The 72,089-nt window shown below is 38.4% G+C and overlaps 1 long non-coding RNA gene across 1 annotated transcript; it reads left to right on the forward strand.

The window, feature by feature from the left end:
- Window positions 1-36,772: 36,772 nt before the first annotated feature.
- On the forward strand, window positions 36,773-59,502 carry LOC150081730 (uncharacterized). Its single transcript, XR_016547263.1, has 2 exons — window positions 36,773-37,029; window positions 59,409-59,502. It is a non-coding gene; the product is annotated as an uncharacterized LOC150081730 (long non-coding RNA).
- Window positions 59,503-72,089: the final 12,587 nt, after the last annotated feature.

A 72,089-nucleotide genomic window follows, 5' to 3' on the forward strand; every position in this document is an offset into this window, starting at 1 on the left:
AAATGATCTTTAATTCCGTCTAAACGGTTTAAGTTGTTAGTGTTTGTTGAACGTGGACAGAATTCTTTGACGGTACAGTGTTACTGCAGTTCTAAAAGCAACAGAGATAACAAAGCGTTTCAATTCAAGAAATTCAAAAGTTCAAGAATGAAGATATAGTATATGCATACTATATATTCTAAGGGTAGGGTTATCCTTTTTGCAGTTGAAAAACTGGAACTTTCCTTTGGAAGATTCCCAGCAGAAGAAAATTTGAATCCAAATCCTTCAGCGTGATATGCAAAGTCGCTACAATGAAACTATGGAAGCCCTATCATGATAATGAACTTGACAGAAATAGTTACCGTTAAGGATACGTTGCTAGTTCAACCTTCAGTTTGACTTTCGTGCGGAAAACTTAAAAAGGAGCTCGTTGGTTTATGGCCCTATTAAGGATTAAGAGTTTCAGACACAAAGGAATCCGTGCTCAGGCTTTCATTATACTAGTCTAATGAAGTGTCGCCCACACCTTAGACCCTACCTTCACAGCTCAGACACCAAACCACATTCATTATGTGTAAACTTGTAACCTTAATCTCAGTTCCTGAAAGCGACCTCTCGTTAACAGAAGTTGACTGCTCTAATTGTTTCACCAAGGTTGGTGTGTCCATATAATATGAGCATTATTTAGCTAGTGTAGGTGGGATTGATACATACAAGCGTCATTAATGCTCTAGTAATGGAGGGTGCGAACGGGAGAGTTAGATAGTTGTGATTCGTATTCGTATGTGATTACAGTGATTCGTAAGTCTTGTAGTACTTAGAAAATACGCAAGTGACACCCTCCTAGAGAGTAGCATTGAAAGGTGCCATGAGAAAAGCTCGCACATCTTGAGAGAAAGGAAAAAAAAAAGAGCGAGCAATGTATTAGGGGTCTTAGTGTCAGAGGGAGCTAGTTCCAGTAAGATTAATGGCCTTAGAGGAAATGGGTAGTGCATTAAGAGACCTCAACCGTTAGTAAACGGGTGAGTGTCTGCAAGAGAGGGAAAGGGACGGGGGGACTGGCCGGCAAAGCTACGGGAACGTTTATTTCGGAAGGTTCGGAAGGCTTTCGGAAACTTTATCTGGAGGAAATTATGGAAAGAGATAGTTTTAGAAATGCAAAGTAAGGTGAGGAGCGATGCAAAATCTGGTACCATCTGGTATCCCCTCACCCAAAAAAAAACAAACTCGTTTTAGCTTCCCTTTAAGGTGTAAAATAACAACCATAAATTATCTGAATAACTTAATCCCGCTTGAAGGAACACTATAATTAACCGCAGAGGAGGTATGAAAATTTCTCGCATAATATGTCATGCAGAAGGATATTTTAAATTGTTAATACTGAGGTAGCCATATCACACGGTTCAAATGTATAACCAAATTAAGCTCTCTCTTTTTTATAATTAATTCTGCGAATTATTGTAATTACAGGAAAGTAATTTTGGAAGTATGATCCTTTCAATGGTTTTCCTTATAATACTGTGTGATTGATTAAAAAATGTGTGTATCACTTTGCGCTAACTGCTTCAAGCTGCATTAGTTCCTAATAACTATTGGCGTGAATTTTTTCCAGACATTAAACGATGGACAAAAGTATATTTTCACTCAAGTTCTGAAATCCCATTTCAAATGCAAATAATCCTCAATTACCTAATCTTTATTTTAATTTTGTACCTATATCCATGTGAAACCCTGGTAGTCTTTCCTATGTGGTATATTATATCGTATATTTTATGCACAATAAAGATAATTTATTTATTTACTTATGTATACCAAGTTTTGCATTTTAATATAATAAAATGCTTTTAGTTTTAAACAGAAATAGTAAGACATTCTTATTCAACGATATCGGCCACTGATTGTTGGAGAATAAGAATTTATAGGCATCAATTTATGGCAGATACCAAATTCAGAAGAAAAATACGCAGACTGCGCAGATATGCAAAAACGGCCTAATGGAGTATATTAGGCTTTGTTTGTGATATTTCAAATATTAATAAAACTGCCTTTTTCTACAATGTCTCACTCAATAGCCGATGATATCACGTGCTTTGCTGTCATGGTTACATAGGCACATGCCACACTCCATTGACCAGTAGTTAGAGCGATAAATGGATGACCACGAAGTATGCACTAATCTACAAGGGCCTTATGTTAATGATGTTTGCTATGCACTTTTTTATTACAAAAGTTTTAATTTCGAGATGAATACCGAGTAATTCGGAATGACATTTCCTACTGTACAATAATAAGTAGTTATGTGTGAAACAACCTATCTGAAGTGGGGAAATAATCTATAAATCATTTATGATCTTCATTCATTTCAGGCTTTCTCTATGTGTACAGTGTTGAGTACATAGCAACCACTTTGGTAACTTGTCTTGACGAGCCAGAGATTCCGGAATTCTTTAGAAGCGAGTCTACGAAGACCCGAATAAACATATTAGCGGAATCACTCATGACAGTAAGTATAGCATTTAAAATATATAATTTTCGTCTTCAATAAATTATAACAACTTATCCTGACATGTCCTTGCGTACGAAGCGCAAAAAATGGCTATGCAAACTAAGGAAGAAGATTGATCTTGGTTTTCTTTTCTTTTTTTTTATTATCTTGGCAAGCCGCCTCAAAGGGTATGTGTTAAGTACGTCGTCTCCGTATTGAAGACACAATCCTCCCACCTCACTTTCATTTGATTATAGTGAACGGTATCGATGCTACCATCCAATTGGTAGTCTCCGAATATTCTCTCTAAATTACCGGTTTCTGCCACACATTTAAGGAAGGCTAGGTGTGGCGTAATCGACACACAAGCCCTTTATTTTATAGGTAATAGGGCTGAAGCCGACGTGCGTGCCACGAGGAATGACACAGCTTGAAACCATTGTGCAGCCGCCTGTATTTAAAAGACATTAGCTGTCTTAAACGATGCTTAAGATGTGACAGTCGTGATTCCTCAGCACTTCCCCTTTACATTCTGCAAAACAGCTCTGGATGTTTGAAATGAAAGTGTAACCGCTCTCGCGGCTTGGCGTACTGTAATCTGCTAGCGTTCCATCAGTTTGAATTCTTCTGCTTCACTTTGACCGCTTCATCTGAATTTGTACTTTAAAAAAAAGTCTTTGTTAAAATTTCTAAAGAAATAAGATCGGAAAATATTTCTTTTGTTTATTTTTGTGGAACATTTTACAACGACTAATCGTGAAAGATAAAAAGGCGAGAAATAAATGCTCAGTTTTCTTTATTTTAATCTAATACAATTTCCAATTTCCTTCATGCTATTCTGCTACCAATATTTTCCTTCACGATCGCGCTAATGAAGAACAGATTATACTGTATCAGTCCCATCAACGATTTCTAAGTAAAGAACTATTTCTAGTTAAGAACATAATAACCGGGTATTAGTATAAATGATGGGGGAGAAGTCTGTAATTTGGAACCAGTTTGAAATAAGCATCACCGAAGATATTGTAGTGATCTTTCCCTTTTATAGAAAACAAAGCATTTTAAGTTTCTTAAATGATGGTGCACTTTTACTCTCCCTTCCAGTTAACACGGGATGGTATATAGAGTCGTGAATTATAACAACGGGTACCTTGTTAGGGGGAAGAAGAGGCTTTTAACGACCTCCAAAATAGAACTTTCGGATTTAGGAATTTATATTTTCTGGCTTGGAGAGGTGGATGAATTTTGTTTTTCATGAATAGATTCTGCTTTTTTCCACCACAGCCACAAAGTATTTCTAAATATATTGAAACAGTCCTATACCTATCTTGGAAGGAATATCAAAGCATTTCAGACTTTTAGAAAGAGGTCACTCTTTCTAAAAGTCTGAAGACTTTTAGAAAGAGGTCACTCTGTCTAAAAGTCTGTCTACCAATAAGTCGACTACTACTTTGAGACTTATATATCTGTGTACATATTTCAGCAGTTTCCTTACACCAGTTAAAACTGTACTTTACATATTGTAATATGAAATTGTGCGGTTTAGAAGAATTCTTCCTTTTTGGTAGGTGTTGGATGCTAAGCATCAGAAGTTCTAAATTTTAAGGTGGTCAAAACCTGACCCTTTGGGGCTTATGACTTGGTTATCAAATAGAAATGCTCCTCCATCTAAAAGTAGTGAAGGAGGGACATTTCTCTGTTCTAAAATATAAATTAATTATTAATATTGTCAGTTGTTAACTATGACAAACACGCAATCCGATTATACTGCAGATGAAAAGTATCTATTGGTTTTCCTTCATGTCTTGATGTAAGCTCACCAAAGTTTTCAGAAAGAGGGCTGTGACTGCAAACTATTTTATAGAGCAACCTTGGATGCTCTGAATTTCAAACTTTCCACGCGAGCCCATAATATTAAACTCAATATCCTGAAGCATGTGAGTTTTCATTAAGGTAATTAATGGAATTGGCCTCTAGTTCCTTTCAGATTAAAGTAAATTGAGATTTGCTACTCTTTATTATGATTTTTATAATGTATTAGCGTGTAAGGCAGTATTATTTTGTGTAAACTATGTCAGTACAAGTATGTTCACAAGCCGACTAGCATTGTGCAGACTGTAAAACCCTTACTCCTTTCATCTGAGATTTACTAATTACAACCTCGACCGAAGAGGCCTTTTAGAATTCCTCCAGTCTCGTACATACGCAATTCAAATTCAGACCTCTCCAAACGAGTGCCAAGTGGCGAAATCACTCACGGACCTTCCAGAATTCGGTCGAAGACAGTATCTCGACTCCTCAGTGAAAATCCTTGTGATCCTTTGCTTCTGAGTCTCTGTGACCTCTAAAAGTTAAGGCGGGATAATTATTATCTTACATGGAAGTAACAATAAGATGGCCCTCTCTTAGAAGACTGCTATTCTGGAGACAGTTCATGCGTAATGGAACTGGTTTAGTATTCTGCTTAAAATCAGCGAATCACATTCTGCTGTCTGATTCTGCCTACTCTTTCTGCTGTTCCTAGCCTCAAAGAATAATCCTAACGACAGCAGCTATCTTTAAAATGTAGTGCGAGCAATAAACAGATTCCTAAAACAAGCTGATTTTTATTTATCTGGTTACTATATTTGCATGCTATTACAGGTTGTGTTACATTGTTTAGAGGATCGGACAGAAATTGTTTTGTTTCATAAATGATGAATAGTTGGTTATATTTTTATTTTGATTTAACATGTATTTGTAATATTTATGTTCGTTTCTTAACTTTTGAGAACCAGCTGACCACCTAACATGCAGCTCTTCCTCTGGATGCAGCTTTGTAGATAATGTGATGGCTTGCATTCAGATTAGAAGTGGGATGTTTGTATCAGAACCGCAGCATATTCTCTGATTGGTTCAAAGAATATATTGCAGCATATTTCTTGAACCGAGGGGTGCCGTAATGTTCTTGTTCTGCATACTGGTATTATTCTGCCTGCGCATCTATAAAGCCAGATTAATATTAGTGACAGAGTCGTCATTCTTCTATATCATAAATTAGCTGTTTAGGACACCACTTGGATTTTCTGCTCTAGCCCAAAAGTTGCTTTCCATTCCTGTTGTACTGTTAATGTTAATTTAATTATATTTGAATTCAGAACTGTTTATTCATCGTTATGCCTAAGTAGCTCCAAAGTATTCGCATCACACAAGATGGGGTTACTTATGAAAAATATGGAAGGAGATTACACAGTTGAGGAAATCCATTTTCTGTTTTGGTAGGGTAGTGAAAACACCTTTCCTGAATCTGCTTTTTTCCATACCGTATGATATTCGATCTCTGTCTAGTTGTGAGCATTTTATATATAAATAAATTTTCATTTATTGCAACTACAGCAAGCCCATCACAGCACTCGGCTAGGGGCATAAATTCAGGAGACAAATATATATATATATGAAAATACATACATAGCATATTCTGTATATACATTAACATTAACAACGAATATGACTTATAATGATCAAAAATATATATTGCAGAACATCACATTTGGCTCTCGTATGTAGTTACTGGGTTACAGTCAGGCAGCTGTTTGTATTTCTCATAATTCGTTTGGAAATGAGACTCCTGTAGGCTTCGGAGTTGAGCAACCTCTTACAATCAATGTTGTGATAATTTATGAGGTGAAGGGATGCATTGGGGAACATCCTGTCCATTTGTTTTAGTCTGGAGAGTTTGAATTTGAATTGTTGTTGGTTTCTTGAGTTTTCTCTGTTGGTGGGAGATATTATGTTAGCTAGGTTTGGTGAATTGGTTGCAGAAGTAATTAACTTTTGCAAGAAGAATGACTCCAGACTCACTGATCATCATCTGTTGCAGAGGTTTTACAAAGCTGTTGCCTGGATATTGTAAGAGGAAAACGAAGTTTATTGTTCAGCCGTCTAAGAACCCAATACTCTAGGGCAAGGAATTTTTTTTACGGTAACTTGAGGAGCGCCAGACCAGATTTCGGAGGCATAAGACAGAATGGGAAAAATGCATCTCTGAATATGACTGAATGACTGAATGGTTAATGGCTGAATCGCCGCTGTTTCTTGCTTGATCAGCCATTTTGAGTTTTGAATTTTTTTGGCAACATATACATAGTGAGAATTAAATGAAAGATTTTTGTCAAAAACAACTCCTAGGTCTTTATGAGCATATACGCTGGGAACTGAAACATTTGCAATTTTAATTTCTATGTGGTTTGATTGTTTCTGTAAGGAATAAGTTATTTGAGCAGATTTGTTTGTATTTATAGTCAGATTGAGATTCTTCAGATACTTCTTCCACTGCCTGTGGCATTTTTGTTTCCTTTTAAAGTATAGTTTTAGATGAGATTTGAACCACGGTTTGGATCGAAAAGAAAGTCTTACAAGTTTGGATGCCGACTGTTTTTAATTGATTTAACCATTTTATTAGTAGAAACCTGGCATCCTGAATAGGTACATTTTTAAGAGAATCCCATGGATAGTATTTTAAGAGCTGTAAAAACTTTTCTTTCTGAAGGAATTTAATTGATGATATTCTTTTAGTGATTTCTAGAGGGGGGCGAGGATTCCCACAGCAAATTGCTGCTTGCAGTTCTATACTTTTGTGGCCAGATCTAAATGTAATGTTTTTCTTGAAATTGAAGATTAGAGTAAACAAGATCAAGGGCTTGATTACCTCTTGTAACAGGGATGGTGATATTTTTAGCTCCTAGAACTAATAAGGAGTCGGACAGCAACTACATTTGTAAATTATATTTGGGCAGGGAGAGATTAAAGTCGCCCATTATAATTATGTTAGATTGAGACTTATGAACAGTGATGATCCAGGTTATTACTTCGTTAATAATATTATCAGTAGGTCCAGGCGGAATATAAATATTATATATTTGAAGTACTGAATCTTTAACTTGGATCAGAAGAGAAATTCCTTCAAAATTGTAGAAACAGGAGTTGTAGGTGTTAATAACTTCAATGTTGGATTTTAAAATAATTGCTGACCCTCCACCTCTTCGATTAATCCTAGACGTCATGTATGAAGTATAGTTGAGATTTTTCGGCAGTAGACAGTTTATTTTTTACGCTTCTTACATTCTGAAGAAAAATGCTGAGATTAACATAGGTGTTAGAAGGATGTTTGCAAGTATTAGGAGGAAGGATAAATGATGGACTATGATGCGTGGATAGTGCATTTGCAGAGCAGGGTTTAATGCAAGACAATTACTGAGATCCTTCAGTGGAGCTAAATTAATCTTACTATCCGTGATAAATTAATTTACCCGCACGTTTTTGTGTATTTTCCTCCACGTTCTGAGAACTTGCTAGTAGGTTCGTAAATATTCTTCTCCCTTTCTGTGACTAGACAAGAAAATATAACAAGAATTAAAATTCAAACTGGAATCATCAGGGACTTCCCCGAAAACAGTGGGCGAAGGTTGGAGGTTCACGAACGCACTTCTCTCAGCATATTAAATACCAAAAAAATATTTTTTATATACAATGTAAAGGAAAATTACGTAAGTTGGAAGAGTAGCTGTTTTTTCGTGTCTAAGGTGAGAACACATGGTTCTTAAAAAGCTCGCAGACGTGCTAGGTATTTAACATGCCATTCAGTGAGGAAAATTTTTAAATGGAACAGGCTGCTTGTGATACTCATTTTGTTTTTCGCACGTCTTAACCAGTCCTCTCCGATTCATGTTAATTTAGAACTGTCAACCACCGAAGAAAGAATTACAGAGATTCGAATGTCAACACCGATCGTCGGCAAAACCGCAAGATACAAAGAAAGCCCTTTTAGGAATGCTATTGGAGGGCTGTGACAGCGCACTGAAAGTGGAACAAAGGAACATGTATTACAGTGATTATAATTGTGACTGGCAGATGATGGGCAAACTGGTGTTATAGGTTGATTTCTGTTCGCTGTAATTGGATTTTTTTCCATCTTTTTTCTTAGCGACGTTATACGATCCAGATGAAGACCGAGTCTGTTTTTATTTTTTGGCATTTAAAATTTGATAGCTTGGATGAAGTAATGGACTTCATCTTCTTTCTTTTACTTTTCTTTTTTTCTCTTTTTGGTATCGCAGTTGGATGTTTGAGTAAGCCATCTTGCTTGAAAGGAATATTTTGCAGATTTAGTTCAGTTGCTTGAGGTTAATAAGGAAATATCAATAAATAAGTGCTAAAGCCACGCTTTATTCTCGTCGAGTGTATCACAGGTCAATGCTTTTGTCGAAATAACGCCATAAATAATTTTAAAGCGAAGGATGTTGTTGGTTTTTAGGGGCATTAGCAACTAAGGCCATATTTCTCCGGGGATATGCGGTGGTCATTCCCTGACCTTTCCGCATTCTCCGTATTTGGTGGTCACGGGCTCGAACCCCGGTCTAATCAAGAAGCGTGTGCTACGCACTGCTGCTCCTGCCCACCTGGCTACGGAGGCACCTAAGCGAAGGATGAATACTCAGTGTCTGTGCACACATTTCATTGACCATAAATACTTAATCACCTATTTCTAATTAACTTAAAATTTTTGCGCCTTCAATAAGCGTGATTTGCTGAAAAAATATGGTGTTAGTTATTAAAACAAAACCGAAATGATACCCATAATGCGAAGGGTAAACAGTATGGCGGCTGGACTTTTGATGTTCGAACAAGGCGAAGAAAATTTTAGGGTGATGTAATGAGGATGAAGTTCAAAGATGGAGCAGATGTAAGTTTGCTATAAACTTACATCTCTAGATTACTAAATGATATGAATGAAGGTGATGCAGATTGTCAAGTTAAATTTTACGAATGGTTTAAAATGAAGATGGACGAGGACGCAAGAATTTTCGCGAATGATTATTTGGTATGATGCAACGTTTAATTACAGTTGAACCGACCTAATTGTGTTTGTTCGTCCCTGAATGCCTCCTCCAGGGAAATTTCTGGACAGTTTTTTTTTTTTTTTTTGAGGGGAAGGGGAGAAATTACTAGCGTTGTGCACCTTCACATGCTTACTGTATCCATTCAACATTTATGAGCTGTATAGGGATCACAATGTCAGAGCCTATTTTGTTTCGTCCTCTGGCCACGTGGCGTCCAGGGTCTTCTGTAAGTTAACATCAGTTTACCGTGTTAACTTATGGAAAAGAAATACGCAGAATGATACCACCAACTCGTATGCAAGGGTCAGACTGGAGTTTTAATTCTTGCTCTTAAGAGAAATCGCTCCACTGCAACTTTTCATCCTAGGGATGAAACTTTTCTTCGTAGGCATGAAAAGTTGCAGTGGAGCTTTAACTTTATTCAAGAATGATGACCTGTTTGATATTTGCAGTACACACCCACACATACTTGCATTTATTCGTAGAGGCAGACAAATTTACCATTCATGGAAATTTACCAAACTGTTGCTACTGTACAACTGTTCTCTCTTCTTGTGTACGTAACTATGCTACTAATTACTGTCGATGAGCGCGTGCTGATGGAAGGTTGTCACTACTTTCTGACCAACCTGCATATAAAAAATTATCCTGCATATAGAAAATGAAAATGAGATAAATTAGGAACTATTAAGAACACAGATAGTCATTGGAGTAGTAATAATGAAATTTAAAACTATTCCGAATCTTGGATAGCCTGTTTCGTTCCTGCTTACAACAAGAATATGTCAATTTAAATAAATAATTTATTTTGACTATTTAAGGAAGTTTTAATAAAGCAATACTGTATTTTGGTATTATTCATTTAATAATTCATTTAATTTCATACACGCCATTGTTTCTGATTGAAATGGCTTTTAATCAGTAATGCTCGCTTTCTTAAGTTAAAGGGCTGTATGATCAATACTACACTGTATTGTATTGCTCGGCTTTAATAAAGGAATAACAATACTGTAATATGATATCCCGGTGATGAAAGCGTTGTAGCACGTTGCAGGATTTGTGCCTTCCTAGCACGGTGAAGACCGTGCTAGGAAAAGTTTTTCGCAACGGTTTGAAAAGAGCCCAAATCTGTTAGAAAATATGACTAGTCAAATGAAGATGTTTCCTGTTGTGACTTTGTGAGGACGCGTAACAGACATCATTGATCAGAAAGTGATCCAAAGGTCACATAGGAAACAGGTTCTTAAACGAGTTTGACACATTCGTTTGGCCAAAAGTACAGTAGTGCAATAATATGCAGGCGCTTGTTTTTATACAAGATGGTATTCCCCTCACCCCATATTTTAAAACTGATGTTCGGGAGTGATAGAACACATGGGCTAACAAGATAAGTCCATGTGTTTAACCAATCTCAAACAGCAGTTTTCAAATTTGAGGAACGGGGATGGGGGTCAAATTAGAACCAAGAACTCAAGCAAGTCTTGAGTTCATGGGTTCTATTTTATTTGGGAGAATGGGCTAAAAGCCGCAAACTCTGAGTCTAGTGGGGAACAGTATCCAATAAATTTTTGCTGAATTTCCACAAATTTCTTAGGAAATCAATCAAAAATATACATTACACGAATACAAGTGAATACGCGTAACTGAAAAACGTTATGTAAAATTCTGTTGTATATGCTAAAAACAAAAGGAAGAATTAAAGTTTTCCTTCGAAAACAATACACTTATGGCATAATTCTCATAATTTCTTTAACTTGCCCCGTAGAACTTACTCGCTGTCTCATAGACGTACTGTTTCTGCTGCATGCCTCTTCTACAGATACTTCCATGGGCACTGTTCTTCTGAATTGGCTTCTATAATTCCCGCTCTCTCTTTCAAAACAGTCCGAACACGTGCCGCCACCAGCAAACATCCATTTACTGTCCAACTTCAAACCCACAGAACCAACTTTTCATTTTCCTCATTTATTTTTTGCCGTTTTCTGGAACAACCTTCCTTCATATGTATTTCCTGAAAATTACAGTCTTCAGAAGTTCAAGTCCAATGTCAACAAGTATCTTTGGTCTTCTCAACCTCCAACCCAAGCACGATACTAAGTACTATAGGTTATAATACCTCTGGCGTTTGGGGTTTACATAAAAAAAAAAGAAAGATTAGATTCACTCTTTGGCTTGCTTTATATGTTTAGAGAATTTCCCTTTGATCATTTAGAGGTCCGCAATATCATAATACGAGCCTTGTCACTCACGTAAATTAAAGTATTCACACATAATGAAAATGACATTCACAATGGTCAGATATAAGAATCGTGCGATGCCAGAAGAGGGAAAATTAAAATTTAGTTTTCTCCCTTTTCTCAAAATTCTCTAACTTCTAAGTGGTGTTAAATTTATATTAAAACGTAGTTGTTCAAGAATTGACCCTCTTCTGGAGTCGCAAAATAGATAAGGTAAATACCAATTCAAGTCTAATGTTAACAAGTATTTTCTTTCGTCCTCTCAATCCTCAACCCACACACGCTGCTAAGTAGGTTTTAAAGAACCGTATTCCTGTCAGATAATGTTTCTCATTGGTTGAAGTGTAGAAGTGATAGAGCTTCATATCGTTAAATTTCTTCCTTCCATTTGGCTCAATGATACCTGAATTGCAAGTTATCTACGATGTTAAAGCCAAGTGGGGACTTTAAGCCACAACTTGAGCTTAGATAGACTGGTCTTCATTACATTAAGGTGTACTGATTCCTACCGGAATTCTGAGATATCAACCTGTTGATTTCGGGCAACACTTTCCGAATGATTTGGCACCATTAACGCTTCTTCATCAGATATAGTTGGGTGAGGTGATTTTGCCCACTTATGCCGTTGTTTGTTTTTAGGTTGGAGGGGATACTAGTATGTTCGTAATACTGGTGATGGCTGGTATTGGTCATTGTTCTGCTCTTTGGTTTATCCATAACGCTTCCAAGAATAGGGTTAAATTGCCAAAAAACAACAAATATTCTCTCATTACTACTATCCACTTGAGTAATGCGTTGCACCTCTGTCGGAGGGAGGCGGTTTGACTCGTTCGACTCCATTTTTTGTACACCTTAAACACAGTGGGACATGAGTAACCGACAATACATGCCGTTTCCGATATGAAAGTACCCGACGCACGAGCTGTCACAATCATGCCCTTTTGAAACTCCGTGATATCTTTATTACGTTCCATAAATACAATTTTATCGGTTTGAGTTGCACAACCAGATTAAAATTACTACTGTTCGGCTTTTTATACTGTGAGCTATGTTAAATGTTCGTTAGCGAACGAATGAAACGTATACCTTTTTGATTATCTTTTGAATGTATATTGAATTTAGTGGTGTTTTTAATTAACTTCCCACTGTGCTGGGAAATATATATACCAAATTTTGTAAATATTTTTGTAACCCTCTAGGTAATATGCTGTTCTGTGGTGGGACCATATTTTATCCAGTAGTGATTAAAATAAAAACTTAAATAAAGTGTTAGGTAGGAGGTGCTTGTGCTCAATGGCCTGGAGGAAAATCCTGGTGACAGTACACGAATTTTAACAGCAGCAGACAGTGCTTAAAAATATCCGCACGAAACTGTGCAGATATTTTTAATAATGTGCTCCTGATCCTCTTTTTCTACCCACCTTGTTATTTTCTTGGTTGTTTTCTCAAGGAATGCACGATCACTTTTCAACGTCGATAACTGAGAAGAAGAGAATCAATATGCCATCATCCAATCAAGTCCTAGCAGAAATTTACTATTAATATATGTGCAGGAATTATGGCTGTCAGCTAAATCGGTTCTTTTGTTTTGTCTGGAAGATTAACTGATGAACTCCTATTCCTATCTTTAATAATGGTTTATGCAATTTATTAGATTAAATTCCATTTGATGTCAGACGTCATGTGCGATTCATGCATAATGGTGTTTCGCCAGATTTTATTCGAATAGCCAAAGACTGCTCTGGATGAGTATTTCTTCCTGATACACTGTGGAAGTACCGTTGCTTGGTCTATTCGCTCCCCGGATCTGAAAGCGCTCGATTTTTAACCCGTGGGGTTATCTGAAATGCATCGTTTACGCAACACTCATTGATAAGCATTAAAATCCTTCGCCAACGTCTAGAACAAGGATGCCAGCAAATACGAAGGCTATCTAGAATTAGTAATAGTAATAGCCATATAGTGCAAGGAAGCCACAAGCTTTAGCTGTACTGGCAAAAAAGAAAAAAAAACGCACACCAAGTAGATAAGAAAATGTAAATTATATGCTTCTCTCCTCATATAGGTAACTATCCAATTGACCATTGAATTTATGCAAACTGGCAGCTTCAACTACCGTCGAGGGCAACTTGTTCCAGCTATCAGCGACTCGCTGACTAAAAGAAAACTTCTGCAATCTAATCTAAACCTGAAGCCTTGTAATTTGAATTTATGATCCCTAGTTCTGGAATTATTTATAACGGTGAGAACTCCACCTTCATTCATTTCACTAATCCCTCTCAGAGCCATGTAAACCTCAATCAGGTAACTTCAGACACCTCAGATAATCGGAGTCGTTTCTCATACGGTCGTCTTTTTGCCGATCTCACCATGTGAGTTGCCTATCTTTGAACCCTTTAAAAGAAGTTCAATATCTATTTTCAGATGAGGTCTCCATACTTGAGAGTGTTCCAAACACTCTCAAGTATGGAGTGTCAGGCCGTCCATGACGAGGCGTGTTCAGACAGGTATTCAGACTCGGGAGAGGGGTCATTCTGAATATTTCCTTTAAGATGCGAATAAGATGGATAATTGTTGGAACACGAAATATGCTGTAACGGAAAAAAAGCGATTTCACGTATAAATTTATATAAAGTTTTATTATTGTATTTTCTGGATGAAAGTATGTTTCACATGTAGGAAACGTCCTCTCTGGGATAACGTAAAATAAATATTAAGTATATCTTCGGGGAAGTTATGTGGATGCCGTGCAGTGGCATCAGCAAGAAACAGCGTACTACGATGGCTAGATCCAGTTCACCACCAAGCCATCCGCATTGCTACTGGAGCTTTTAGAACATCCACAGTCCATAGTTTATACGTTAAAGCAGGTGAACCATCACTATTGCTCCGACGAAAGCAATTGTCACTAAAATATATTTTTAAACTGAAATCTCTGCCAGACAACCCTACATGGACTTCAGTCTTCAAGCCACGATGGGAAATTCTTTATTACACCCGTCAGACAGCCAATCTTCCCTTTGGTATCCGTGTCCAAGAGCTGATTCAAGAGCTCGACATCACGGTAGACAATGTTACCCAGTCACCAAGGCAACTACTTACACCCAGGCATGCTCGCAAACCGTCATGCGACTTCTTGATTAGAAACTGGGGTAAGGTCAACACCCCTTCATCTGTTTACCGACAACTCTATGCTGCACACCGAGCCGAATACTGACTTCTTGCCTGTCTTCACTGATGGCTCGAAGTCAGAGTTTACTGTGGAATCTGCTGCTGTCTTTCCAGGTAGTACTATATCTGGGAAGATCCCCCAAGAATGCAGCATATATACAGCTGAGATGTATGCTATAAAATTAGCATTGGATCACGTGAAAACCTACAACTACCAAAAGAGTGTGTGTTGTATACTGACTTTCTAAGTATACTGCAGGCTTCATTGTGGATGAGGCATAATACTCATCCGTTCCTGAACCAGATCCAACAGGCATTGCATTGTCTTTCTGAGTGTTCATTTGACATTTGTTTTTGCTGGATCCCAAGCCATATTGGGATCAGGAGGAATGAACTGGCAGACGCTGCAGCCAGATCACCACAACCCACAACACCCATTGTCTGTTAATCCCCTATACAGACTACAGGCAGGTGATACACTGTAAATTACTCTCCCAATGGCAACAATCTTAGCATGAGCAGGTCACAAACAAGCCGTATCAGGTAAAGCCTGTAATACGACACTGGAAGTCTAGTCTGCGCAGGAACTGCAGAGAGGAAGTTGTTCAGCTCGCCTCCGCATAGGACACGGTCATCTTACACATGCATTTCTGCTGACAAGATGACTGAGATGATAAGAATTGTGGCACCGTTTTAACCATTTATCATATTTTAATTGAGTGTCCACATTATAGACACGAGGTTTTGGCGCACTATAGCCTCAGTAGCTAATGCGTCAATAAAACCCAAACTAAACCAAACCAAGGCGTGCAATCGAGTTATGGAGACTGCACGTGGCATATTACGATCTAACCTGTAAAGATATGGAACAAAGCCAGCGCTTAACTCAACGAAAAAGATTGACTTATTTCAACAAAAAGTGTCCATGTAAAAAAAAACAACAACAACAAAAAAGAATGATAGTATTCGTATGGTATCACATTACCTGCTGTTCTAATAACATGTAAACCAAATGAAGAATTTGTATACACGCACGCAAGAAGATAAGACTAGAACTGATTGCAATTTCGACTGTACACTCCGCCTAAAAGTTTGGAATTACCTTTTTTTAAAGTTTTTATTAAAATAGGACCAATATTTGCTAATTTTTTTTAAAATATCTTCTGTTATGTATAAAAATCAAAAAAACTCAAATAATATTTAAGAAGAATATTCCAAAATGGTGTAGAAGACTCCCGAATGTGGGAGTAGAAAGTCCGAGTATTGTTTCAATATTATAGAAGGTTGTAGATGATTCTACAGTGCAATAATATAAATTGAGGAGTAACGGTTGTGAGATAAAATCAACGAACCGTCATTCAGAAAGAGTTTGGTGTGTTTCGCGATAAAAATGGCACGAAATTCGGAACTGAGCGTTTAAAAAAGTTCTATTATTACTTTTAAGAAAGTTATTCCATGAGAAGTATTGGCAGAAAAATTAGGTGTTTCTTTTAAAGGAGTACAAACAACCATTGGACGATTCAAGGAGACTGGAAATTTAACGGACGACCGCGCGTAACAACGAAAACACAAGATAAGACCATAACATCGAATTATAAACGAAGTCGATGACTTACTGCACTTGAAATCAGAGCTGAGTTCAATAGTAACAGAGAAACTGCTTGTCTACATCCACTGCAAAACTTCGTGTTAAACAAGCAGGACATCATGGTTGTGTAGCAGTCCGAAAACCCTTATTAAAACCGGAAAATTGAAAGAAACTGTTGGCTTGGGCTAAGAACAATTGAAGAACACTTGAAGACAATTGAAGTGGACGGATGAATTCAAAATCGAAAGTTTTGGATCTAAGCGTAGAGTTATGTGATAACCGAAGAAAAAATGTTTAGCGCCTGCAGTCAAGCATGGTGGAAGTTGCTTTTTTTCTGGATTGGGTGATAATGCCAGAATTGGAGGATTTTTAAGAAAAGAAGGCTATAAAAACATTCTTGAATATAATGCAATATCCTCTGGATTTCAACTTTATGGAAGAAATTTTACATTACAACAAGACATCGAACCAAACCACAGGTCTAACTTGCGCAGGGACTTTCTACAACTAAACAACAGGAGGGTGTATTGCCAATCGCCTGACTTATAAAACCAATAGAGCGTTTGTGGGTTTGGTGAAGTCTGTCCAACTATAAAAAAATTGTGAGAAACCTTGAGAATCACTTGGAATAATGTTTGTCAAAACAATATTAAAAAATTAATCTCCAGAATGCGATGCCTGTGTAAGGCAGTGTTAAAATCTCATGGAGAATCGATGCTAAAATTCAATATTTTTTTGCTGTAAATTTTTCAATGCTTAATAAAAAATCTTAAATACTTTGCAGTGTGTATATATATATATATATATATATATATACAAAAAGTAGTTTATCTGAATAATTATACACAATCCTTGAGTTTAACAATAGATAAACGTAACAGTCAATTTGAATATTTACGTTCCAGTAAATTTGCATAATTTTTCTTTGCTTGCGCTGAAAGAAAGCGGATCGTTTATAACACGCATGACTTACCTGGTCCGTAAGTGCAACTCCCTGGCCTTAAATGAAAACGTGAGCTAAACGAAGGTCGCGGTTCGCTCACCGAACAATAATCGCCCTGTGATATCTGAATTGTGATCGGCTTTCGTTTTCAAGCTACGAATGGAACTGTGTACCGTTTAGCGCACGCGGTCTACCAGGACAGGCGTATTCTATTATTCCTTTCTGTTCTGTATCATGCACTTCGATCTGCTAACTGGACTTATTAGCACCCTGGGTGTAAATGGGTCATTGATTACCCTTGAAACTTTTTGGGACCGTTAGATTAATGATACGAGATTCGGAGGAAACTGCGGAAACAATAGTGGCAAATGGCGATCGGTATCTCTGACTGACCTCACAGCAGGAAGTTCGACAACAAAAGAATTCTGAGACATAACGCGAAAGAGAAAATTGCTTCTTGTATTACAATCCCCGTTTAAGCTGAGCACACAAAGAAAACTCGAAGTCTGTTCTCTCTCTCGAATATGCAGCGATACATGTTCCATCATTGGTTATAACAGCCTGCTCGAGGACATTGTTTTCTTGCTTCGTTTTTCAGAACTGGAAAACCATCGGGTAAATTTTCCAGAGAGATAGTCTGCAACAACCCTTGTCTTCTTACAAAACAATGAACCGATGGAGAAATTCGAGATCGATGGGCACGTCGTTGGGCAAGCGATTTTATGACTCCAAATAAGAGATGAATTCACTTCAGTTAATTTAATTGTTGAAGCTGAGTTGTCAAAGTTCGATAATACAGTAGGTATTACTATTGTACACATTGCTGGAGTTAGTAATTCAGGATTCAGCCATAAATAATTATTTATGTACATTTAAATGAATATAAAACTTCATAGGGATTTATAGGACTCATTCGTTCTTTCAAGCAAAGCGACAGTCTACCACTAGAGGGTTTTGAGGTTTTTTTTTTCCTTGCTGAACTTTTTCCTTTCGAAACCTATATTTATTACAGCCTTCTTACTTGTTTAACTGCATTGTCTTCAAGAAACACTCTGCTATTGCAATTCGACAAGATTCTCCGTAAAGTCCGTCTCAAACTGTTATTAGCTACTAAGTTATTGGTAAGAAAAAAAGAGTCACAAAAGATGTCCGGAGAATGATGGACAGTAATGGGCTAGTTTTGCTTGCGCTACGGTATTAGTTGTACAAGTGTCAAACAGCATAGATAGACGTGTTAATGATACTCACTCTTGCCTGTTGTCCAGCACCTTTTTTTTCTTTTAACGGTTAACGAATTCTGTTGAGTGACAGCGCTAACTTTTAGGTGTCTCGCCACGAGGAAGAAGCTGACAGACGCACGTGCTGCACTCTTTCATCATGTGGTGCAGAGACATCCGCGAGATGTGGTTGTGCATACAAATAAGCGTGCGGTTTTTATTGTTGCTTTTTTCTGTTGCTACTTCTTGCTCAAACTCTGTAATGCGACAACAATGGAATCCATTATTGAGAAAACAGGAAAGCACGTGTTTTCACAATAAGCCGCGAAAGAATTAAGTGCCGCCCTCTGGAGACAAAACAGACGATTATTTTGCGCGTTTATGAAGGGAGGAAAATAATGACAGACGTTGGGACATACAGAGTTCATAAAAATAAAAGAAACAATGAAAACTCTTGGAATATTCATCACTAATCGCATGAACGTTTTAGAAGGACCTAAATAACTGAAAATATACACTTGCTTTTTTCCCTAAAGGGGCTCACTTCCTATTAAAGGCTAAATAGCATGCGTCTCATACAACATGAGACTGGGCGAACCCAGATGGGTCTTCTGGAGTCTCGTGCTGTACTGGATGCACTGAGAAGATCTTATAGAAGTCAGCGCCTCCAACATTTACCCTGTAATTCTTTCTGCGCGTATATCGCAATCTTCACTTGGAAACAATTATTACTGAAAGCTCTTATCACAGTGCTTGAGCAGCAACGTTGTCACTTGCTGAGAACCAATATTAAGGAAACTGATAATCCCGGCCGTTACATCCCAGGTCAACAGATCGCTTTCTTTCTCTAATATTCACGGAGTTACGGTTCACGGGAGATCTTATCTTGGAGATCGTGAGGTGTACTCTAGACAATAGCTATGGAAAATTGCAGGGTTATAGGAAAGAGCAGTTTCACGATGTGTGTGTGTGTGTGTCTTCATAAAGGGAGGTGCCGGTAATGAGCGATTTAACACGTTTTTAGCCTTGTTTAGTTCCGCTTCTGTGGAGAGCTAACGGCGATCCCAGAAGGAAGCGGTCGCATGTACCCTAGAATCAACCACCTTCGGGAGAATGGGCGCTTTTTGGTTAAGGCTTTCAATGTAACTGAAGCCAGTTAAAAATGGAATGAAAGGTTCATCAAAAAAGGTTGAGATGGCATTTCCGGTCTGGTGGATCAAATCTATTGCGGTCTTTTGGAGTATCGTGTAATTTTTTTTTTTCTTTGTCACGTGAACTCTGTTTATGCCATGACAACTATTGTTGGAAGGGTAACAATATACAGACATCTAAAATGATTTATTACTTTAAACCGAACTGCTTTTACAGTATTAGCCTCAACACAAACTAACTACACGCTCATATTTTGATATTTCTGTAGCGCTGGCGAAGGAGAGTACTGAAATGCAATAAACTTACGATCCTGTTTTCCTTAATTTAAATAATAACAAAATCAGGAAAGAGATAATTAAATTAGGCCACCGTTGTGTTTGTTATTGTAAAGGGTTTTCCATTAACACTATCAGTGTCATCCATCTTATCAAGTCATCAAACAGGTTCTTCAGGTTCAACAGATTATCCATTACCGTGGAAACAGAGACCACAAATTACTGCTATCGCCCTACAATCTGCTCCCCCTCTGGTGTGCTACTAAACTGCTGATATGTTTAACTAATTATAGAATATCACGAAACCTCGCTCAATGGTTATATCATTAACACCTTGGCGGAGAGCTTGTGATGCGGATTTATACTAAATAGGGGTCGCTCGTTTATTATCTCCTGGGAAAGTTTCGTAAACATCCCAAAATCTAATTGAGAACAGATTAAATGCGAAGATTAACGATGTGTACAATATATTACTGCCGCTCTGTACTGATGGTTCTTATCCACTCCAGACTCCAGATCACAGGTTGGCAGTCAACCATATTGTTTTCTACTGATTCTTTTCAACCGTGTTGTTTTCTACAAATGTCAATTGAATTTTTAAATTGGATTTTTTTGACTACTTAAAACTGTACTGTTATTGAACTGACATCAACAAAATTTGCTTATTTAAACTGGCCGAAATTATTATAAAATGAATATTTTCAATAGTTTTATTTATTTGCTAACACTCTGAGTATTAGCTAGTCTCTGAAGATCCCGAAATTACCAAGACAGTGTGATTGGTTATGAGGCAATACGGGACGTTGGCTTTCCGAAGGGAACCAAGCGATCTTCATATGGAGTTTCTTTTCTGCATGGTTTTCCAGCCAGACGTTTATGTCACGCGACTTAGCTTTGTTGGACTATGATCTTGTTTTTAAACGTGCAAATTCTGTCACGAAGAGCTTTTGACTTCCTATGGAGATCTTGTTTACAGTAAACTTGTCTCCGAACTGTGATGTCCACCAAGCTATGCTTCTGTATGCAGTGACCGATGAGGTTGTGAAACGTCCCAAAATCGAATTGTAAATGTAAGCGGATACACAGAAAACTGAAGATCATAATTTCTGAGGCATTCCCATTCACTGTACACTCGAAAAAATTTAGGTATTGGAACTGATAGTCATCTTCTTTTGAAGATGACTGATGGTGAGTGCGAGCGATGATGCAGTCCTCTACTGGAAAGAGGAAATGGCTCATGATAAAAGTTGAAGCTCAACTCAGTTAGTAGATGAAGGGGGTTAGCGGCAAAAAAGATACAGTCAAGTCGATTGCTTTCCCTTTTTTTGGACAAAAGAAGGCGATTAACATTGCAAGGTTAGGATGAGAAACGAATGATTCAATAATTCAATATTGAAGATAAGATGGTGGAGAGAATTAGTGGAAGATGTAAAATAAAAGACAGCTTAATTTAATAAAATAAAAAATAATCAGGGAGTTTATTGATTAGACAAAGAAAAAAGTAAGCCTTCTAAAAAAATTCTAGAATTAAGCGAACAATGAAGATGAAGGATTTATGGCGAAAAAGCGAGGCATAAAAAAAGATGAGTCAGCCATTTTAAGTCAGTCGTTTCAGTTTTTGTTCCCTAAACGCCATTCTACCTTTGTATTATATTCAAAATTTAAGAGGGACATGTGTTTGCTTTAAAGGGATTTTAAAATGTCGTAACGCAACGGAACACTTGTTGAGAGGAATCTATTGTACAAATTATAAAACTCAATAGTTATAATTTTTTTCGCCTTTATTTAGAAGTTTTCTTCCGATCTACCATTTGACTGCCTTCTGGTTCGATACATCCGTTCACTGCTCGACATAAGCTTGCTAATAGGACTGTGTGTTGATGGAACAGATAGTTCCGAAACCGGTCACAGCAGTACCTTGATGGATGACGCATTCGCTTAATGGGTGATGTTATCCGATTGAAAGCGATGTTACTTTAGGTTGCGTACGTGGACAAATGTAGTCGCTTTAACGAACCAAAGCCCGAATGCTGTCACCATCCCTGAAGGACACAACAACGTCCTCTGACGCTCGACTGAAACACCTAGCGCAGATAAGTGTTCTATTAGGAAGCTGTTTCAAAATCTGGCTAAATTTCTGGGGAAATGACTAGCTGTAAAAAATAAGAGTTAAAAAAATAAGAGATTAATAAGTTTTCATAAAAATTATTTTAATGAAACCCCTAATGTGAAACGTATCAGAACATGTTGTACTTAGCGCTATGTATGGGTTATAGTTTGAGACAACAGAAGATACTTTCATTAAACTTGAATTTCTTTACATGGTAATTTTCAGGTATTATATTTTAAGTATAATTCTTAGATGAAAAAGAAGGTTGAAAGGATAAATGAGAAAGGGAATAGTTGGATATGTGAGTTTGGATTGGACAGTGAATGGATGCTGATTGGATGCAGCGAGTGTCCCGACTAGTTTTAATCAGGGTGGGGATGCACAGATGCCGATGCTAATAAACGGTGCCATTGAAAGTATCTAGAGCGGCATGAAGCAGAAACTGAACGTCAATGAGACAGACATTGGAGAGACTCTCTAAGAGATGGGTCATTGATTAACTTGACTGCCCTCTTTTGGATGGAATCAAGAAGTTTGAGAGAGGTTCTGGAGGAACCCCCCCCCTACAGTTATTGGAACAATGTTTCATGGTGCGAATTTGAGATTTGTAACGTAGGTGCTTGGAAGAAAAGTGAGGCCGGTAGCGAAAACGAAAGCTCAGTTTTTTTAGCAATATTTGTGATGTACATATGCAAAGAGATTATAACTTAGGTAAGGTTAATTGTAGCAGCACATAAGGTCACATCAGATGGAATACATACATCAGGGTGACTTAAAAGAGAAATTAACACATGATTACTCAGAACTTAAGTATTAACAAGTTACGGACGACTGTCGGGTGGTTCAATCACAACTATAGTACACGTTCTTGAGTTAGCCATGGTTAATGAACGTGGCCAACTCAAGAGCGACAACAAAATATGATTACTTTATTTTTAAGTGAGTAATTGTAAACAACAGAATCATGACGTCAACAAGTTGTTAAATGAAGATGGAGAAACGCAAAAAAGGTTTGAAAGAAAAATTTCGGTTCGAAAATGTATTCGAACCATTTACGGTGGATTTTCCATTAGCTTCTCTTCCCATTTATGGGAAGCGAAGCTAATGGAAAATATACTCTGATTGAACTATGAAGGGTCCAACACAACTGTTAGCATAATCTAAAAATAGTTAGTACCCCTTTGAAGGAAACCATTTAAGGATTGCTATAACAATACTCGAGCTAAGTATAAATTTTGGGGACCCCCTCGACATTTTCGAAAAGACCTACTCCTGCTCTTTAATAATCATATCACCCTGGTGGATTTCCTAATTCTTTGTCCCCCGCGGGCTAATGTGTTACGCCACTGGCTGATATCTTCAATTATATAGAAGTTAAAAAAAAAAAAAAAAAACTGACAAGACTGCAAAGTGCATTATTTCAGGAATTTTAAAAGTACTCATTTACTGGAGCTGATACAGTAATAATTCCGATTTTATAATGATTCCTTATAGTTTTTAGTATTCGAAAAATTAAATCCGAAGAATGAAATCCACAGATCCAGATTTATTTAGCGAGTTGTTTTCCGTGGTTAGCAGGAGTGCAAAATGTTATCTTCTGGAGTAGAAGGGTTGAGGAGGTCGAAAACTATTCATGGAGCTTCTATTATTCCTAGAATTTTTGTCTATCCCTCCAAGTGTAAAGTTCCCTCCCAGAAGCAGGCAAATTGGCCTTAGAATATATTGAATTTGTGGACAGTTTGCCACAGAAATGTTGCAGAGGAGCACTTTGCATTCCATTGTTGCATCAATTTGTTGCATGAACACTCCGAAAAACTGAGAGACAACAAAAAAAATATTCTTTCCGTCATCAACGGGGTAACATCCTTTACTTCGTAATGTTAAACTGATTTCAAATAAGAGGACGGTCGTGACCTCTTGGGGGTCACAAATGGTCAGGAATAAAATACAAAATTTATCAGTCACTTGTTTTGAGTCTTCTTTTGATTCTTCAGGGAATATAAATATAAAGTCTCAGAGGATTGGATATCATGAAGGCAGAGGGTTGTCGAATATTGGAATAAATTGCTTCCCAATGTGGTGGAGGTAGTGAATCTGACCAAGTTTAAAGCAAAATTAGATGGCTACCGTGTGGGAATGGAACAGTACGAATGTTCTATTTTGTTTGGCTAATTTTGGCTAATACAGAAAAAATTCATTCTTGCATAGTTCGTCCTTAATGATAATCGACACACGAATTGGGATCACTTTTGGAGTCTTACAGCTGCCGATTATCGCGCTTATGTTTAAATTCGCCACTGCTCTTTAGTATAACAGAAAACTGATTATATTTTGGCACTGTATCCGCTTTTAGCTTCGGCCTTACTAAATGCGGCCCTAAAAGCGGATATGGTCGTGTAAATTATTAATTCAGGTAAACTCTAATGCAAAAAAAAGTCTGTGAAACGAAGGGGATTTCTTTTACGTTACTTTATCGGGACACGTGAATTTCAATAAAATCATGAAGTGGGGCAGTTTAGACTGTTGCAGGTGATCTGCATGTCCTGTTCGCTTTAAAGGCAAAACAGACCTACATAGAATCTTCTTCCTGGCTCGTCGCTAGCAATCGTCAGGAAAGCGAAGATGGAGTGTTTGTCGTTTGTCGCTTCATGCTTGGCAGCCCCAAATGAGAACATTTCCGTTGTATTGGCGATGTGCAGACAGGTGTTAAAATATCGATCAGTCAACATGACAACCCGAATGTGTGTCAGAAAGAAGAGTGAGGGAATCGTACCGAGGGAACTCATCACCTCTACAATAAAGCAGCTCTAGAAAACGCTGCCATCAGAGAAAATTCCTTTCTGACCTTTTGACCAACTGAAGAATGAAAGCCACCAGTAATTACGCCTTGATAAATTTCAATAAGAAGAAATGATTGGAGAATGAAGCCAGATGAACTCTTCGTTATTCTGTGCGGTTGGTAGGTAACCTGCATTTCGTAAATTGATTCAGAAAGCGGCATTGGTAAGGTAAGGAGAATGAATCTGTTCGCATCCCAAATACATTGTTTTGTTTTCTTTTAAAACATTTAATTTTGTTCGTGTTGAGTGCCGGCCAAAAGATAAAATTTATGACAGTAACAAATTAATCAGGAGATTGTCGTGGCGCACTATAGTCTCAGTTGCTTTTATCATCATCAATAGAAATTATCATCATAGTCTTATTCAGTAATTTCGACTCAGACAGAAATCAGGGGATACATTTATTTCCAACCCTACCACACGCCGAAATTTGAAAAACAGACACATTAATGCACTGTGATTCCAAGGAGGATGTTCAGTTCCGTTTAAATCTAGGAGGTCTTGGAATAACCGAATGCCGTTTATAGACTATTTTAGCCACAGTCATTAGAATTGTGTTCCTGGAAAACCCAGTTATAGGAATTAATGTTTAGCAATTGGATAACGCCTCTGTTAAAATCAGCTTCTGTTCGGATTTTCATTGAAGTTTATAGCGTATATAGCTCTTTAGATAAACACCATATCGTTTTATTGATCCCTGTGTAGGTTTTAAGCACAATTCCGATTCCAAAGCTCCCATTTCCTCCCTACTAGAGTTCAGATTCGTTTGAAATTTGAATTAGAATATAACAGTTAGAGCTACAATACTATAGATCAGTCTTTGGCCATGGACCTGTATAACACGAAGAAATGGGCTGTTCTGGACACAGAGGAAAGGGTTAGCCCATTTCCCCTGTGCATCCGTCTTTCGCACCTCACTAAGAATGTACAGTTACAGATCTCACCTTACGGCTACCCATTATGTAAAATATAAAAGGTGGAATATAAAAGTTTAACTCTCGGGGTACTTCATTTATCAAAAGCATCGAGTACATTCTGAACTGTTCTTTTAGTGCCATGATGCACAATTAAAAACGATATGGAGACAAATGGAAAATTGAGCACTTCAGCCTGCGTGGAGTTATTTTTGATTTCTTAGTGGGATCATAGATAATTTTCAGATGTTTCGTGGTACTTCCTGTATAATTTCTTCAGTGACTGTACCGAGGTCTTTACAACATCGACAAATTAACACAGACCTGTGATCTCTTTAATCTGTTAAAGAGGTTTTGCGCAGGCTGCAATACTCATTTTACATTTATTTGCGATGTATATTACCTAATTCGTTTACAGTCAAAAACTCTGAAACTTTCTTTTAGGGACGAATAAATGTCCTGATTTTCTAAAATTTTAAGCGTGATGTTCTGTCACCTCCATTGCAGGAATTTATTTTCAACCTCAAAATAAATTTACCAAATGCAACTTTATAAAAGGAACTTGCATTTCTGTTGACGAAAAACAGCGCATTAAAAGCTTATTATAGAGATTAAAATAGCCCTAGTAGCTCTGTTAATAACAGATAGAGGAATAAAATAATTTCATGAACAAGAACACAATATTTTATACTGATAGCGAATATTTCCAGTCTCTTTCTAATGCTTGACCCTCAACAACTTGGTGCTCACGATCAGGTTTATTTTGGCAATACTGTGGCAACCTTTTGTCCCCCAAGAATTAGAAGGACAATGAGCTAATACATAAGGTGTCGCTCAGTGATCCAGACGGAATTATACCGTATCATTACAATGAGCAGGGGAGGTTACTATCGGGCTCTTAAAACGCTTTCCTTGCAACTGTTCATCACGCTTCGATTGTGGCGGTTGACAGGCGTGCGGATCATGTTCCAGACACTGGTAGTGTGTTTCCCAGGCATCACAGGTGAGAATCAATGAATTCTTGAGGTCAGAACTTAAATGCCCACCCCGTTGTTTAATTATCGCTGTCCTGAGGTCACCTTGTGGTGGGAATGAAGAATCCCGGGAGGTTTTGTGGATGACCCCTTTACGAAACATTTCGAAATTTAAGGGGAAAGTCAGCCTGTCATCGTGAAACACCTCACCTTTGAGACAGATGAATAGCAGCATTTCCTGTGGTCGCATCTTTCCTTTTTCAAAAGAACCTTTCCTCTGGCAAAATGGTCGGTAGAACCGAGGGTGGCCTTTGAATAAATTACAGAAAAGTTTTGATAAATTGCTTCATTATTCTTCTGCTAAAAGAAAATAAAACGATTGCTAACGGGAATGAGCTTCAATTAAGAAAGTTTTATAGAGTATATTCCTTAAGATGGTGGAGACCGTAACAGATGGTATCATTAAGCTACCATGGCACGTTTGCAACTTAATGAGGTTTGTTTATTGCAAAATCGTGCGCCGTTAATAATGGCGAGGTTTTTCAGTTACAACATTCACTCACAGACGATTGATTCCTATCTTTTCAGTGTAAAACAGAAACATTGGTACGGGAATATGATGGATAAACCTACAATTATTCTTTTCATTAAGATTTTAGGTTTTTGATATCGACTCATTGGTGAGTCCTACTTCAAAAGAAATGGTACTAGAATCGGCTGTCCATAATAATAACAATAGTAATGATAATAATAATAATAATTATTATATATTATTAATAATATAATAATTATTATTATTACTGAAATATTATTAGGGCAATTCAGGGAATATTCAGGCTCAACAACTAGGACACGAGGTGAGCAAGATCCACCTCACTGAGAAATACCATCAGAGACTGAGAAACCTACTAAAATCAAAGCTGAATAGCGGGAATATGTTCAGTCCCAGCACTTAGATACGCCTTCTGGATCATGTATTGCACCAACATTGAGCTGGAGGATATTATGAGATTGACAAGAATAATGATACAAAAAGCGGCGAACATCATCTGAAGTCAGCCATGGAGAAACTGGCCTTAGCCCGGAAAGAAGGAGGGTGGGAATTGAACCCGATTAAGAACCTACTTTCAGGAAAACACAGCGCAAATCTACCAAGGCAAACAGCACACACACACACCCCACTCAACCTCAACAGGGAGATCCCACTCACACAAACAGTAGAAAAGACAGAATGGGCGAAGAAGACACTCCATGGCAGACACTACAATGACCTCCATCATGACTACATAGATAAGATGGCATCCAACTCTTGGCTCACGAACTGAAGGCTCTTTCCTGAGTCATGGATTCATGCTCGCCGTCCGAGACCAGTTAATAAATACCAGGAACTACATCACCAAAGAAACCGGAGTATCAGATGACACCGATGCCACCTGGCCTCAGAAACAATTCAGCACATCACCGCAGGATGCAGTGTGATCACCCAGACGGAGTTTTACTTGGCTCATTATGGCCTCCGCCGCCAGTGCGCCATTAAACACCAAACCAAGCCAACCCAGACAGGTACACTGGCAGGCAGACGCGACCCGTAGCCAGCATAATACACCAGAAGCTAGTGCAAAAATACCATCTGATCAAAGAAAGTTTATTGTGTTGCAAGTACGAGCCTTGGGCCGTACTAGAGACTTCTACTGACATATTATACTGGGACTGTGCCATTATAATGGGCAAGACGATTCCGCACAACATGCTAGTCGTAACCCTCATTGACAAGAAGGAAATGGCTACATACCTGATCGACATAGCAGTGCCCAACACTAGCAACCTCCAGAAAAACATACGGAGAAAATATTAGGAAGTACTCAGACCTAAGTGGAAGTTCAAGGAAGAACTGGACAAATTTTTGGAGCGAATGGGTGAAAGGGGAAGTGTTTTTTTTTTTTTTTTTTGGCTGATGCTATAGCTTTCTTTCTTGCATCATAGCAACAACAGGCCTCCCAGAAAACAGTTACATGGAACTCCAAAAAGCTACGCTCCTGAACACCTGTAGGACCGTAAGAGAGTTTCTCGACCAACAGTAACAATAATAATAATAATAATAGCAACCGGACACACCCAACCACCCCATGCACTTGGTACTAGTACCCGTCACGGGGGTGGGTAATCCCATAAAAAGGAGAACATTTTTTTTATAATAATAATAAACTATTATATTAGGGTCACCAAGAAAGTAACTTCAACTGCCCATGTGTATTGTTGTGTCTGTAAATTGCGTGTGTTCTCTGGTCGATTTGCCTGCTTGGCTGGATAGTTTCCGGGAAAAAAATTAATCTTTATTGTACGTAAAGATACCATACCGTACCCATCACGGCATGCTGCCAGGGGTGTCACTTGGATATAAATTTACAAACTAGTGATATTGAGTAGCACAATATATAATGCTAATAACAAAATAACAATAATAAATCAATAAAATAAAAATCCATGATCAGATACCATGTGAACCAGTTCGCCATACATCAGGATACGCAATTCACAGGTAGAGTGGCACCGACAGAGTTTTTCACTTTACACTACTGGGCAGGGAGAAGATTACGTGCTTTCAATGGGATCCTTCTCCTGTACTGCTTGTCACAGGCGAACTTGTTCAGATCCACGTCAAGTGACTGGATCTGAACAAGTTCTGTGGGCATCTTAACATTTCTGTGGGCAGAAATCTCTCAGAAATATGCAGTCTCCCATGGATCGAGTACAGCTGAGACACTTCTCTCAGCGCAGTAGGGGGAATTCTCCATCGGATCACATCCCAGATGTTGGGGGCGGAGATCTTTCCTGTGAGCGTTTTTACAGTGAAAGTTAGGCGTCTCTCTGACATCTTCACCGTCGATCGTTCCAGCACGAGAGCCGTGGCCATCGCTGTGGTGGTAACTTAGATTTCCATGTGACCCATTTCAGTAACCAAAATTCGGCTGCATATAGTGGCCCTAGTGTGGTTTTGGTTGCAGAACCCCAAATTTCTACTCTGTAGAGGACGCATTGGAAAATGACAATCTGGATGTATTTTTTTGGTAGTGCCTGGGTTCATGACATAGAGAAGGTGCTGTTTCGCCATCCAGCGATTTCGACACAGTTGCAGGCGTAGATGTTCAAGATGGTGGTTGAACCGTAACTTTGCTTCGAAGATCACGCCGAGGTCACGATGCTTTGCTACGCTTTTGATGATGTAGGTTGAATGATTGAGAGGATTGAGAATCAATGAGAAGACCATGCAGGCGGACTTTTCTAGATTGGATTGATCTTTAGGCCAAGGAGTTTGAGGTAGATTCCTAGTTGAGTGAGGCTGTTGTTAACTGCATTTACCACATCTTACACGTTATCCGAGGGGTTTATAGTGGTTAGCATATTTAAATCATCCGCATATAATATTATGTCGGTCCTGTTATTGAAAAGAGGGGCAATGATGAAAAAACAGCAGTAAATAGGAGGCCTGATAAAACGCCTTCATGTGGTACGCCTGTATTGATGTTCCTGGTGTAATGGTCCTGTTGGTCAGTAGCGATATCAAAAACCTTGAGGAGCTCACCTTCAATATTGTAGAAGAATTTGAGATAGTTTAGGAGTGTCGATATGCTGACACTATCGAAAGCGGCTTCCAAGTACAGATAGTCCCCCTTTCTTCGAATGCCGTGGTGATATGGTAGGTTGTCATTTGGTGGTTACTGATCGTTGATCTGTCCGGCAGTGCATAATGTATCTGAGAAGGTTTCTGAGGTAACATATGACTAGTCAGTGTTGTGAGCATTTTCTAGCAGTTTGAGGAGGCATGAGTACTGGCCACTGGCCTTAAGTGCTTGGCTGTAGTCGGCGATTAAGGCAATTGGCCTTAATAACGTTCTGAATATTTATGGAATGCTATAAGAAATTAGATGAAACTGATCTGATGGACTTCCGATGTTTCGGAAGTCCTTCCGAAACGCTAATATTCCGGTCAGGATTACAACTACAGCTTAAAAAAATATTTCTTTTGAGTCATAGAATCATATTTGAGATCAGATAAAAACCTTTGAACCTTACCAATTCTGCTTTAAATTTAAAAACAATACTTTTCACCGAAATTTGACCAAAAAAAAGCGATTATATTTGACCTGATTGGCAGTTTTCGTTCTTCATTTATTTAAAACACTTCTTTCAACTTGTAAGTGGGAGGAATAGAGATGTTTAAACTAAATTCTTCACAGTGGACTATAGTCATTGTAATAAATTCCATATATATTCTTTTATAATAAATTCCATTATTAATTACTTATGTGTATATTTAGTTTCGTATTCACAGTCCCATAGCAAAAACAACCACAGGCGGTTTGAACAAGTTTTTTTGTTTCGTACTTCAATGGCATTCAATCACTATGCTACACGCGTTTCTTTCAGCAGTTCTTAGAAATTGACACTCCTACAAATTTCTATCCTTAGGTTACAGTTGGCTTGGGCGGGGGGGGGGGGAAGTAGGATAAGTAATAATAATAAAAAAGTTCCGTTAATAATGCATCTACAGAAGGTCACATGAAATAAATTTAACTAATCGTATACTAAATAGAAGGCATTTTAAGCGAATTGTACTGGCTCGACAGACTAGCTTTAACGGAATAATTGATGTACACGGAAACAGAATTGATTGCATGTTCTGTTCGTTTTAAAGTTGCTGAGAGGACGAATGGGAAAAATTTAATTAGTTGATTAGCGATGCGAATGTGTGTGTTTTTTGAGTGGAAGGCCCAAGAATCCATTCTACTACCCTCCTGAATAATTAATCTGACTCTCCTCTCTATCAGATTAATTGATCTAAATATCTTTCGATGAACCATATTTTCATTATATTATATTATAATTTTACTGTTAAGTTCCACCACTCACGGCTCTAGAACCTCGTCTCCCTGTGTGCGAAGACTTACATTTCAAACGGTCCACTGGAGGGTATTCCTGACCTTCAAAGAAAAAAAAATTCGTTCAGAGTCAATAACCTTCTGCATTTTAACACGACTGTCCTCGGTAATCCGTAGATTCCAGATGGCGCTGCGCGCAATTAAACAACGTGAATGAAGTTCACTAACAGTGGTCAGATTCTTCGCTTGTCAAGGCCGACTACGGCATAATTAGAGTCGAGAGGCAGACACGCTCACAGCTGTCGCAGAGGATTTGTGTTTGTGTTAGAGTCGCTCATTAGATTGAAAAGGCGTAGGTCTTAAGGATGGAGGAAGGCGGAGCCAGGTGACGATGAGTTGACAAGTGTCATGCGCCTTACGAACACCCTCTTATAATTAGGGTGAGTTTGTATCGCCCCCTCTTCAGTGGGCTACGAAATGGAGGGACACAATGCGTGAAATTACAACTCATTGTGCCGAAGGGCTACGTCTGTCGGAACATTAGAACGTCCATTCCTAAGATTCACATCGAGATATTGCTTCTGCTGGTATTATGAAAGTTTATCTCATTACAATTACGCGATTTTAAAGAGATAAATCTTATCCTGTAAGATATGCATAGTTAAATGAATGAAATATATGGGCTGAGAAAATCTGGCATCGCTTATCTATGGGTTTTCCAGATTTTACAAGAGCAGGCATACGTTCTGCAAACAGTTTCTCTTTAGCATTAGTAGAGGCATACACTGCAAGAAAGCAAGCTTATGCAGCATCAGCCAAAAAAAAAAAAAAAAAACCCTCCTTCTATTTCACCCCTCCATTCGATCCAAACGCCTGTCCAGCTCAACCTTAAATTTATTTAGGCCATCAACTTCCACAACAAAAGATGGAAGTTTGTTCCACCAATCAACCACCCGCTGGCTAAAGGCAAATTTCCACACATCTATTCTACAATTGTCTTCCTCAATTCGAATGCCCCCTCAGGTTTTTAATCTGAGCAAGAGGAAGAATCCCATCAGCACTCAGCTTGCTCAACCCATTCATGGCCTTATACACCTCAATCAGATCATCTCGCAGGTGCCTACTCTCCAGGCGCTGCAATTTTCAGAACTTAAGCCTTTCTTGGTAAGAGCACCCCTTTGTTCCCCTCACCAATCTTGTTGCCCTTCTTTGTATTCGTTCTAGCAACTCTACATCCTTCCTAAAATGAGGCCTCCAGACCTGTACACAGTACTCTAGGTGTGGCCTGGACATTGCCTTGTACAATGGGACAATCACCTTCCTGTCCCTGCTAGAAAAATTCCTATATATCATTGGCAGCCCTTCTGCACTGCTCAGCGAACTTTATATTTGACCTACCCATCCCTGAGTGTAGTACTACACAGTTGGTACGTTTTTCTTGGGTTATTGCTACCCATATGAGCACTTTTCGTTTGTCAATGTTATTTAAACTTCAGTTGCCACTTCTCAGCCTATTTGTCCGACTTATCTAGATCCATTTGGAGTAGCATACTGTCGTTAACAACCCTGTTAACCTTAGTATCATCTGCAAACTTGGACATTAAACCTGATATACCTTCATCAATATTATTGAATGCACAAAACAGAAAAGGGCTCAGCACCGAACCCTGGGGAACTCCACTAATAACATTTTTCCACGAAGAGCAGTGTCCATATATTACCACTTTCTGACATCTCCCACTCAACCATCCCTTTATCCATTGTAGTAACTTACCCTTAATGCCATACCTCCCCAATTTCTACAGCAGTCTTCCATGTGCAATAGTATCAAAAGCTTTCCTGAAATCCAAGTATATGATATCAACATTATTTTTGACATTCAGTTCCTTTGTAACCACATGATAGTATCCAATCAAATTGGTCAGACAAGACCTGTGTGTGCTGTGGTCCAATCTGATTCATTCCCCTCCTTCTAGAGTTTACATAACTAAAGAACTCTTTGTTGTTTTTCTTTGCATCCTCTGCCAAAGATTTCTCGTAATCTGCCTTCGCCTGCCTAACCTCCTTTGTGATTTGATTACAGACAAGCTTATACCTGCCATAGGCTCCTGTGTCACCTGATAATTTATATGCATCCCATACATTTTTTTCTCTGCCACGAGCCTCATTAATTCATCTGACATCCATTTAGGCCTGAACCTTGAATATTATTTCTTAGTTGGAATGAAAAGCCTAGTAGCCTCCAAGATTAAGTCCCTGAAAGCTTCCAATTTAGAATTCAACATTGGTAACATCATCAGTTGATCCCACTGTACAGAATTTAAAAACTATCTGAGACCCCTGTAGTCACCTTTACGAAAGCAAAACCCTTCCCTTTAGCCTCGATGATAGTTACATCTTTAAGTAAATGTCCATATCAGTACATTGTGATCACTGTCACCCGGTGGTTCCTTTATCTTCAAATTATTAATGCATGAATAATCGCTGCTGATAATCAGATCAACAGTGTCACTCCCTCTGGTTACCTCTCGAACATGCTGCTGTAGAAAACAGTCGTCCAAAAAAAGTCTTGCTAGTATGCGAGTGACCAACCACAAGTTCCATTCAATATCTGGAAATTTAAAATCCCCCATTATAAGACATTCTGCTTTACTGGCCCACTCTATTTCTCTGTACAATTGCTCATTATACTCATCAGATTAATCAAGCCTATAACACACGCCTAATCTCATTTTTCCTTTCCCAGTGCTTATGCCACACCAAACAGACTCAAATTGCATTGTCCACCAACATCAATTGGATGCACTTCCTTAGATTTTATATGTTTCTTAACTAACAGTCTAACCCTTCCTCCATTCCTGTCCTGTACTCCCAGAATTACAATTCTGCATTGCTTATATCTGTGTGACACCACGTCTCTGATGTTCCAACAATATATGCCTTTGATGTCTTGACTAGCACTACAAGCTCATCAAATTTATTAATTATACTCCTAGTACTGGTGTTCATACAAGTATACATGCACCTGTTTCTACTCTTAGTTATCCTAACACAGCCCATGTATTTATTTGTTTCACTATGACTCCAAATGGCGCCTCCGTAGCCAGGTGGGCAGGAGCAGCACTGCTGCTCCTGCCCCACCTGATGACCTGTACATGTTGAGTAAATCTGCAGACCGCTTACTGTTAATGTCATTAGTACCATCGTATACAACAACATCACCTTTTGTGCCCTTAAAAAACGATATCTGCTCTACAGCGTCATCAACTTTTGCCCCTGGCAGACATATCCTGCTCCTGTTCTACCTATCCTTCTTGCATAGTATGTTCCCCGTCTCCGTGACAATAGTCACCAACAGTAACTAGTTCCTGTGGGATCAGCGCATTCTGCCTTGGAGGTTGCTTCTGTGTTGCCTGATGCACAGGAGTGAGCTCTGCCGTTGAGCTGGGCAGATGAGAGCTTGATGGCCCTAATATTAATTTCTTCGAGGTCATTTATCCTACACCTCAAGCTCTCATAGACACCCATCAGAACGCTGAGTTGGCGTCTAATTCCTTGACGTTCTAGGCATCTAGCGCACACATAGACATCCTGCTTGGCTAGAAAGATCATTTTTTGCACATTTTTTTGAGACTGTGATGCGTTGGAGAATCGCCCCCTTCGTTCTCGCTAGTCTGTGATCTGGGTCATAATCCTAATTTAAATTTTTGATTAATTTATAATACTATACTAAGCTTCGTATTTACGTTAAGGTATAGTCGCCTCCGTAGCCAAGTGGGAAGGAGCAGCAGTGCGTAGCACACGCTTCTTGATTAGACCGGGGTTCGAGCCCGTCACCACGAAATACGGAGGATGCGGAAAGGTCAGGGACTGACCACCGCATATTCCCGGAGCAATATGGCCTTAGTTGCTAATGCTCCTAAAATCCAAAACAACAACGTAAGGTATAACGTGCTTCGTATTACGTTATACCTTACGCTATAAGATCGAGATATACACGTTACGCTACAATATGGCGGGTAGTTGCTGTTATTTGGTTTTTAGGAGCATTAGCAACTAAGGCCATATTGCTCCGGGGATATGCGGTGGTCATTCCCTGACCTTTCCGCATCCTCCGTATTTGGTGGTGACGGGCTCGAACCCCGGTCTAATCAAGAAGCGTGTGCTACCCACTGCCGCTCCTGCCCATCTGGCATGGTGTCGTACTAAAAAACACTCTACACTCATCTCCAGTTACAATACAGTCAAAAGAAATTACGATTGTCTTGACAAGCCTGGATGAAGTCTTCATATGATAACACTCTTCATTGACACACTGATGATGGTTTATGCAAAAATGTGTGCGGCACACGTTTTGCACAGACCTTCCTTTTCTAAATCTTCATGCAGAATTTGACGAATCGTGTCCTTATTCATATCCAATTCATCAGCCATCATTCTGATGGTCAAACGATTATCTCTTTTGCAACTTTGTCCTCATTCCGAGAAGCTGACGGACGCCCACTTCGTGGGTCTTCGCGAACATCCTTAGTTCCATCTTTGAATCATTTATAGCCTTCGAAACATTGGTACAATTTTAACATTTAATTTGTTTCTATTGGACTAACTAGTTATTACTTGCAACCTATCAGCCTACTGGACAATTTCTGTAGTACAATTTTTTTGAAGAAGTTTGAACAACATGCCACTTCCGTTTTCAAACGCATCGAACGTGACTGGAACAGCAACAGTCCAGGAACTATATTGCTATACCACGTGTATTCTGATTAAAGTTCATGAAAGATTCAGATTCATCCTGAACAAAACAATTGATCTTGTCAAAGTTGTTGACTTCCAAAAGATTCAACTTAGCTGTCCATCATAAAATTTATTATTTGTACGCCTCCATTTACGAGATATAAATGCAATGCAATATGTACACGAACAGTCACTTAGCGACAGTTCATGTATAGAAGGGTGTGGCAAGGTTAAGAAAGATTTCTCTAGACGATTTACCACGCCCTCTCTATAAAATATCAATGGACGATCCACTAATTGACTCACTTTTTATGCAGGCGGCTTCTGTTTGACCTAATTGTATATTACGAAGTTTTTTAAACATAAAAAATTAAGTCGGTTATAATGAATTTTGTGAAGTCCTTTATGTCTGGAAATAATATAACCTGTTATGCAAGGCTATGGAAAACAATGTTATATAAGACATCGAGGCGGATGGCGTATTTTTATTGACAACACCGAGTTTGGATTCTCAGGAAAGGGCATTACAAATGCTATTGTGAGACAGAATATGGGGAGGAACAGGAATACAACCTTGAAAAGACAAATGATAAGCTTCTTACAGATGTACAGCATTCTAAGAAAGAAACAAGCTACCGAAAAGTCGGTGAGTATAATAACGAAATAATTTGAAGTAAAAACACCTGCAACTAGGGATTAATTGCGGCCATTAATCAGTATAACAGATGCTAATTTGACTTCTTCTAAAAGGAGAAAAAGTGAATATGTAATAATAATAAATTAAATTTTATGAGAGCGTTCTTATTTTATGGAGTCATTGTTTTTTTATGGGCAGAAGGTTACAATCCAAGTATCGTGGATGAGGTGAAGATTACGAGGAAGAAGGTATCGGACTGTATGCAAATCACCTTCTGAAGCATTTCTTCTAAAGAATCAAGAGAGAACAAGCAGTTGATAAAAAAAAAAAAGTCGTAGAAAAGACTAATAAAGATATATTGTTTATTTATTTATTTTTAAATTTTTGTATTAAGCTTTTCAGATACCTTTAATGGTGGCATCTATTAATACATTGTTTATTATATTATATTTATTGACTGACATTAATGACTCCTATTATTGTGTCATACTAATGTAATATTAAAAATAGTCAGCAAATAGAAAAACTCATCTCACGATCTGTTTGCTTAAATGATCACCAAATGTACACATGGAAGAAGAATTTTACAGTTTGCATTTAAGTTTAAGTTTTAAAACTTAAATAAACCTTTTTACAAACTGAGCTTACTGAACTAAACTTTAGATTTAAGCTGAGTTATATAAAGCAGGCCTGCTTCGAGGGAAAAGTTACGTTCATCATAGTGAGTTATGTGGCTCACCATGGGTAGAGCATGCCATGTAGTATCGACGAATGCTCTTCGGGTTTTAAATGTAGCACTTCGATTAGATTTACAGGTAGGTTGCGTATAAAAAGGGGTAAAACTGTTAGTATTTTAAATATTGATACTCACCCTGAAAATAACATGAACCAAGCAAAGAGTAGAATTAATTTTAATGGATTGTAATGCAGCTCATGTTCCTTTCTGAAGGTGATTATTTTTTTGCCTAAAATGGCAAGGACTGGTTGAAACATTGTACAGGTTTGGGCAACTTGTGCATAGTCGGGACGTAAGCCCTCGTGCCTGTGGAAGGGCACCGGTTTTCCAGGTGATGGCGGCAAAGAGGCCTGACTCAAACAACACACAGTACAGAACAGAGTTCTGTATTTCAGCACAGTTATACTAGGTGGAGATAGATTATTTCTAGGAGTCACCATAAACAGGATACGCATGTTCAGAATTCCAACCTAAGAATATAATCATTCTTAAATTGGAAATACTGACTAGAAGGAAGCCAGTTCAGCCTAACCTGTCACCTCTCTTTGGTAGGTCATTCAATGTATATTGAAAAGCGTGGCTGGCCAATTATTATATATTGGGCGATTGGTGCTGACACCTCTATTACCAGCTTTAAGAAAAATCGAAATTAGTCAGTTAGTAAATTGAAATATACTAATGAAAACATACGTTTTTGTGGGTAAAATTAGGTAAAAATTGAGACGGTTATTGAAGCGATCGAACTCAGTACAGCTCTCGAACAACCCCCCCCCCTTCCTTCCAAATGACGAAATGTGATTTCAATTAATGGTGAAGTTAATAAGACTTATGCTCGCAGATATGCAGAAAGACGGTTACGATGGTTTACTGAAACCATCACGAGTAAACGCAAAAACCTTTGTCATTGGCTCAATTTGCAATGTACAAGTGAAACTCGCTCAGACGTGTTCTGCTAACAGATGAATCATGTTTTACAAGAACTGGAATTTTCGACTATTGCCAGCACTGATTATTGACATACTTTTTGCATTAATGTGTGGCGTGGTGTTCTTGGGGACAATCTTATTGATCTTTATCTTTATTAAGGCTTTCAGGGAAGGGTTCAGCTGAACAATCTGCCAGAGCGTGGTTTATGAACGCATGTGGAATAGATAGCTCACCTTTTCTGTAATGTTAATGACTTTTCAAATATACAATAATCAATGGGTTGGTCGGAACGGCCCTGTACAATTATCCAACACGATTACACACCACAATTATCCAACCTCACACTTTTAGATTGCTTTGTGCGCTGTGAAATCCGTGGCTTATTCTGCGTTTATTATCACGTGAGACGAACTGAGAAATCGCGTTTTGCAGGGGCTGCTGAAACGATTAGGAATAGACTTCAAACGATTAAGACACGCCATGGAATCGTGGATTCATCTTGCTAAATGCTGCACTGAAAAAAAAAAACGTGGAGGTAACTTTGGATATTTTCCTTTTAGCATTTTATTATTTGAGTTTTGTAATTTATGATTATATATAGAAATATTTCGAAAATTTTGAGACATATTTTGATATGAACTTTCTTCTCTTAGAATTAAGAACAGATTAAGAATATTCTCTTAATTTGTTCTCTGCAATTTTGATTTGCACAGAACAAATATTTTAACTGTTGCAAATAGGGGGGAGGTGGGAAAAATGGTTCGTGCTGTCTTGATGTACAATAAATCGCTGCGTAGTTTCGGAATCTCACTCATTAATTTACTTTATTTACTTAAAATATCACGAAACATGCGTACCGTTGGAAAAAAAAACGATTCCAGTTGGATTATTCCATTTATAGATTCCGCTTCATGGAAGGTCAATGGAATAATGAGTACTACAGGCTAAGGTGCTTATGTAAGGGATGTGCGTACAACCCATACTGAAATTTCAGGGTTGGGTTTTTAGGTCACTGGGCATTAAACAGTAACTACTTAAATAACGGCCATATAGTTAGGTTTAATTTCTTGATGTCATAAACACTATTTAATTCTACAGTTTAATCCAAGGAAGTTATAGTATGCTACGTTACATTAATGACAAGCATCACAAATAGAAATATAAACAAAAGATATTTATTAATAGTTAAGGCAAAATATTCCAAAATGAGCATTTTGGAATATTTTGGTGCAAGTTAATATTTAGTTGAACCACCTCTGGCACTGATGACAGCAAAACACCGTAGAGGCATTGACAAGATCAATTTCTGAAGGTAATCAACTGATAGTTCGTGGTTCCAAAGACGAAGGGTCTTTGGTTTCTTTTCTGGAAACTGCACTTCCACACGATGCCAACAGTTCTCTATAGGACTCAGGTTGTAATGGACCGTTCTTCCAACCATTTTTTCACCTGTAACAAATGTTAACATATTACTGCTGTGAGAAATGAAGCTAAAGCAACTACAGAAGTGCCCACTTACACTTTTTGTCCAATGACAAGGGACAGAGTCGCCCAGTTACTTCGCAGGTTGAAATGGTCTTTAATGGTTGGAAGCAATTTGCTTTCCAATATAGCTAGCCAGGTATACATTGGCATTTACGGAACCATTTATAAACTGCAGGTGACCTACTCCGCGATATGAAATACACCCCCAATAATTTTCACTGGTAGGGAATATCACTGTAGACACCATACAGTCTGAATGGTATTCTTCACCAGATCTAAGGCGAATCGCTTGTCTCCCATCAGAGCCATGCAGGTTGAATTTCTTCGCATCCGAGAAAATAACTGACTTCCACTGTTCGGGGCCCATTTGACATTCTCCTTACACCAAATTAATAGGGCCTTTTTAATTTTTTGTGTGAGGAGGGGCTTCTTCTTAGGACGACGTGCTACAAGTTCATTTTTGAAGAGGCGTCTTCTGACTGTTACAGCACTTGCTACCACTCCTGTATGTTCTTCCCATTCTCATTTTAGCTCAGATGAAGAAGCTTTACGGTTTTTAAGGCATAAGCGCTTCAAAACGCGGTCCTATTTTGGCGTAGAGACTCGTTTGCGTCCGGTTCCTTATTTCCTATCAGCAGAACCAGTATTCTTATGTTTGGACAGAAATCTACTCACTGTCGACTGATTACAAGACACGCTATAAGCAATATGACTCTTCAGGCGAGTTACGTGCAGTTGAAGCAAGGAATGAATGCAATTCTTGCAGAGCGTGCTTATATAGCTGAAAGTAACAGCTGATGCAATATTACGTCATCACCCACACGTGTCGATCTTATCTGATGCAATCTGTAAGAAATATTGTCATATCGTTAGACCTGACCGAATGGTGCGATAATGTAACCCGGTTCGTCAAAACAGACAGTGCAGCTGCGGACTCCCCCTGGAACAGTGCACACTACGACATAACTAATCTCACTAACATGACGATTGGCGAAGAGGAGCTAATCAAAGCCATCAACGCCCTGTCCAATAAAAGATCAATGGGAAGTGACTCTGTTCCTACCTTTTGCCCTAAAGTTGCCTCCTACTTCATCAGTGACGAGCTGACAAAGTTGAGTTGTTTAATAGAATTTTACAACAAGGAGTTGTCCCAAACGCTTGGCTAAATTATAGTCATCCCAATTCCAAAGGTGCAGAATCCGACCTCTACTGCTGACTATAGGCCTATTTCAATCTCCTCCCCTTTCCCAGATCCTTTCCCAGAGACCTCAGCATACACATTACGCGCTCTCACAAAGATAACATGCATACAGGCTCTGAATTTGAAAACCCTTCAAGCCTGGGAGCAAGGCTATGTTATGCATGCTGTTTTTCTGGATTTGAAAGCGGCTTTCGACTCAGTGCAAGTTAAGCCACTTATGTGCCTCCTGGAGAACTACTACGGTTTCACGGGTAATGTCTCGAAGCTCCTCAGAAATTTGCTGACCAAGAGGTGCCTTACCTTCCAGCAAGGGAATAACTGCTTCACAAAACAGGTGGAAGTCGGTATACCCCAAAGTGAATCGTTGTCAGCCACTACGTTTTTCAGCAATATTTATTCCATTAATGAATGAAATATCTGCGTTTATGGCCTACGCCGACGACATTGTATGTTACCTCTGAAGCCCGGCTAACACCTCACCGGACCAGGCAGAGGAATTATCGAATTCTATTATCCTAAACAAATATCTGTCCTCTTTCTGTGAATAAGCTACTTATTTTGGGCTTAAAATAAACCCTGAAAAATCCAAATATATCATTTTCTCATCTAGAGCACAACAAGCAGACCTCAATCCAGCAGCCTCACTGCGCCCCTCGATTGCGGGGCATATTCTCGTTGCCACTCATTCCGTAAAATTCCTAGGAGTGGTAATGGATAAAAACCTAATGTATAAGGAACAAATCCAGCAACTGCGTTCAAGAGCATTACGGGCTTTCTGGGGTACGAAACTTGATCTGTGTAGAGCGCACAACAAGGAAACAGTCAGAAAATTTCTCCTCTACTATTTTAGTTCTGTCAGTTTGGTCGGCTGCTCCTATGTCCAGTCTGAAGATACTCTGGGGTCTGGAATTCTGGGTCCTAAAGTGGGCCAATAATTGGGCTTACCTACCCTATACAACATCAAAATCACAGCTCCGCATAAATCTGAGATACACCCCGGCCCAGCACCTGGCATATGCGACGAAGCTCACAATGGCGCTTAATCTGTGCTCCGCTGCTCTCGACTTCGTTAATATCCGGAGATCGTGGGCTGGAAAATCCCTGGCAGAGCCCTCAAAAACCGTCCAGTGCTCTGTTCTAACCTGCGGAAGCTCTCGACCTTCAAGCGGCACTTTCCGAACAGCATAATCGGCCCGCTGAACTCCGCAAACATTGCAGTTAGAACACTGGATGTGTGGTCCAGAGATTCTGCCTACAGAAGAGAAAAGCGCAAATCCATAGTGAAGTGCATTCAGCATTCCTGCAATTGTCAGCGGAATAACTCCAAGTGAAAGTTTCCAGACTGCCTCAATGTGTTGCAGCTTGTATATAATAACTATAAAATATATGTACCATAATGGAATATAAGCTCTGTATAATCAATCTATTATAATAACTATAAAATCCATTGCTGTGTATATTGCACTGTCTATGTATTTGCTGTGTACCCACGTAGGTTTTATGTACTGAATGTAATGTGTCCAGTTAATTGTAAGATTCCTCTGGTTGCCTGTAGCGGGAATCGTGTCCTGCATTTCTATGAATAAAGAATTTTATTATTATTATATACTTACTTTATTCGGACGACAATTACAATTTTAAGGGGTGCGTCAGTAAATTTTGGACAATTGTCTTATAATTTGTATGATTTGGTAATTTTTGGCACAGTTTATTATTTCTACAGCATCTATACGACATAAAAGACCATTAGCGTTAGTGTAATGCGTTTATAAATTGTGTACATCTCATTCTCATCTTGCTCGTTTAGTTAATTAAAAATAAAAAAGGTTCCGCGAGGGGGGGGCGGAAACGAAACCTTGTAGTTCTCTCTGACTAACTTGGATTCATCAATACTTTGATGAATTTTTCAAAGTCAGTACCAGAAAAAGTAAGACAAGATATGGTCCGTGAACAGGTTTCATGATATAACTTCACATCGAGTTACCTGAATTACAGTAGTTAGTCTTCCTTACAATTCCACATTGAGTACACGACTGAATGATGTATAAATGTTAAATCTACAATAAATAACACAACATTCACCAGCACTGTTTGTCTGCCCATTGAGAGAGGGGAAAGGGAAAGAGAGAGAATGAGCATAAACTAACATAAACAAACAAGTCAGTGGTGGATCCCAACTAGAAATGTGCAATATCTCGAAAACGATTCACCTAAGGACCCATGGCTTTAAACCTTTAAATTTAAAGGCAGTTCACCTTTAAATTATTGACCATCACGTTTGAAACACCCGGTATTGATGTGTTTAAAGGATCCTTTAAACGTCAAGTGAATTTGGACATCTTGCATATCTGCTTAAGAGTAAAACGAAGTCCCCATTTTCTAAAAATGTCTATCGAGTGGAAGAAAAATATATTACGTTTAATGTATTGGTCTTACCCTCAATAACTTATAAAAGAACATCTCATAAAGTAAATCTTTGGTAAAAATGTGGATCTAACCTGCACCACCTTTTCTTTCCATAACCGTTAAATATTTATTATCACCCCAAGGTTCGATTTTGGAGTTTTCCAAAAGAAGAAAAATGAATTACTTAATTTGAATCCAGCACGCTTAGAAATGATCTATGCATCAGATGCCTCCCTTCCGGTGTTACTCCTGTAGCATCCTATTAGCCATGCTCGGCGAATTTCTTGCTGACACCTTAATGACCGGAAGCGGGGTAAGCCCATAATTCAGTGGCAAGAAGTAGCTTCATGACTGTCAGTCAAGTGAGTCTGGTGACATCAACTCATAATAATCGGTGTATCATTCACGATCAAAGGAACTGTCAATCACATCTCGATCTCATACACTAGAAAACTTTATAGTCTTTGTTAGCAGTTAACAGATCTTTTCCTAAGAAAGTTACTGGCTTATCTCTCTATAGAAATGGTTATGCCAGAGTGTGAAATAAGCATAATGCAAATATTATTTTTCTTAACCCTGTCTGAATCACTTCCAGTAACAGAAGAGGAATTAATTCAACTGTATTTAAGAAAATCCACGAGGAAGATATTAAGTTTTTAATGCTCTTTCGCTCAATTAACTGAACTACTTTTACTTTTCGAGATGTTTGAATTTATTGAGCTAAATAGGGAATATAATCTAAATTCTTGACGAGCTACTAAATATGCCAGTGGGTGAGTTCATAATGTACACTGAAAGGACAGAATTTATGGGATACCTGGTTCCTGGGCAACGCGACGCTGTCACCCCTCTCACTAGTCGACGAACCCACCCTTGGCAGGTATATAGGTACACCGCATTCATGTAGACGGTAATTCGATGTCAGCATGGATAAACGTCTTGAGTTAACCAACTTTGAAAGAGAGATAATAGTGGTTGCCCGACGCATGGGTCACTCTATCGCGGAGGTGGTAGAGAAATCGCACTATTTCCGTTCGACAGTATCAGGAGTGTATCGGGAATATGCCATTTCCGGAATAACATCACAGCGACAGTGGCACAAATCACTGCCTACTTCAACGAGGGAGGTGCCAGAAACGTCTCCACCAAGACCATAAGGCGATCATTAGCCGCAATAGGTTATGGGAGATGCCGATCCACCAGAGTCCCATTGCTAACACCAAGGCACAGGACTCAACTGGGCAAAAGAACTGCACCTTGGATGATTGGAGATGGATCTCCTGGTCTGATGAGTCCCGTTCCAGTTATTTCGAGAGGACGGGAGGGTGCGTATCTGGCGGAAACCGCACGAAGCTATGCACTCGTCATGTCAACAAGGAACTGTTTGTAAGGGCCCGGGGCGCGTTCAACTGGCCCACGTTGGAACCTCTGGTACGTCTAGATGCATCTCTGAACTGTCCAGGTTACGTGCCCATCCTTGCAGACCATCTGCATCCTTTCATGGTCATCGTTCACACATAGGACAATGCCTCCACACAGAGCCGTGGTGACCATGTTTCGAAGAGCATCCCGCAGATTTTACCACCGTTTACCGGACATGAACCCTGTGGGAAGGTTCGTTCGAGCTTTGTATCCTCCACCCAGGAATGCGACGGTATTGACGGACAGCGGCGCAGCAAGCGTAGATGGAAATACCTGTGGAACGCTTTCGTGAACTGGTGGACTCAATGCCGTGCCGTGTGACTGGAGAAAAGTGGGCCTACCCTGTTAGTAGGTAGGTACCCCATGATTTCTGTAGTGGGGTAAACAACTTTTTGCTTTAGGTATGTGCCACCCTTAGAAGGATTACAACAAGTTAGTTTAATGTTCCTATGCAGTGCGTTACATTTCAGGAGCATTTAATTTATTTCTTTTTCTATTTAGTTTATACAAGTGAAAAGTAAATATAGTTATCTCCTTATCAATTAATTACTAAGATTATAACTTTATGGAGTAACTTAATAAAACTATAGTTTTACGCTCTCTAAATGTAGACGCTTAGTTTAATTCCAAGTGCATAATATTTAACCTTATACTTTTTCTTACGTCTACATGCATTAGCGCCTGTTATTTTCATCATGTCCGTCTGTCAGTATACATGTAATAGAGGGATTTCCAGTGGCCGGAGTTTAATTATAAAACTTCAGCCATTATCATGAATTGTTGAGGATGGAAGCCTCCTCAACAATTCTGATCGCAATGGACCATAATCTGCCACGCTGGTCCAGTGCGGATTGGCAGATCGACCGTATTTAGCAGTCAGGGGGCTTGAACCCCGGTCTACTCAAAAAGCATGTGCTATTGCACTCCCGCTCCTGACCATTCGGCTACGGAGTTAAAATGGGACAAATAGAAAACCAGCAATTATTATTTATATTTTTATACTAAAGTATTTGCAAATGTATCATATTAGTACACAGCTAAACTCCGAATTAGCAAATTTTTGCAATAACTTAATTAGCTGAGCTGGGTGATCCTGCACAAAGGCACAGAAAGAAACGTGCATTAAGTGATCGTGGTTCAAACCCATGACTGCTATAAATATGGAAATATTTCTCTTTATTGTGTGAATTTCTCTGACCTTCTCTTCCCGGAGTATAAACAGGAAATTTATCTACCAACTAGTCCAGTCTGTATGCAAATGTGACGTGGTTTATCACAGTGCAGAATACTATGGAAGGAGAAATGTGCGAGCTACAAGAACATCTGTGGGCCTTGCAATAGATTTTAAGTGATTTTCACAATGTTATTATGTCATACAGTTTTAATTTGGAGCACTCCTAAATCCTCGTTTTGTGACAGCTGCTGCATTTGCTTAAATCCACCAGTTCAGTCGTTGTTATAAGAAGGGTGGATGTGGGGTCAGTGAAAAAAACACACATACACAAAATGAAATCACTAAATTCAATGAGTACGAGGAATACGCATGCGATTTACTGTTCTTTTCGCCGTTTAACAAGATGAAGTGGATGTGCAATAATCTGAAATGTATTTTCAAGTGTTTCCCGTGCCTATAAATTATTCCCTTTCATCCACTGCTTTTGGAAACTTTCGATATCAGCCAAGTAGGCTGACATTGAAACCTAGGTCCCGCTCGAGCAATATATCATTTTTCGACCTGCTCCCTCTCACAATAGGACTCATGACAACTGTTCCTTTGTACCAGGACTGCTGAGTAATTGGGCTATGCGAGTAATTGATTGCCCCGCAGGTTTTTAAGCTTTACAGAAACTGTCATTCTTCTGAATTCCCACTGCTTATCAAGGGAGAAAAAGTGTTTTTCCTTTTATTATTTTCTAGTTGCTTGCGCCGTCTGGCGGTTTTCTCATCAATTTTTAATACAGTTGTTGTCACTAGGGGGTGTAAAAGAGTAAGTCTTAAAGCCAATAAGAATTCTTTGGATACAAACACTCTACCCTGGATATAAGTCAAATTTTCGCTCAGTAAGGACCACCCTCTTTATTGGATCATCTTAATTCTGTATAAAAGCACCTCCAAGCTTTTTGTCATTTAATATGCAGGTTATCGTTCAGGTTTTTTAATTTAATTAAATTAATATTAAGCTTATTAAACTTAATAAGTTTAATAAATTTGATATTAAACTTAATTTCATTTTAATATCAAAATTAACCTTGCTCGAACGAAAAATTAGCAAAGCTCATGATCTTAAAATCCTGTTCTGCGTTAATCGAAGGTAATTACAGACTCTGAAGACCCAAGTAAAGTTATTAGTTTGCTCCACACTGGGCGATTTCCTGTTCCTAAAATTGCCAAATTGAGGAAAATTGGACCTACCGCCATTTCACTATGTTTTCACCAATTGTGATTATAGTGCACGAGCTCACGATAACGGTGTTGAAAAGGGGAGGACCAAGTACGGTAGCCTGTAATTTGTCTGGAAGATTCTTTTCTTATTCTTTCCTGACTTTACGTAAAACACAGAAAATATTCCTTTGTTTGTATAAACATAAAAAAAAAGAACAAAAAACTGTGTCAAATTCTTGAATGTACCGGTAAATAGAGATATTAGCTGTCGGACACACGTTGACCCGGCAGTTTACTGCTCAGTGACCTGTGACCATTATCCTAGTCCTGAGATATATGAAAGGTCAGTCTGGCCAATTTAGTCATCGAGGACGAAATAAGTAAGTTACAACATTCCATCGCTATAACGTTATCTTCTTAGAGCAGATTTCTTTGAAAACCTAATAAAAATTAAGCGTAGAAAACATTAAAAAACATTGAAAACTTTGCTTGTACTCGTAAAATATCCCTGCTTATAGTACAGTTATTCCATGCGGAATTTTTAATCTTTCTTTGATTATTATTAAAAAATATCCTCAAGAGTAACACAGTGGTTACGATCACATTCTTTCCACACTGCCAGAAAAAGACTTAAATTTGAATTCATATGAACTAATACATTTCAGGCCAACTTTAAGTTGCAACGAGTTCTTATCTTTACGAAGGCACTACTTTGGAAATAAGTTCCAAATGCATGAAGTTGAACTGTGGTCCTTTGCTGATTACACCATTCTACATTGTTTATGGATGTTTAAACTAAGAAACGCAGAAATGCTACTCGTTTTTTTATCACGTTAATGCATGATTGGATTAAAACTAAATCTTCAAATGTTGGCAACACTGCCTTCACTCATTTGTTTCTTCATCTCCAGAAGTGTTTAACGCATGCTGAAAAGTGAGTAAAATTGTCTTCGCGCAAGTGTTTAAACAATCGAACTTATTTTGAAGATATGAAGTTTAGAAGTTATGTAGTCTTTTTGTGATACAAGGTATCACGAAATTTGTAAAAAATGTGTATTATTAATTGCTTATTTTGGAGTGAAACTCGGTGACCAAGTAAACAAATAATGGGCTCCACATAAAGTTTGCTGAACCTGTGTTGAAGCATTGAGATTGTGGAAAGATGGTAAAAAAAAAAGGCTATGCCATTTTCAGTTCCATTGATTTGGTGGGTGCCTACAAACCACTGTGATGATTAATGTAAAGGGATAGAATGCGAAGCGTAAGAAGGACATTGCATTTAGACCAGACCACATGGAGATAACCTGTCGGTTCCATGTTCCAGGTGTATTGAAGAACGTAACAGTAGAGAGTATACTAAAAATGAAGTTGAAATCTCATTGGATACATTGAGTCCAGCCCTCAACTGTTTTCACAACATGAACTCAATGATCTGGTAAGAGATTTAAATTTACCAAAGAATCTTGGTTCTAGACAACACTGGAAGTCAAAAATTCTTTTTTGGATTTTGTTTTCAGCATATATCACGCCATTATATATGAAATAAAAAAAATTGAAAAAAATATCACACCGTAAAATTCACAAAAAAAAAAAAAAAAAAAAAACATTACATGTTATTTAACTACTAAGAAACGTAATATCTTAAAAATATAACATTGTTTCTTAGTTTAATTTAAACCAGAAAACGGGAAAAAATTACCTTTATCCAGTAGTCCAGAGAACTAGCAAGTAGTTCGTAAGTCCTCCCCTCCTAAGTCTTTAATAAAAGTAACCGACTAACGAAAAGATGGCAGGATTCATTTTGTATCCACGTGCGTACCGAAACCAGTTCTGGCAAGGTGTTAAATACCGTAGTTGTATGTGGCTATTAAAGCATCATTAGATGAGTAAAAAGCAATAATCGCATCGTGTTCTCGACCGTACTACAAACCCAACACAACATACCCAGAAGGCAAAGATGACAAATAGTCTACTTGATAATCATTACGAGCTATTAATGTTTTACGTGATGGCCCGAGGTTGCGATAATTAAAGTGCAAGCTTTACACAAGTACCGCTTAGAGTTGTCCCTTGAGAACTTTCTTTAGTGACAAACGGTGGTCTTCTTACGTAATATAATTTTCGATAGCTTAACAAGCTGTATAAATCGCAATTAAGAAATTAAAATTACAATTAAGGAATAAAGTGATTGAAATAAGAACCAAACAATATTATTGAAAGTGTGACGTTATAGTTGTAATGTAGCTTCGATTAGTTGCATTAACATTAACGAAGCTACATTGATATTGAGCGGCCCGCAAACGAATGGCTAGCTTTCGAAACATATATAATCCATATTATAGAAAGAGAAGCCACATAAATCCCTTCACGGCATTGTAATGCCAGGTGGTGTTGACAGTTTGAGTGAGGCACTTAAACACTTAACAATTAATAGAAAAATAAGCAGTGAGATGATAGGTTAATAGAATATGATTGACAATTACACTACTACAGTATATATACACAGACAGCTGTGATTATGGCAAGGAGAATGCTCTGTCTGGTTCTGGTATTTTGCTGATTATGTCGAAGATTTGGTTGGGAAGGTGTCTGCCAAGGCAAACCTCTTAGTATGACTGGAGTGGATCTGAGACGAGGGTGTGGGATCCTCCAGGAGCTGGTGTCACAAATAGTAGATTGGTAGATTTCGGCTGTGAAAATGATCTTCCTTTATTAATGAAAGGAGAACATTCTTCTAATTGGCAAGGGGGCTGCCAGTGAAGTTACTAAGAACCTTATAAGGATGGAAGTGTCCCGAATTTGGGGCAAATGCTGTTTCGCGGTCCACTTAAGCCGAGAGAGCTTAGGCTTTCTCCAAATCCATGAATATAAAAAAACAAAGGAAGAATTTATCTTACAAATGTAATATTGAATATTTAATTTTGTGAAAAATAAAGTTCAGAAATTCCACTAAAATGTGGGTGCTGGAACTACATAACACGATCTAAAAACCTCTACATTGTACTCAAGAAGTATTTACCATGAATACCACGGTTCATGGTAGCCATGAACCGCAGAATCTTCACGTGATGGGTAGCAGGAAGGTCGGATTTATGTAGTAATGAGTGTACAGTGGACTTGGGTTAAACTGCTGGTATATTTAATGCATAGTCTAGATTAGAAGACCTAGAAACGAAATTTTGAAAAATATCGGAGCAGCTATCTCAAATTTATTGCAATGCTTCACAGGGAATGGGAGCTATGGAATCGCAAATGGTCCTAAAAGGTTCCAAGAGTCGAAGGAAACATATGCTGAAAGCTTGATGTTGATCTGGCTTTTGTCACGCAAGTAATTCTCTACATCCGAAACTCATACAGTTTGCTATAAAGGTGAGAAACTGGTGGCAAATATGGAATGTTTGCTGTTAATCTTAAATTTATTTATTTATTTATTTTTTTTTTTTGTGAAGTAGTGCCCGAACATGTGGTGGTGGTTTCTTTTTTATTGTATAAGACGGTCCCAGCCAGTTTTCCTGGCATCCCTGCCACTAATCACAGATATTTACAGACTTACATCACTAATTCCAGCTCCATTACAAGATACTGAAGTTCTGCAGTTCATATGAAATGAATTTGGAGTTCCTGCTACGGAAAGTAACTAGTGAGAAATTGCCGTTAGTGCATACAATTTCAATTCAATGTGAAGTCTGAGAAAGAAAAGTATTTTTAATAAATGAAATATTACCCGGAAAGCTGAATTCCATACCATGGAAGTATTCTCCAAAGTAAATTGCAGTCAGGCTGAAAAAGTATTCTCATCAGTAAATTGTAGTCAGAAGATGAACTCAGATCTATTGCAAATACACCATCTTCATAAGCGTTGAAATATGTTTAGTTAGAGGTTGACGTTTCCAATCAACTCGTCCAATACACCGACTTAAAAGACCGATCGGTGATTAAATGCACAACCTGAATCACCTATCCTCGTGATACCACTCAGTGAAGTACCTGCCCTCGAATACTCCGCCGTGAAAGAGCACACAGTGATGAAATCACTGAGTGCTCTTTGTCTGGTATATTTGTACTAGTCCTCTTGAATCATTAGTGGTTATCTAGCAACTGCCAAAGCTCGTGCCTGCAGTATCAGGAACCGCATCACACAGCTGTTGTCCGCGGCAGAAGGAACTGCCTTGCTGTAATCTAATGATCGACAAAAGAAACAGCTCACCTTTGGACATCATGTAGGAACTGGTGACACCTTGGAATTACAATTTCAGTATGATTTAGCCGGAGGATCAACTCATGCAGCAAGGATCATTCAAGAAAATTTTATAGCTGTCACGGAATGGTTGAAATTGTTTTCAATATGATGTTGCATGGTTCACGTTTCAAGGAAGAAATAGTCACCTACTACAGAAGAGGATGTTGGTTTTCACCTTCATAAAGGATACAATAGAAGATGTGAGTTTTACATGAGTGTCACTGTGGTTAAATAATCTCTTCAGGTTTGATTTCCGCGGCTGATAGAAATATTCTACAGGTATCAGCTTGAATGTACTACTTAAGAAAATTTGATGTGCCATGGTAGCATTATTCTTGCTCCATTTGTAGCAGAACTGGTCGTTTCTTGAAAACTTGTACAGCAAAAGTTTGTAAAGCACCAAAGTCTGCCCTTGTCTTCAGTATAAAAGGTTTCACATCCAGAAGTCAGTATTCCATCAATCAATTCCTCTCGCATTCCTGGTATTCGGGGCACCTATACAGAAGATGTACCCAGTGTTCTCTTCAAGTACACGATTTACGTGCTGAAATATCTAAATTTTCCTGTAAACAGAAACGTTGAATATAGATTTGGTTGAAACCAACTTGGCATTCCCTTCCCAAACTGTTTTGAAGAAACTTTTTGGTTATTAAACCCTTGGTGCAGTTGTTGCATTTGTTTTGCCACCGATCAATAAGAAGAGTCCACAATCGTTTCCTCTCCTCATTATAACCGTCGTCACAACGAATTTCAACTGATATCCGCTCGTATGGCCGTCTACGCCGCTTCTATCTGCGCAGATAGAATCTTTGAATACTAAGATCAGATCCAGCGGCAGCCGTCCTGTAAGGCTTCATTTGACACAGTCCTACAAGCCATACTAAGTTCTAACAACTTTGTCCGTTGAATTGAAAATATTTTCCTAACATTCGCCTTTTGCAACTCACAATCTAGCCAGACATATCAATCTTAACTCCTAGATATTTGATAGTTTACCCACACTCTAGATTCACTCACTCCTTTTAACAACATAAAATCACAAGTCTGTGCAATCAGGTATTCAGCTCCGACAAAATGAAGTGTGATCTTTCCTCTAATTGGAGCCTCGAGTTACCGTCCACCAGCAAACGCGATCATAACAACGTTGTTATAGTCCAGTTTTAACCAATCGTTTAGGACTAAATTCCACATTAATGGGCCAAGGACAATTATCCTTGTAGACAGCCTCCTACAAACTTGTCTGGTAATACTCCCACATGCTGACATGTAACTGTCTGTCGCAGAAGTAATGTCTCATGAGAGAGTAGATCTCTGGTGTGCATTTTGCTTTACGTAATACCATAAAAACACTGTGCCAGTCCATCAAAATGCCCCAGCGAAATCTACAAAGATACCTAGACAATATTTTGATCTGCATTGGTGTACAGATTCCACTAACTTTCCCAATGCATCCCTTTTCTTGCTGTAAACCCATACTGGTTTTCAGACCATTCAGTTTTCTTTAACGCACTCCATAATTCTACCTGCTAGAAACCGTTCATAAACTTTCCCGAGTCTATTAAATAATGCATTTGGACGATAAGAAGCTGCCCTTTCTTTCGGTTTCAATGGTGATTTCAGCAGAAGTTTTAAAAGTGGTGGTAAGGAGGGGAGAACTGTGGACGTCGAATCGGAATTATTCCATAACACTTTCGCAGGCGGAGTTGAACTAACGTTTAGGTGCCGGCCGTACATAAGACACAACACATGACCAGAAGAGTCAAGCTGACTATAGCATGTTTTCTTATCGAGTAACCGTCAAACTTCTGAAATGTATTTATATTTAGTAAATATGTAACGATAACTGGAAACTTTAAGGAAAATAAATAGTTGGTCCGATTTTTAATTTGAATGAAATTTGGGGTAGAGCACCAAGCAGTCAAGGCGCTTGGTGACACCTCGTTGAGTCCCTGTCAGGAAGAATAATGGGGCCTCTTCGCTAGATTGGTGTTCCTAATAAAGTGACCACTAAGTGTGTATCTTTCCAGAAACTGTTTTCAGGTACTAAAGACAACTCCATTAGAAGTTTAGAAGTTCCCAAGGCAAAAACTTCGAATGTTTATGTAGCCCCACAAACATGCGACGCTTTTGAAAACTCGTAACGCAGTATTATACTTACACAAAAACTTTGCCAAGTAAATAAGAAAGCAACGCCACTTAACCAGTCCTTAAAGTAAAGTCACGACCATCTGATGAAGTAGCACAAATTTACAATTTCTTGCTTCGGACACCTGATTAATTTCCTCTAATCACTTTGCTCTTATGTCACTAACATTCTTGCATGCACAGAATAAAATTATATCGCCCTGCTTGGTGGTTGTTTTTGCCTCCAGAAACAACCCCTTGTGGATTAATAGAGGGCTATTATTATTATCCTGTACACATCACAACGTGAACTCAGCCATCCCTCCTCTTCATCATATCCGATAGCAATCAGTGCTGTCATTAAATACACGTATAATCAGATCCTGCTTACAGCAGTGTTGAATATTAAGCGATCCTTCTTCCGCTTCCTAGTAAGAAAAGTTTCAGTTGTAAAATATAATACAAAGCGCAGTGACATTCTAATTTGCGAATGATGTAGTGTACCGTACGATAATTATCAGAAGCATTATGTTATATGTATGCTAGACAAAACAAGCAGAATGACATGAAAAAAATGTTTGTATTGGTAAGCAAAACATTTTACTTTGTTTATATGCACCAAGCTTCCTGAACAGCATTGTACTGTTATAGCCGATTTTTAGTAAAAATGTCGGAGTTTAAATCTTGTTCCTTACATTAGCTACTAAACTTGACAATATTCGGCCTCCTTGCTAAAGATGACAAAGAGTATTCCTACTACCCACAGAAAAATGGACATTATCAATTGACTTTATTCTAGAGTTAGCATGAAAGACAAGGTCCAATCTGTTATGCTATAGAACTGGTGTTAGCGAACTTTATTTTCTCTTTGAATGTTGTTATACACTGAGATATGTTTGCTTTGGGATCCCCCCTCCCACTAACTTTGAGTTCATGTGTCGCTTCTACCACTACCGCCGGCGTATTCTGCACATATTATGTTTCTACATAAGGGCCGAGTCTGGAACTACAAAATTCGAGTGTTCAGGGTGAACAATGGATTGAAGACGTGATTTAACCTATTTCTGAAGGAAGATGATCTTTGAGGCCTGGTTAGAGGGTCTAATATCTTGGATACCATTCCATATTCACGCATCCCCGAGTACACTAACTACGCGTTGTTGACCAAAAGAGCTAGAAGAAACCTGTTGGCCGCCGGGTCCCTAGTGAGACCCGGAGGCCAGCAGGCCGCATGGACACAACAAACTACATGACCTATACATTATTTTTAAACCACTGGCATAGACAGGGTACTGTCATTCGATACATAGAACATACGCGGAGGTGGGAGAAATCCCCGGAGCCGGTCTGCCCCTCAACATACCTATGTCTTTGCAACCGGGAAGCAGCAATCACCAGAAAGGCTGCTTCCCAGTACCTGCCAACACCACGAGGAAACGGGCAACAACTTTAGTCGTGGTGTAAGTACGGGATATCACTAAAAATAGGATTAGTGATATCCCGTACCATACCATTAGGGCATCAAGTAAGTACGGGATATCACTATTTTTAGTGATATCCCGGGTGGAAAAGATATGATTTCAAATCCCGTCAGTGACGGGAGGAATTTTTATGGGCCTTTTTTACAAGTTATTTGGTTTTTAGGAGCATTAGCAACTAAGGCCATATTGCTCCGGGGATATGCGGTGGTCATTCCCTGACCTTTCCGCATCCTCTGTATTTGGTGGTCACGGGCTCGAATCCCAGTCTAATCAAGAAGTGTGTGCTACGCACTGTTGCTTCTACCCATGGAGGCGCCTCTCATTCAGAGACGTCTTGGTTCAAATCCCGTCGAAATTTTTTAACGGTCTCTTCACTCGTGGTTGTAAAATATAAAGCCTGTGAATTCTAGTTTCTTTCGATACTATATTTGTCAGGTTACGTTTAATGAGTATAAAATGTACGTTAGAGGCATAAATTATTTTGCTACTTTTTATTTTATTTTTAATGTTATTGATTCTCCTGCCCTTTTTGCCCTTTTAAGTGCCAAATTTTATTAATATAAGTACCAATTGAATTTAGATTATCAATTCTCACTATTTAAAGAGTTAGCATTCAACGCTTATCGATAACCATATGAGTGGCCGAACTGTGAAAATAATTGTTCGGTTATCTTAGTTTCCTATTAAAATCTGTATGTCGAAGCAGGTGCAGATAAGTCCGGAGATAGCTCGAATTAGAAAAACGTAGTTGCGCCATCTTTAGCTCTCACGTTCGGCATTTACAGCTGCAGGAAGCCACAAAACCGCACTTTTTCCACAAGTTCAATGTCCAGGATCCAGGCGCCGAACCAGTCCATATCTGGGAGTCTTGGAAGATGGATTTGTACGAATCTCCGAGTCTCTCAATTTAAATTTGACATCGGTGGCTTCTATAACGCGGTTCCAGAGAGTCATTTATTACCAGGCACCGGTCCACACCGTAGGTAGATTTAACAGTATATGCACATTTACCATTTGTTTAAAATGACTGAACATAGTAAGCGTGGTGAGTAATTTTTAGGTGAAATTCATTTTTTATTCAAAGGTAGTTGGTAACTTGATATTAAAGTGAATAGTTTGTATGATATTCGTTCTTTTCTGTTGCAGTCCAACTCACGGTATCAGTTCGCAAATCATACCGATTATTGAATCTGAAAGGAGAGAATTCATGGGATGCCTGGCAACGTGATGGCGTCGATAATATCTAATCGTGGACAGCGCTGTGGGCGGAGAAAGGTGGTGGATGAATGTGGCCGTCGATGTTAGCCACGCGGAGAGCGACAGTAGCACCAACGAGGGAGGTGACAGAAACATCTCCACGTCCGATGAGTCCCAGTTATTTCGAGCTGATGGGAGGGTGCGTATCTGGCGGAAACCGCACGAAGCTATGCACCCGTCATGTCAACAAGGAACTATTCAGGCAGGAGGACGGTCGGTAATGGTCTGGGGCGTGTTCGACTGGCACACGTCGGGACCTCTGCTACGTCTAGACCCATCTCTGAACAGTCCAGGTTACGTGGGTGCAAGGTGCTTCGAAGAGCATTCTGCAGATTTTACCACCGTGGAATGGGCTCCCCGTTCACGGACATGAACCCTGTGGAGCAACTTTGGGATGCTGTGAAAAAGTCCGCTCGAGCTTTGGATCCTTTACTCAGGAATGCGACGGAGTTATGGACAGCGTTGTAGCAAACAAGCAGGGATGGAAATATTTGTGAACTATTGGACTCAATGCCTCGTCGTGTGACTGCCCTTATGCGGGAGAAACGTGGGCCTACCCGTTACTAGGTAGGTATCTCATGATTTCTGTGCACTCAGTGTATATTGTCTAATAATAGATTCAGGTTGAACTGGGTCATGCTACCTTCCTTGTTCTTTTTCGTTTTATTCTCAGCCATTTTTGTCAATAATTTGTGATTTTCTTCACCCCACTAATCATGTGCTATTAGAACTGAGTTCGATGACCTCTCAGAGTGTAAATTCTTCTGCAGTTTGTGTCGATGTTGGGATAGTAATAAAGACACGCTCCCAGATGCCTCTGAAGACTCCACGAACTATTCTTAACGGAATTACTTAGATATTTTAGTATATTACTTAGTGTTCATAGATATTTTATGAATGTTAAGGAAATATTCCCTTAATGCGATACGTGTGCAAGTCGTGTGATTTGCATAAATTCTAAATCGAGCGAGGTGTAGGGGTCTGTATTTGTGTGTGTACAAAGGCCGATTATATGTCGGCGAGAGGGGGAAAAACCCCCCCTCGCGACCTCGGCCCAAGATCGACTAACTTGGTACTACGAAAAGGAGCAGAATAAAAATTCCACAAATCATGCCTGGGATTTGAACTCTGGTCGTTCTCGCAGCAAGCGCGCTGCTTTATGCACTACGCTACCGAGGCCTATGACATCGTGTTTGCTGAACGCTAATATGTATGCACTTAAGCAGACGATATTAAGCGCCTAAAACCCGTCCAACCGCACATGACCAATAGTGCGTTGTGTGAACAGTTTAATTATAAGCTTCTGAGCTTATTCGTGTATTTAGATAAATTTGGCTTGGTCCTAGGTTCGCAGAAGACTGTAATCATGGTGTACTCGCTCAAAAAATCGCCTACCCTCGTATACCCGAAACTTAATAGCAAACCTATTCCAGTTGTTGAGACGCATAGAGATCTGGGAGTAACATTTGATACTAAACTTACATTCAAGTCGCATATTGACCTGATTGTAAAGAAAATGAACTACTTGCGTTGGGCAACAGAACGATATTTAAGAACCAGTGTATTCTGCCATTTTGCATGGCGCCGAACTGTGGGCGTCAGCCACCCCTACCCACATTAGGAGAATATACGCGAGTGAATTCTGGCTGCTGAAGTGGGCAAACCATCTCCTTAAACAGTTAAGGACCACGCAGCTTAAATTGCAGCTTTTACCAGCCTGGAAACGATTAATAACCACAGTCAAAATGATGACTGGCACATCTGGCAATCTTCATTTAAGGCACCAAATCCTTGAGAATGAAGGCCAACAGGTTTATATCTGCCAGTGCTTCAGAATCAATTCAGTGCCTAACACATATCGGAATTGACCTACTAAGGCTCATAGAAGATCCGAAATATAGGTTCGCTGAGGCTACTGTTTCCTAGTTGTGTGAATTTCTGTCAAGAACTGTGTGTAAGCAAATTGAATAGTATATATCTCGCACAAGTTGATTCAGTGGATGTGATGTTAAGATGAACTTTTGTATTACAATTGCCAGGACTCTAGACAGAAATGTAGTTTATATTTCACTTTTCGTGTATATTTTAGCCATTCTTTTATGGTAATCCCCTGGCATTTTCTGCCGTGAAGGGAATTTGTCATTTACCAACGTACACCTATATTTTATATTTGGTAGGACAAATAAAGATTTATTTATGTGGTAAGAAGAACGGCTCTTCGTAAATCGTATGGTCTTACACGAATTTTCTCATTGCAGACCAGCTGTAATTCTCGTGTTTAACACTAAAATTAATGACTGGTTTGCTTTGCTTGGTTCAGCATATCTTTGACGAAAATAGTGATTGTCTGGAAATTTAGGTGTACATGAAAGAACTTATCGCAGCTTGAAGATTATTTGCGTTGAATTTTGAGTATAGTGGGTTAAAAAACTTATTTTGATACTGCCCGTTCGTACAAAGATATCTATTCGGCAGCTCAAACAGTACTGATCTTTCAGATTATTAAAGAAATGACTTTATTCTCGTTCATCAGTATTTCTACGTTGTCTTTGTGAAGTCTGGACTCTTTCCAGCAACGAAATTACTCATTACTCAATGAAAATACTTTTGTAGGTTAAAGATTTGTATGAAACTGCTTTGGTTCTACTCTAGATAATAACAAATGTTTAACGCGATTATACAATCACTTTTATTCAACATAATTGCGTTTTCCTTTTATCTTTCTAGGTCAACTTCAGTCGTTAGTAATCTGTCGCTTAAAAGAAAATCGCAAACCCAATCTGCACAGAGGAGTACTGGCTATTGACATCGGGCTCTCTTCACAGACTTCTTGAAACTCATCGTCAATAATAATGAACGAATTCCTGTTGAACTTTTGTTTTTCTTTAATCAAAGAACATTATGCAATTTTTGTTGTATTAGAAGCTTGAATGTTTATGAAAAACAGATCTCCATGAAAATGTTTGCATAGATATATTACTAAGGTCTTTATATATCGAGAAGACTAGTTCTGTCCAAACATTCCTATTAATAACCATAATATTAGATACAGTAAAATAGACTGTGATACTATTAATCAGTGAGTTGTCTTTGATACTTTAGTATTATCAAGAGAAACAGATTGCAATACAGTGTTCCATTAAATTTATTGCATTAAATATTTTGAAACTACAGTCTGTTTATGATTTCTTATACACTGAAATTTAAAATGTTTTTCGCTACAAATGAATCAAAATCACTGAAAAAAAGGAATAGTCCATGTTTCTTTTAAGATATGTTGCAATTTGATCTTTTCTGCTACATCTGGACTTCTCGTTGAAGCAGTCATTTTAGATCTCTGGAAAAATTGCTAGAATGATCCTTCAATGCATGTATTATATAATTGTGTTCAATCACAGACTTCTAAATAGTTCCTTTGGTCTGTAATTCGGTTAAGACTTTATCTTCGAGTCACATTTCCTAGAAAAGAAAAAAAAAGAGACTATTAATGTACTTAATAGCAATTTTTCCTGAATTGTGTATATGATAGTTTTCGTTCAAACTAAATTCAATGAAATCTCTAATGTTATGATTCATGTGTTTAATGCCCCCGCGTGCTTTCTCACAATAATTTTTTTCGAGTCTGTCACCCTATTCTACCTTTGGTGCTTTCTAATTTTTCTACTATTTAATGAACAAAAGAATTCCACACCATCGGAGGGGATTTGAACGCGCGTCATTCAGACATCAAGGATCTATCTTACGCACTCCACAACCGAGCACTACAAGGTAATACCTTGCTTAACTGATATTTAAATGTGTGCATTTAAATAAAAAAAAAAATTAACAGAACAAAATGTTTTCCATGAATATTTAATATCATAGGAACCTTGGCATGCAAATTCCGAGTATTCAATTGAAATCGACCTACCATCTAAAAGAGCCGCACATTATGCTTATAAAAACATGGGTTGCAACCATATCACTCCATTTCCAATTTTTTTTGGCTTGCTCAGTGGGATAGCTACATCTCCAGTACTAAGGATGGCAAGTCATCGTCGTTTTGATGATTCTTTGAGATGGCGGGCGGTTGGAACTTAAAGCCAGCCAGTCGCAGGCTGCACATTGGCTTAATGCGTCACGCACTGTCTCTGCACTATGGCAGCAGTTTCAGGAGACCGGAATCATTACAAGAAGAGCTGGCTAAGGTCGCCCGAGGATTACTTAAACCCGAACAGACCGCAATCTGGCCCTAACAGGAAGACATGGTTCAGATGTAATCGTAGTTGTAAGCTACGGACAGAGAACTGTTATGCTTCTTCTGTTAGGATACGCGAGATTTTCAGTCCAACGGATTTCTGAGATATCAACGATATGAATTTGTGAACTTTAGCATTTTAATACTATTGAAAACACTAAAGTGCATATATATATATACCGTATATAGTTCTGTTTATAATTATCTGAGCACTTTGGTTCATTTCATCAAAATTTTGACAGAAAGGGAGTACCTCTGAAACGAACGAAGAATAAGAACCGTATCGAAACAAATCCTCATCAGAGGAGGATACGTATTTCATTCAGTCTTAAAGGTATTACGTTGTATTAAGAGAAGGAGTGGGAGTGATGGATTTCCTTATCTCTTTAAACTGAATGTAACATAATCCGACAGGTAATTGATTTTATTCATTCTTTGCCACAAATCACCCAAAGAGATTAGCAAAAACGGGAGGAAGAAAATACTTAAGATTCTGCGGGTATCATCTACGCCCCCACTGGATCAGTCCTTGAATATAAGAAAGATCTTTCTGGGAAGCTACATTTTCTGTTTGCTTCCTCTTCGAATGCAGCTGCTGTTCAACCTTCGGCAATCGCCAACAGCCACACCCTTCTCTTTATTACTGTGCTGTGGTCTACAGCCCTTCATTCCGTGCACGTAATTAAGTCTGTGCGTGCGAGTTGGGTAACTGCAGAGTTCATGGCAACCACTATTGCCATCGGGACACTGAGTATCCAAACTAATCCCGAATGGTTTATTAGATTTATGGCTATCGCACTCTGTAGAAAGAGAAAAATCGCGTGTTTGTATAGACACAATGTATTCTAATAGCTTGTAATTTTGATTAGCGAATCGTGACATAAGAGAAGCTCCTATATTATATTATTTTTTGTTGTGTGTAAAGTCATCAATCAAAATTCGCAATACCAGTCAGAGATATGACCTTTTTAATTAGGTTAGAATTTTCGTAATAGGAGCTTGACTTCGTTAATGAGTCATGGCATGAATTGAAAAGTATTTGAGGAAGAGTTTTTAGGAGAAAAACTAGTCATTGATTCTTGTACAGTATTACAAAATTCATAGTATAGATATATTCGTAACCTTTAATTTCTGTTATTATATGAGGGTATTTTACATAATTTTCGCTGGAGGCATGATCTTCATAAAAAAAAACAAACAGTTCCTGGTCGCACTGCAGGTCACAAACCTCGTCAGAATGGGCTAAGGACACCTTGAGTGTTGAATCTCACTTTACACTGATTCTTATATGCGGATTTGCTAATTGATATCAAACTGACCCAACCGGAAATTTTCGGTGGAGGTCCCTCTACCTGTCCAGCAGCAAGACCTATTGCATATATAATCGCAAAAAAAAAGCATTGTATTTTGTTTTGCTCATAGTGACGGGTTCACATTAGTCAGGTTTATCGGGAATATCTGTACAAGTGTGCTTTGCGTGCTCATAGACCAATTTGCATGGGCTGAATAGATTGACCTTATAAGTATTCTATAAAGAATTCTGTCATCTCGTAGTTTGTCTAAGCATCAGTGAATGGTTCTTTGAGTTTGGAGTTGGATGTTGACTGGTTGCGGCGCGGGTTCGGACTGGTTTGAAAGAGCGAGGAAATTACAGATGCCATTCAGAAGAACAGTATCCATGGAAATCTAGAGAAAAGGCATGTAGCAAAGAGTGGAGGGACTTTATAAGAGACGGGTCATTAATTAACCTCACTACCCCTCTTCTTCATGGAGTCATGGAAATATTCTGATGCATTAGTCACTCTAAGGAAGAAGGTATGTAACATCTTTGAAACTCAAGTGTTATAAAAATATTTCTCTTGCGTAGTATAAACTGTACTGTTCTTTTATCTGTATTATAGCAGTAATAATGATTTAAAAAAAAAAAAAAAGATTGAAAAGTAAATTAATGAGCAGATTGATATTTTATACCTGTAAACAGAAACCAGCTAAAATTTCTTTTTTGCAACAGTGTTATCAGCTAAATAATCATCAATGCAACAAGAAGGAAATTATACAAATATTATGTTGCAGTATCAGTCCCAGTCAGAAAGCTAGGGGATTAACATCACATGATATAGGAATTATTATTATAAGTAAATTTTAGCATTCATACACTTTATGTTTCAGTTTACATTTAATTTTCTATACATTAGCGTATTCTACACAATTATTATAGAAAGAAGAAACACAATACACACATGAACAATTTGAACAGTAGAATGATGTCATATTCCCGATCACAGGCGCTATTTGAAGTGTCAGTTGAACCACGTAGATCTGAAGTTTCTCTCCTGGACTTGAATTTCTGCAGATTGTAATTTTCAAGAAATACGTTAGAACGGAAATTGAAGGAATAATCTGTGAGTCTGAAGTTGGACAGTAAATGGATGTTGACTGGTTGTGACACGTGTTCAAACTGGTTCGGAAGAGAGAGGGGGAAATTATAGAAGCCATTCAGAAGAATAGTGTTCATGATTATCTATAGAAAAAGCACGCAGCAGAAACAGAATGGAGAGAATTTGTAAGAGATAGGTAATTAATTAACCCACCTTCCTTCTTTAGAACGGAGTCTAGAAGCCTGAGAGGGGTTATAGGGTACCGCTCCAGATATGGGAACAATGTTCCCTGGGAGAGCAACGGATTTATCAAACTTGGAGGTTGAATGCAATATGCTTTCATCAGCAAAACTACGAATCATTAATATACAAAAGAAAAAGAACTGAATCTTGAGAAACATCAACATTAATGGAAGAATTAGAAGACAGAGAGCCATCTACCATTATCCGCAGTGAGCTGTCAGACAGAAAAATTTATACCCATTGTAAAAAAACAGTTGGCAAACCATAAGATGGAAGCAGATTATAGAAGATCGTTATGCCAAACACGATCAAAAACCTTTGAGTCAAGAGCATCTGCCTAAGCCAATATATCACCAGTGGTTCGATACTGACGGAATCTGGCGATCATTGATGAAATGAAAGGTTTCAAGATAGTTCAGGAGTTAGAGATGGCGATTAAAGGATTTCTAGATTACTTTAGAAAGATTAAAAGTAATTGCAATGGGACGAAAATTGGATGGGAAGGATTTGCCACCCCACCCCTTTTTAGGAATTGACTGCATACGAGCAAATTTCCAAGCAGAAGGAAAAACGCTAGTGGAATAAGAAATTGTAAAAAGGGAGATATAGAATAGGAGTAATCTCAGGAGTAGAGGTTTTGACAACAAATGGAGTAATGCCATCAGGACCTGGAGCTTTCTTGACATCAAGGCTGTTCAAAATTCTTCTGACATCCCTTTAAAGGAAGACCACGGGTACCAATGGATGGAAAGGTCTGGGAATGGTAGGAAATAGTTTACCAAGATCGTAAAGACAAGAGTTAAAAGAAAAGTGGGACATCAGCAGGTAAGCTCTATCTTTATATGATATGGCAATCGGGTTTCAATAGATGTGGGAGTACAGATGGACAAAAGTCGCGAAAATAGCTTTGGCATGAGACCAGAATGCTCGACTACCGTTTGGACAAGAAAAAAGTTTTCTACTTTTAGCTTGTTCAAAATCTAGTGTGAGCTGATTGATAATTACTTTGCAATCGTTGCAAGCCTTGGAGTCGGCAGAAAATAAACCTCGAGATTTGAATGCGCGCCAATGGCGACATGCAACATTCTTTTCTTGAACAGCCTTAGCACGTTTATTGGAAAACTAGGGTTTAGATAAAGGAAGAAATTTTGAGGTAGAGTGTGGAATAAAGGATTTCATCCCTACAAGAATAATTTTACTGTCACGATCTGAGAAAACGTTGATATCAGAAGACTTAAAACAGTAATCCAACCTAAGAAAAGGAGAACAGAAATCTCGTAGATCATCCCATTTTGCATTCTTGTTATGCCAAACAACACGAGGCTGAAAATGGCAAGGAGAGAAAGGCTCTATTAGAGAAAAGACTATCATCAAGTTGTGATCCGAGGTGCACAGAGGACTAGTCACATCGACTGTGTACTTGGAAGGGTTGTTCGACATAACCAAAGAGAAGTACCTCACTTTAGAAAAGTTGACCTGGAGAAAGTCGAGCTTCAAAGAGAAGTGAAAGAGTTTATATGTATTGTTCAATAGTTTTGCTGTTGTTGTAGTAGGGTTTTAGGAAATCAGCGACTAAGACCATATTGTTCTTAGTATATTTTCTGTAAAATGCATGCGTTCTGAGAAATTTTCTGTCCTCGCTCGAGACCAACTAACTCAACCACGATGTGAAAAAGGTCAATAAAAATTCCTTACGTCATCGACTAATTGTTTTGTTCAATAAATAACTATTACTCAATTTGGTTCAAGTTTGTTGTGAAGAACTTACTCTATAGCCATTTCAATCATGGCTTATACACTTTGTTATCTTACCGAAAACAGACTTAATCATAATTGATTCAGAGTAAATGTGGGGCGAAACGAAACATTTTAACTGCTGACGGATGAAACGCATTTCAGAACAGTGATGGAAGTAATTAGATACTGAAACGCACCCAACAATGACCAATGAGGCATTATTAAGAGATTAGGAATTGTCACTTTATTTTAATGTCTTGGTTTCAGTTAGAAAATGGAATCGTCCGAACATTAAAAAAAAAAAGAAAAGGAATTGGCTTCTGGCACGAACTAATTGTATTATGGATTGCTTCCTGGCTGAATGGCCGTGTAAGGTGTTTAGACTATATTTATTGGGTCAATAAACTGATTTAATAATAAGAATAACAACTCTTTGAAATAGCCTGGAATGCCCCACGAACAGCAACAGGCATCGAATGGATTTTCCGAGGGCGCATGTAACCATTGTGTTACCCATACGAATCCACAATACACCAAAAACATGTTCGCACTAATGTTTTTGCTGACTGGATGGAAACCATTGACTGGGTGGAAACGTGTTCAGAGAGGTTTGTCCAAGTTTAAACTCACAGAACCAATTTTTTTTCTTTTTCTTCATTTATCCATTTAACTTCTGTTTTCTCCAACAAACTTCCATCGCTTGTATTTCTTGAAAATTATGATCTATAGAAATTTGTGTCTAATGTCAACAAGTATAGTTAGCCCTCTCAACCTTCAATCCACGCACTATGCCAAGTACTATTGGTTCTAATAGTTTGTTCCCAAATACCCCCTCATACAGAGCGATTTGGATAGGAGTTGAAAGTGTGAAAGGGCTGTAATGATCACCAGAAACAAAAAAAAAAATAAATTTTCTCTGTAACAATTCACTGCAACTTTCATTGTAATATCGTTTTGACTTAATGTTAAGTACAGAGGTGGACGCGGGTCATAATCGTGAGAATTAAAATTAAATAAAAAGAAACGTCGTGACCGGATAATTTTCGCAATCACGAATAATGTATTTTTTTGGGACAATGCATATACTTTTTATCATTATTTGTTGAACATGAAGTTTACAACCCGTTGATGTGTTCCAATACTGTTCATTTCTCAGAAACAGATGGCTCTGTTGCCAGCGAACCCACCTCGGGTCTTATTTCAAGTAATAACAATTAAAGGCAGAATGTGAGGGAGTGAATTCTTGTCCCACAAGTGTGGCATCATTCCTGGTACTCAGGGTGGACGTGTCTAAACTAAGGGCTTTATTTTTTATCATGTCTGACCGTGCATCCAGTTTGAGGGCAACCAATACAACTGCTTCCCAATTGTATTGGTAGTCCCCTTTCAGCTCCCTTTAACCGTTATATCAGTTTGATTATGTGCATATGATATTTCCGAAGTAATACTTCTTAACACCACACTCCAATGCATAAACTGCCATATTTAAAATGCAGCTGTTCTGGCTGTAAAAACCTTGAGTGATCTGTCATTTCTCATTTTAATTGTTCCAAGAGCTTTTATTTCATTTAAGCAGCTTAGCCTGTCATTAATTATATGCGATCTCAAAAATAAAATTCAAATCGTTTCCTTGTAATCTTCGCCTCTATTTAATATAACTGAATAGAGCGGGCTACTTTTTTAATAACATGTCTATCACAGCCCCTGTACTGGAGTGAAGTTAGCCTACTAATGAGAAGTGGTAGGAGCGTACAGTCACGTTCACTGCGAGGCTTTTCCTTCACTGTTGGAGGATGGATTTCATTTGGGGGATTCTACTTCCATTGGCTATTCATACAGATGGTTGTCAGCTGTTTGAAGAACAGAATCAGATAATGACTTCGTTTACAAGGTAATAATTTTTTTCTATTCAAGTGTACATGATACAAATACTATCTCCAGCGAACAGTTTGCAAGGTTAGATTTAATAGCTGCGTTGACGTCTGTAGTTAATAACTATGATAGGCTTTTCCTCTTCCGCCATCAACAACGAAAATGTGCTTGATGAACTTAATCCAAAAATAAATACTTGGAACCCAAATACGTTGCTGATTCCACTGAATTGCAGACTTTTTATTATTACTGCATTTAATAACAGTCACCAGTAAAAAATCAAAAAAACAAAACTAAATTCTAAAGGCCGTCTCGTATATTAACCAAGTGGACAGCTCCAGCTAGAGAGTATCCATCTTTTAGGAACCATTGCAATTCGAATCATCTTCATTAGAAATTATGGCAGTGTTTTATTGGTTTACTTTCTCTTTGTATGTTGGGATATAACTTCGATTTCCTTGCAAGCAGCGCTTGAAGTGGGAGGATGAGGCGATATGTCATTTAAGCTTATTTCAAGATGTATTTTTTTCTTCGTGGAATTGAAACTGTCCACTTTTTATCTTAAGATAGGCTGAGCGACTGAAGAATTATTATGTTATGTAGCACACAGTAAACAGTTATCCTGATCACTTGTGGTCTGGGTAACTTGACCACAAGTGGAAATGGCCAGCGACTGTTGAAAATAAAACAGAGCTTTTTTGCCGTAGACAATAATCCTGTTAACTCTTATTTTCATATATAGTTTCATATTTTGTGTGGTTTGGTACATGGCTTGCGAACCTCACCAATAAACAATAAATCCAAGCTCAGTATTCCAAAGCCTTGCGAGCCTTTTGGGGAATGAAAATAGATTTGTGCAGAACTCAGAATAAACAAATAATCAAGAAATACCTCGAAACGTACTTCCTTAGCGTGCTCTCCTATGACGTAAAAGTTTGGTCGGCCCCACCTCCCACCAGCCTCAAGAAACTATGGCGTCTATAATTCTGGGTGCTGAAGTGGTCTCACCAGATCTGCACTCTGCTTCAACCTTCAATGCACGCTCACAGTCCACAGAGCCCATGAGCAGATAATAAATAAAGGCATTCCTTCATCTGTGTTCATCTAAGCATGATCACATGAACATCTGGAACACAGTTGGTTTTTGAGTTTGCCAGGGGCACAAAGAGGAGGTACTGCCCACGCAGTACCTCCTCTTTGTGCTCAAGGCTCCAGAGGTTCAGAGTTTCAATAGACACTTCCCAAATGTGACTCTGGACACGACTAATGGGAGGAACCCTGGGATCCGCCACAACAACACATAAATGTGATTCTGGACACTCTCAACTCGCCCAACATAGACATTGACCTATGGAATATCGAAATGACTCTTGGCCTATCTTACTGTATGTAAAGGACAGGTGTGAAAGTGATGAAATATGCTGATGTCATTTTATGTTATGCTTAATTTGTAGTCTTGTTTGTTTTGACTACGATTAATTTTCTATTCTGATATTTTGTTTTTAATGGTTTTTTGTAGCTTAACTTTGTATTTCTGTGCTTGGTCACTTGCATATTTAATGTTCTGTAAGATTCCTCTGGTTATCTGTGCACGGAATCAAAAATGTATACGATTTAACTTATTAAAGAATTTTATTATTATTATTATTATCATATTTCAAATATAAAAGTGTCTGAAAAAGGTTGGAAAACACTACCCAATGAGAACAAATTCTGATCTCTTCGTTGGTTAGATTTCTCATACAATCTAATGCTAGCATGCAGTTCTAAAGTGCCGCATGTTTTTGAGCCATCGGTATAAATTTGGAAGGACTGAAGTTGCTTGTGATTGTAAGATATTCTGATTTGTTATGGAGTGTTTCTTTCTCGTTGATGGAAGTGGTTGTCATAGGGAGGAATGTACACAGAACCCGGAACTTCCATCACCTGAAGTACGTTACAAGGAACTCCTGTAATGGTTTATCTACTGAGGATCAAAACAAAAACTTGCAAATACGAGTGGCACGAAGAATCCCCATTTTAATTGCATAATTGAGGAGGAAGAGCATTTTTCCTTCTAAGAGGAAGTGGAGGTTGATTAGCCTCATTTACAATATTTGCGACTCTCAGTTTCCATATAATGCTGCGTGCATATAAACCCGCTAAGGAAATATCCTTCTCTAATACGATGTATAATAATTTTAGTATATCAGAGTATGAAGAAAATTTTATATCTTAATTCCACAATGTTCCCTTTCCTGTAGTTTACATCACAGTTTGGAATGCATAAAGCTCGCTGATTTATTGCATAGAAGTAAATAACAGCAAATAACAGTGAAGATTTTACTCTGATTCCTAAACAAGCGGTGGCTGAACAAGAAGGCCCTGGACGGTTTACAAGAACGTGAACCATTTTGCTTGTAGCACCTGAGGGTCTGGATGCAGCGTGAAAAGATGGCAGTAAGAATAACGAAACTGTAGTGACATACTGAACCTATCCGCCTTTTAATTTTAAAAATTTCCTCAGATTAACAAAATTGTATGCGTGCTTTAAATTCTTTCAGATTGTAAACATTTATAAGATTTTTTTTTAACTTTATTCACAGACCCTATGGGATAACTCTATGGAATCCCGATGGGTTCGCAGACCACAGTTTTTTTTAATTTTTTTAAATGAATACTCCAAACTTGAAAGGCATTGGAGCCTACAGTACTTAGTACCGTGCGTGGGTTTAATTACATTAGACTTGAATTACATTAAAATATTACCCACGGGGTTCTCTCAGCAATAATCAACTAAAAACAGACGGCATCCAAACTTGTAAGACTATCTTCTAATTCCAAACCTTACCTTGGTTCAAATCCCATCTAAAACCATACCTTAAAAGTAAAAAAAAAAATACCAGAGACAGTGGAAGAAATATGGCACTTGATCCATATAAAAGAAGCACAAAATAAGCGAGCACTTTTTAACAAGAGCTACCTCACAGCATGGAAACAAGCGATTCTATCACTAGCACTGAAGATATGCATCGTGGATTTCAAGAATTCCATTCTTAAAAACAAGCAAATCGTGTGCAACACGAATGTCTCCTACGTAAGCCCTGCTGTTTAATCAACTTGTGAACAAGAATACAGTGCGTCATATAATTAATCAATTACGCCTTGACAGTAGTGAAGGCCCTGATGACATCCTTATTTTATTATTAAATTGCTTAGTGGATACAACATTGATTGTTTAGTGCACATCATTACCAGATGCATTTACCAATCATTCCTTTCAAGACAATGGAACTTCCAGGGTTACTCTGATTCCTAAACAAGCTAGCAGTAATAATTCTACAAGCTATCTATCAATTGCTATTTTTGCTGTTTCGTCAGTAATTACTAAAATTATTAATAAAATCATGCTACCATACCTTCAAGATACAATCTTCACTAATGCACCTGTCAACATATAGTAGTAGTTATCGAAAATGATACAGGAAATTAAGCTTACATAGCATCTTCAAAAAACAAAAAAATCACACACACTTCACCCATCCTTACCCTCCGGAATTTGCCTAGTTCTTCCTTGAATTTATTCGAAACATCCACTTCCACAACAAGAGATCAAAGCCTATTCCAGCAATCAACCACTCGTTGGCTGAAAGCAAATTTCTGCACATTTACCTGCAACCATCCTTCCTTAACTTTAATTTATGTCCCCTCATGTATTTTGGTCCTAGAGGGCGCTCCACAACAAGCCTAGTTAACACTACTGTGTGCACCCAAACTGAGTGTAAAGATAAGGCACAATGCGATGTCTTTTATTTATTCAGCAACAACTAAAATAGACATCAAAGGTGCTTTCGAAAATATATATCACAAGAAAACTGTCGAGATACTAAATCACAGATATCTTCTCTTCACCACTTGTGCCGAAACTCAGAGCAACCACAACAACCATTCCTCAAGAAGGTGTACTCTCCAGTACTTTATTTTCAGCATCACTACAACAATTACAAGCAAATCCAAATCTGTTGGCATATGGGATTGATTTAAAACTCTTTTATTTCAAAAGCCTGTGATGATATTGTATTCGAAAAGTTAGGCAGATGGGAACTTACAGAGGTATAGAATCATCAGGAGTCTGAAAGCACTCAATCTCACTATCAATGCAAACAAATCTGATAACTTATTCCTTTACAGAAACAACCAAACCACACAGAAATTAAAATAGCAGATGTCTCAATTCCAAATGTCTATACCCAGGATCTAGGAGTAGTTTTTGGCAAAAATCTTTCTTTTCATTCTCACTATTTAAATATTGCTCAAAATTTTCAAAAAGCAAAATGGCTGATCAAACAGGAAACAACAGCGATCCAAGGTAAAAAGACAGTCATAAATCATGCTCAAAGAGCCATACCCATACTGTCTTATGATTCCGAAATCTGGTCTGGAGCCCCTCAAGTAATGGAGCCCCTTGCTCCAAGATCTAAGTTGGCTCAATGGCAAACATGGTGTTTCTCAAAGAAATATCCAGGCAACAGCTGTATGAAAACTTAAGCACGAAGCCTCTGAAACAGATCATCAAGGAGTCTGGAACCACAAAGTCGATAACTTCTGCGAGCGATTTATCAAATATAGCCAACATAATAACAGCAGCTCCCAACAAAAAAAAAAAAAAAAAAAATTCACGATCGTTGTTATTGGGTTTTAGGAGCATCGGCGACTAAAGCCATATTTCTCCGTGTATTGTCTGTAAATTGCATGTTCTGAAGTCGATTTTCTGTTTTCTGGATGAAAAACCCGAGTTTCAGGGAGTAAAAACCATGCTATCGTCGCCTGAGACCGAGTAACTCAGCCACGTTGTGAAAAAGGACCATGACAATTCCTCCCGTCATCGACGGGATTCGAACTCAGGTCTTTTCCACCCGGTGTGGGGAGGATGGCGATCTTATCAACTGTGCTACCCACTAA

The sequence above is a fragment of the Mastigoproctus giganteus genome, chromosome 8, assembly GCF_048544385.1.
Source record: "Mastigoproctus giganteus isolate SK-2022 chromosome 8, ASM4854438v1, whole genome shotgun sequence".
Lineage (NCBI taxonomy): Eukaryota > Metazoa > Arthropoda > Arachnida > Uropygi > Thelyphonidae > Mastigoproctus > Mastigoproctus giganteus.